This window comes from Equus quagga, chromosome 11 (genome assembly GCF_021613505.1).
Source record: "Equus quagga isolate Etosha38 chromosome 11, UCLA_HA_Equagga_1.0, whole genome shotgun sequence".
In the NCBI taxonomy this organism is placed as follows: domain Eukaryota; kingdom Metazoa; phylum Chordata; class Mammalia; order Perissodactyla; family Equidae; genus Equus; species Equus quagga.
The window spans coordinates 4,066,602-4,132,931 of NC_060277.1; the positions used below are offsets into that span (position 1 = coordinate 4,066,602).

Below are 66,330 nucleotides of genomic sequence, written 5' to 3' on the forward strand. Positions count from 1 at the left end.
CAGAAAAATTAGTCTCTCGGCGAGAAATTCAGGCTGACTGAAGACAGCACCAATTTTCTAATCAGATGGTCCCAGGTTCAGATTTTTAGATCGATCACTTACTGTGTGTCCTTGAGCTTCAGTTTCCTCATTTGTTAAAATGAAAAGAACAGTAGCATGTACTTACATAGTATAGCGCTTGTTTCGTTATCCTGCATCAGGGAGATAAAGTATGCAAGCATCTATTCAAGAGCAAGACTCAATAAATGTTCTTTGTTCCCTTGGGATTCTTAGATGATGATGATGGTGGTATCTAGAGAAACCCTAGGATGGAGGTACCCGGGAAGTTGATTTGTAAACCATTTTGTGTGATGAACTGAAAAATAAAAACACAAGACGAGAGTGGTTTGGGTAGTGCTCCAGTTATCCACGAACTGCCTCTCAGCTCCAAATGCCCGATTCTGGAGCTGGATTTTATAAGCATCTCTTCTTGCAGCGGCACGATGCTAAAATTTGTCAGTAGAGGGCGCTGGAGGGATGCTGCAGGAGGAAGGGGCTTCCCTTTCTGGTTGGCACATTGTCCTCCTTCTAGCAGGCTCCTTGGTGGGGCAGCTTCTGCAGGCCAGGCTCCTGTGGCACGTTTGGCAGCCAACAGCCGCTGGTGGCAAACAGAACACAGCACCTGCGTGTGGGGACCTCCAGCCAGCATCTCCTCCAGTGGCTTTACAATTACTTCCATGGTGTGGCACCTCTTGTGGATGGCTTTTCCTTGCAGAATTCCCAGATGGCAAATTCCCGGTGAGTCCCAGACACCATTCCCAGTTTGCCAGCCTCTGCTTTCCTCCACCCCAGAAAGATATTCCCTGCATACTAGTCTCAGGTGAAATTCCTCGCTTGCCAGCCTCTGCTCCAACCAGCCGTGGACCAGCTCTGGCCCAGAACAGTCCAGGATCTTCATCCAGTGGACTTCTCCAATCAGGAAGGCCTGAATCCTAGCCGTGGAAGGGGGCTGCTCCTCCAAGTTTGTTCCCTCCATGGGTACACCCTCAGCCCTGGTGTTCTCCCTTTCGAGTTAATCCTTTGCTGTAATTAATAACTTTTAAAATTAAACTTTCCTTGTTCAGATTGCTATGTGGTTTCTGCCTTTTGATGGGACTCTGCTATAAAGGTGGATTCTTCATCCAGCTTCTGTGAAAACCCAATGAACTCTATTCTACCATAAAAGTACCATTCTTGTGACAAAGTCTCCCTTCACAAAAATCTTCTTTCCACACTGTCCTGTCCCTTCTAGATTCTTCATTTGGTTGACAGATTCAAGGATCTAAAACCAATTTTTTTGGACCATCTTCTTTCTTTCTTCTTCTTCTTTGTTTTTTGCTTGAGGAAGATTGGCCCTGAGCTAACATCTGTGCCAATCTTCCTCTATTTTTTGTATGTGGCATTCTGCCACAGCACGGCTTAATGATCAGTGCATAGGTCTGCACCTGGGATTCAAACATGTAAACCTTGGGCTGTCGAAGCAGAGCACATGAACTTAACCACTAAGCCACCAGGCTGGCCCTGGACCATTTTCTTTATAAATTCTTCATAAGGGGCTCTGTCGTGAATCTGAACCTCCGTTATATTGTACTGTCTCAGTAAAACCGTCAATTTTAATATTCTCTCATACAATACTGGTCCTGATTATTTTTTTCGGAATTTCTTTTATAAGGAATAAATTGTCAATGCTAGAATTTTTGTATCAAAATTTATATAAATAAATTTATATATATTTTATAAGCTAAATACATGTTTATATATATAAACTATATATATTTATAACCTCAATTATATGTATATTTTTCACTCTCTTATTCTAGGAAAATTTTAAGCCAGCTTTCATAGATTTGGCATATTAGTTTCCAATTGCTGCTGTAACACATTACCACAAATTTAATGGCTGAAGACAACGCAAGTTTATTACCTGAAGTGTGGGAGGCCAGCAGTTTGCAATGGGTTTAACGGGGCCACAAACAAGGTGCCAGCAGGGCTGCATTCCTTCTGGCAGCCCTGGGGAACAATCCATTTCCGTCTTTGCCAGCTTCCGAAGGCTGCCAGCATCTGGGCTTGTGGCCCCTCTCTATCTTCAAAGTCAGCGACGGCAGTTGAGTCTTTCTCATGCTGCCTCACTCTGATACTGACCCTTCCAACTCCCTCTTCCACATTTAACTCCTCTTATAATTGCATTGGGCTCACCCGAATAATCCAGAATAATCCAGAATCCCCCTATTTTAAAGTCAGTTGCAGCTCATTGGCGAGCTTAATTCTATCTGCAGCCTTAATTCTCTTTTGGCGAGTATAGCAATCCAGGCTCAACCAGAGAAGCAGAACCAGTAGGAGATATATATTAAGAGATTTATTGCAAGGAATTGGCTTATGCAATCGTGGCGGCTGGCTAGGCAAGTCTGAAACACATAGGGCAGACCGTCAGGAAGGGCAGCTGGAACCCTGGGCATGGGCTGACATTGCTGTTCCAGGTGTAATTTCTTTTTCTTGAAGGAAGCCTGGGCTCTGCTTTTATGATTGAAGGAAGTTCATTGAAGTGACCCAGGACAATCTCCCTGACTTAAATTCAACGGCCGTTGATTATGGACTTTTGATTTAATAACCAGGGACTATAGTCTAGCCAAGTTGACATGTCTAAAAGGCCATTACAGTCCACCCTTCGTCATCCTGGCACCCATCCACACTTCCATAAACTGCACTTCACCTCCAAACAAAGACAACAACAACAAAATCTTACTTTGCCCTGCCGTCGCACATTCTGCATACAACCAAAACACACTGGCCCTTTCTCCAGGAGAGGATGCAAGGACCCTGGGTGGTGCTCACTCTTCTCCTTGCTATACTGTAACTTAAATAATGTGATACAATGTTAACTGTCCTTAATATGTCATATGTTAGATGACAAGGGGATAAGAGAGGGAACAAAAAAAACATGAGTGCTTAAGATATGTACAAGCATATTTGTGACAAAACAAAGAAGAAATACTCATTACTATTATAGCCTGAATTTCTGCAGCTGGGTACGTGGTCGGAGCTGGTGTTTATAGCCATCTTATTCCACCGTCCATTCCATATCCCCTTTGCCCTCAGGAAGCACCTCAGTTGGTCGTGGTTCTTTACCTGGTGGGGAGACCCAAACCTTCATTCCTGAAGGGTCTGGGCCATTAGGAGTCCTGGCTGAATTGGATTGTTATAGTTTTCCGTCTACTTAATTATAGAGTGTGATGGTTTATTTTATGTGTCACCTTGACTGGGCCACAGGGTGCCCAGATAATTGGTTAAACATCGTTTCCGGATGTGTCTATGGGGTGGTTCCAAACGAGATCATCACCTGAATTGGGAGACTGAGTGAAACAGATGGCTCTCCCCACGGGAGGCAGCACCATCCCATCCACTGAGGGCCTGAATGGAACAAAAAGGCAGAGGACAGGAGAATTCACTCTCTCTGCCTGACTGCATGAGCTGGGACAGCTCTTCTTCTGCCCTTGGTTTGGGATGCACACCATCAGCTCCCCTGATTCTCAGGCCTTTGAATTCAGATTGGAACTACAACTGGCTTTCCTGGGTCTCCGTCTTTCAGATGGCAGACTGAAAATTCTTAGCTTCCTAATTATGTGAGCCAATTCCTTACAATAAATCATATATATGTATATATATATACACACATACATACACACACAGTCAATTGATTGTGTGTATATATATATATATATATATGTACACTCCTATTGGTTCTCTGGAGAACTCTGACTAATACACAGGGCGTGATAGTACCATCAACCCTCATTCTTCAAGGGTTTTCTATTTGCAAATTGCCTATGCTAAAATTTATTTATAATCCCAAAAGCAATGCTCTCAGGCTTTTGTGGTCATTCTCAGACGTGCACAGAGCAGAGAAAAACGTGAATTCTCTCCTGGGCTTGATTCTAGGTGAGGTTACAAACAAGGCGACACTGCCTTCTGCTTCAGCTCTCACAGAGAGGACCAGAAGATGGAGCCAGTAGGGGGCAGTGCAGTGCAGCGCGAGAAGTTCCACCTGGGGGCCAGGGGATACGGTTTGAATCCCAAATCCGGCACCTGCTAGTGGTGGCTCAGGCAAGTCACTCAACACTTCTGAGGATCATTTCAACTTTTTAAAAAAATTAACCTTTTTATTTTGAGATGGTTGTAGCATTTTTACTTCTGTAAAATAAAGAAAGTAGAGTCTACCAGGACGAGTCGTTTAAGAATTTAAGATTGCAATTTATGTGAGAGGTGGACGTGTGTATACATTACACACATTTCCCCTAGGAGCAGTGGTTCAACACGTATTTGCCGACTCAGCGTTTACAGCAGCGTTATAGAACGTAACTACCGCAAATCTGGAGAACTGACTGTACTAACAGATGCCCCAGGGTATCTCCTGCACATTCTTCTTTACTTCCATTGTGGAGTAGCAGCCCAGTTTCCTTGTTAATCAGGACAAGTCACTGCAGCCAATACTGTAACCACTTCTTTGCCTGCTGGTTCAGAGGCATGGGGATCCCAAAGGGGCTGGACGGCTGTCTCAACCTCCAGTTCCGTGGAATCGTTGTGTCTCCTGGTGGAACCCATCTTTCCTTTAGAACTAAGACCCTTAGACAAGCAGAGCGTAAGGTCATGCAAACAGGTGGCAAAAATTTTGCTAGTGAACCACTAGGGGTGATAGTGAATGGAGCCATTCCCAATTCCGCCCTTTGATTCCTGGACCCGCTAATCCTGGCGCCGGGAGGCATGCACGTGTTGGATGCTGATTTAGAGCATATGCAGCGTTTGCAGGATGTTGCCTCAGCTCGAAAGGTGTAGCCACTAAGCTAGTGCTGTCACTTGAGTCTTCAAAAGGCCATTCCACCATTGTACCAAGCTAACTGCTTCAGTGTGGAATGGTAAGACCAGAGATTTCCATGCATACGGGCCCATTGCTGCACCTCGTTTGCTGTGAAGTGAGTTCTTTGATCAAAAGCAATGCTGCATGGAATCCCAACAGTGGATAATGCATCCATTCGCTAAATCTACCCTTGGGCACAGGTTGAGTCTGCTGTCCACAGGTAGAGTTTCTTCTCCATCCAGAGGACCGCAGCTCTGCTTTTAAGGCCTTTCAACCGATTGAATCGGGCCCACCCAGATTATCCAGACAATCTCTCTTACTTAAAGTTAACTGATTGTGGTTTAATTACATCCACAAAATACCTTCCCAGCAACACCTAGATTAGCGACTGATTAAATAACTGGGGACTTCAGGCTACTCAAGCTGACATATCAGGAAGAGCATCACACCATGTAACGTAGTATATTTATGGGTCCCAGAGATTATTAGGTGGCCATCTTTGGGAGGCCATTATTCTGCCTACTACATATGGATAATGCAAGGCAGGATAAAAGCTAAAAATAAGTGAAAGAAGAGAATATGACAAAGGGATGCTGGGAGTGAGAAAACTAAAATGAATCCTGTGGTGGAGTCAGTGCATCAAATTGACTACATGACCCAGAATAGGTGCTGTGATTTTTCTGTCTGTGATTTGACTACGATCTTTCAAGCATCTGTGCAAAGGGAGACACATTACATCATTCGCAATATTAAGAGAAACAAAGCAGTTGGCAGGAGAAGCCCAACCACGCCCGGGATTCTGGATCATTGGTGCAGTCGGTGAGCATACGCTGCGAAGTTCACAACACCACCCTTACAATAAACGCAGGAGCAAACGAAGGAACTCTTGCTTTACATAATATTTTGTGTGTAACCAGCACAGCTGAGTCAACAGAGTCCCACCCACAGAGGATTTGATGTGGTCCGCAGCTAGCTCTCTGCTGCTCCACTGTACAACCAAGGGCAGGTTTTAGAGTATTTGGCCGTGGGACGGATCGTGTATGCTTTTGGCTATTCTCCATACTTGCAGATTATCTCAACTGAAATCTACATAGAAGACACTACTTTGTGTTATTAAGTGAAAAAAATTTGCTTTAACAGTCAGCTGTGCTTGGGCAAAAAGAACACATCGTTATAAATAAGAAGTTGGACATGAATACATTACTAGATAGAAACCACCTCACTTTCTTGCACAAGTAACAGAGCAGACAGCTCAGAAAAAGGTCCAACTGTATGTGGGAAATGTGTATGCAATAAAGTTGACATCTCAAATTAATTGACAAGGAATGAGTTATTTAATAACTTATTTTGAAACAAATCACTATCCACTTGGAAAAAATGTTAAATCTCTTCTTTACATGCAGAAATAAATTGCAAGTGGAAGCAAGATTTTAATATAAAAAGCTATAAAGATAAGAGACCAATTTTAGAAAATAATTTTAATAACAATCTTGGAGAAAGGAAAGTCTTCCCAGCATGTTGCATTTCTTCTATATCCTTACTTATTTTCTGTCTAGTGTTCTATCAAATGTTGAATTCTCCAACTATAATTGTGGATTTTTTTCTTTCTCCTTTCAGTTATATCAATTTTTGCTTCATATATTTTTCAGCTCTGTTGATTTGTTTATACACACATAAGATTGTTGTATTTTCTTGTTGGATTGACCCTTTTATCATTATATTGATGTCCCTCTCTGTCTCTGGTAATTTTCTTTGCTCTAAAGTCTCTTTTTTATATTAATATACTCACTCCTGCTTTTTTTTGGTTGTTTGTATGATGTATCTTTTTCCATCCTTTTACTTTCCACCTATCTGTGTTGTCATATTTGAAGTGAGTTCCATGTAGACAGCATATAGTTGGGCCATGTATTTAAATCCACTCTGGCAACCTCTGTCTTTTAATTTGTATATTTAGATCGTAAATACTAATTTAGCTAATTATTGATATGTTGGGCTTATGTCTGCCATTTTGTTTTTTGTTTATTTCTGTTTCTGCTTTCTTTTTCCTGCCTTCCTATGGATTACTTGAATGTAGTTTGAGAATTCCATTTTGTTACCTATAGAGTTTTTCACTACATCTCTTTATATAGTTTTGTTAATGGTTTCTCCAGTCATCGCCTTATACATACATAACATATCACAGTCTACTGGCGTCATAATTTTGCCAGTTCAAGTGAAGTATAGAAATCTTACCTCTCTTTATGTTCATTTTCCCTTTCCCATTTGTAATAACATTGTCTGTCTTAAATATTTTCCCTACCTACATTTAGAACCACATATGACAGTGTTAGAGTAATTTTTGCTTCAACCATTAAACATAATTTAGAAGACAAGAGGAAAATGAAAGTCTATTATATTTACACATATTTTTCCTTGTCTCATTCTTCCTTCCTCCTTGATATTCCAGGATTCTTTCTTTTATCATTTTCATTCTATTTAGAAACTTCCTTTAGCCATTTCTTAGGGCAGGTCTGCTGATGACAAATTCTCTTAACTGTTCTTCATCTGAGATTGTCTTGATTTTCCCTTCATTCCTGAAAAGAAACCTTTTTCTGGTATAGGATCCTGCCTTGACAATTCTTTCTTTCAGCACCTGAAAAATTTTCTGTCACTTCTTTTTTACCTTTGTTGTTTCTGATGAGAAATTCACTGTCATTCTAATTGCTTCACCCACATAGTTAAGGTATCATTTTTCTCTGGTTGCTTTCAAGATATTTTGTCTTTAGTTTTCAGAATTTTAATTATCTTAGCCTGGATTTCTTTGGGTTTATTCTGTTTGGAGTTCCCTCACCTTGAATCTGTAGGTCGTTGTCTTTTGCCAAATTTGGGGAATCTTCAGTTATTAGATCTTTGAGTACTTTTTCAGTTCTGTTCTCTTTTTCCTTGCCTTGCAGGACTCTCATGATACACGTGCCAGATTTTTGTTCGAATCACACAGGACCCTGAGAACCTAACAATTTTTTTAGTGCGTTTTTGTCCTTTGTTCAGTTGGGTAGTTTCTGTTGTTCTACTTTTTAGCTCACTGATTCTTTCCCCCATGCCCTCCATTCTGCCGTTGTGCTCATCCACTGAGCTGCTTATTTTAGTCATTGTATTTTCGGTTCTAAAGTTTCCATGTGGTTCTTCTCACGTCCTCCTCCTTCCCCTTCTCCCCTCCTCTTCTTGCTGAGATTTTCTAATTCTTCGCTGAGACTTTGTGTTGTGTCATTTGTTTCAAGAATGTTTGTATTTTCTCATTGAAGCTTTTTTCATCATGGCTGATTTAAAATATTTGTGAGATAATGCTAACATCTGTCATCTCAGCTTTGGCATTTGTTGACTTTTTTTTAAAGATTTTATTTTTTAAGAGTAGATTAAGATTCATAGCAAAATTTAGAGGAAGGTGAAGGTACAGAGATTTCCCATTTCCCGCCTTCCTCCACGCATGCACACACGCATAGCCTCTCCCGTGTATCACTCCCACACCAGAGTGATACAGTTGTCACATCTGATGAACCTATGTTGATGCATCATCATCCAAACGCCATAGTTTCAATAGAGTTCACTCTTGGTGTTGTACATTCTGTGGGTTTGGACAAATGTATAATGACATGTATCCACCACTATATCTATACAGAATGTTTTCGCTGCCCTAAAAATCCTCTGTGCTCCACGTATTTGTCCCTCCCCCTCCCCCCAACCCCTGGCAACCGCTGATCATTTTACCGGCTCCATAATTTTGCCTTTTCCACAAAGTCTTGACTCTCCACTGGACCTCCTTCAACACCATGCCAGCAGGGAAGGGGTGGGTCACCCCATACTGCCAGTGGGGGATGGAGGTCCAGTCTCCTCACATGGTCTCCACTGACACTGCTGGGGGGTTGTTCCTTGCTGTTCTTTGGGTGGCAAGGTCTCTAGCTGGTTTCAGGGTCTTACGTTTGCTTTATATAAAATGTCCAGAGTGTCTAGTTGTACTTAGCAGTCAGAATAGAGAAAAGTACACCTGCTTCATCTTCCGGGAAGCAGAAGTCCTCAGCAAAAGTTTTTAAAATTTTATAACACTGACTATTGTCAAATATGTGAGGAAATTGGTACTAGGAGTATGAACTTTTTCAAATTTTAGTGAGAGCAATTTGATAGTAACCATCCAAAAATTTTGACAAAATCAGCAATCCTACTTGTAAGGATCTATTCTACACAAATACTAACATGAGTACATAAGGAATAAAGATGCTTATCTTAGCATTGTTTGTTACAGGAATAATAATTAAAAACAACTTATCAATAAAGGGAGAAATGGTGAAAAATATTAGTATCCATCAGTGAAATTCTACGTAGCCATGACTTTTTAAAAAGTGAGCTGCAAAAGTGAATGTATAGCATGTTCTCATTTTTCATTCAAAAACTGTTGAGTGATCTTTTCATGTTGCTTAAAATTGGCAACTAAGACTAAAAGCTATGGATAAGCGGCGTTAAGTATCCTGTTCTACAGTGACGCCCTCCAAGGAAGCTCAAACATTTAGGGGCCAACATCTCTACTAGGGCTTATGAACAACCGGGCAGACTAGCTCTGCTGCTTCCCATCATTATCCCAGGGCACCCATCCCCCCACCCCCGCATCCTCCATCAATCATCCCCTCAGCGCTCCCTTACAGCCTCTAAACGGAAGACCTGGGGATAGTGGTAGGGTAGGGAAAAGTCTTTGGAGTCGGATGCTGTTGGCTCATGTGGAAGCTCTGACTATTCTCCGTTGGCTTCCCAGGGAAAAAAGAAGGGGAATGCTTATTCAACCTCCACCATCAGAGAAATAAGTTCTTGACTAGAGTAGAGGAAGAGATAAGCCAGACCCCCTTCTCTTCACTCCAACCCAAGTCAGTGACTTGGTAGAAGATCCAAAGAGCAAGCCCATCACGGGTCCTTGGAGCCATGGGCCACAGCTAGTGCGGGAGATGAGATTGACATTAGATATAAGATTCAAGTTTTAAACTGGATAACACTGAATTTGTCTTTTAATAACAATGTTGGAAATGCTGTGGTACCTGCCCAAGATATCGCTAGGGATCTGCTCCGCATTAGGAAAAGGAGATTTGACAAAGCACAGTAGTGGTAGAAAAATGAAAATTGGTCTATGTTTCTATCCCTGTGAAGTTAAAACTGCTAACCAACATATGACATGCATATGTATGTATATATGTATGTCTATGTATATATTTGTTAGTCTATATGTGTATATTTTCTCTAAGCAAAGAAAACTGTTCTGCAGGCTCTGCACTCCATTATTAACAGTGGTCACGCACTGGCATATATAAAGATGAAATTTATAATAACCAATATATTTTTAATTTGAGAAATAAAAATTTTCCTTTATAAACAATGGGTGAACACCCTGTGAGTTCCAGCCAGATGAGAAAATGCCCGTAAGTTTCATAAAGATGAAAAAGATGTCACCACTGGATGAGAATAAATCTTTCATCTTTGTACCTCACACATCCCAGTGCTCTGACCACCACCCCCCATCTTGATTAGCAAGCAGTGCTCTTTTGCCTAACGAATCCCTAGGAGGATGACCATGTGTAGGTCGTTTTCAAAGTCTGAATCTCTGGAGGACGGGTTGTGGGGGCAGGAGCTGGGCTGAAGTGCCAGGGCCATCCTCTCAAGGCCATCAGGGCCACGGTCTCTGGCCCCCCTTGAGCCAGGGTTAGCGTCCCCTCCTTCCTGTTCGGTTGACAGCTGTCGCTCTTGTGCTTGAACCAAGGTCAGCTTCTTTGGAGAGCTGACTCCCTCTTCTCCCATGGGTTGCTGCCGCCTCCCCTGATGACCTTGAGATAGTTTCCTGGTGTTTTTTTCACACTAACTGTAGGACATTTCCTCTTTTTGGTGACTCGCTCTTAAAAAGGGGGCTCTCACAGCGCAGTGATTTGATCTCCTGGGAGACGGTCATTCCAGCCGTCAGAGGCTGGTTCAGAGGATGATGGGGCCCAGTTTCTCATTCTCCCTGGAGCAAATGCTCTTTTCCACAGCCACACCCCGCTGCGCAGTTGGGCCCACTCCACTCCGCTCTTTTCACTCAAGGTGGTGTTTTTCTTTCGGCCTTCACTGTCCTCCCTCCACTGCAGATTAATTTGGGGACCTGCAGGTTACCAGGTCTGTATAGCTCTCAACTCCAATTGTAAACAGAGTTCAAGTTATTGCTCACAGGCCTTCTGAGCTCCATGCAAACCAAGATCATCTGTTCTACCCGTCCCTCGATATTTCATGAGAGTAAAGTTAATTATGAAGCAAACGTGACCAGACCATATGGGGACCTCGAAGGGCTGGTGGTGCCTGACTCCTGCTGACCACAACTCAGTAGTTACACAACCCAAATGCTGCAGAGGGAAATAACTTGTCTTCCAGAGCAATCCTTGAACACTTGCGGGAGCAGAATCTTCTCTCTCTCTCTCTCTAAGCTGTATAAGTAAATTAGTAAAGCTACCAAGACCTGGTTTGAAAGTGACCTGGAAAAATATCAATGAGACATCTTTGACAAAGATTTAGAAAATAATATTCAGTGCTCACAAGGGTTCATTGTAATGTGCTTTCCTATACACTGCTAGTGAGAGTTTGAATGGGCAGACTTTCTGTGAAGCAATTCTGCAATATTTTTAGATTCTTCTAGGAATCTATCCTAAGGAGTAATCTGAGAGGTAATTAAAGATGTATAGATGAATAAGGATGTTCAATGCAGTATTACTTATTACAGGAAAAACTGGTAACAAATGTCCAAAAATAAGTTATGGTTTATGCATTAAATGGAATTTTGCCCAATCTTTAAAAACAGTATATCCCCCCTAACATTGTATACTGTGGCAAAAACTTATTTCATATTATTAAGAGACAAAAAGGATATAAACTGTATCTATGACATTAACATAATTTTGTTATATTTATCAATCTGTCTCTCTGGAAGCAAATCTTTTCTTTTCAAATGCTTTGAAATGGGGGGCCTCCCAGTGGCGGAGTGGTTAAGTTCGTGCACTCTGCTTTAGCAGCCCAGGGTTTCGCCGGTTCGGATCCTGGGCATGGACATGGCACAGCTCATCAGGCCGTGCTGAGGTGGCATCCACACGCCACAACCAGAGGCACTCACAACTAGAGTATACAACTATGTACTGGGGGGGCTTTGGGGAGAAGAAGAAGAAAATAAAAAAGAAGATTGGCAAGAGATGTTAGCTCAGGTGCCAATCTTTACAGAAAACAAAGCAAAACTAATGCTTTGAAATAACCATAGATTATTTTTATTATCAGAAAAAAATAATAGAATCTGTTTTAATTTGGCAGCAATCTGTTTTGGGAGTTCCTGGTTTGGGGGTTAAATCTTTTCCTGAGAGGCATACAGGATGAAATTTTTTTTTAGGGATGGAATGGAAAGGCAAAAATTCAGAAACAAGTTCACTCCCACTGCCAATACCTGCACAATCATGACAGTTTTCATTTTCTCGTATTCTCCCTCAGCCCTTGCCCAGTTGATCCAAAAGGGGTGATGACGTAAGTGAGTGGAGAAGAGAGAAACTCATTCATCTCAACCCCTCATTCTCTTTATAGCTCAGTGGTTAGACTTCCCTATGTGGCCAAGAGAAAAAACAGTTAAATGGAAAATTCAGTCCAAGCAGGAAATTGCTGGTGGGGCGTAAAATGAGAAGCAATTTGGCAATATGTGTGAAGAGCCGAAAATGGGTCATGCTCATTGGCCCAGAATGACCTTCTACTTCTGGAAGATGCAGACAAAAATCCAAGATGGGCGTCATGGCCTGAAGTGAAATAGTACAGAGCTAAAGGCAATCTAAATATCTGCAAATCAGGGGATGGTTACCTAGATGGTGGAGAGAGAAAAAAAATGTGATAAAATATTAAATTTACTGAAGGTGACAGTCTTCCAAGAGTCCCATGCCCTTGGGCCATCATTCTTATCTTTTCAGCCCCATTTTGCTTGTCCACTTGGTGGAGATGAGCCCCAGACCAGGGTCAGAACAGTAACTAAATAGACGTGAACACATCATTTGTTTTTGAATTTTCTCTAACTATTATATAACGTGTGGAAAAAGAAATTGTTCTAATGAGAGAGTCTTAGAAGAAATCTCATGCTTTTCTTAGTTCTGACCATCAGGGCCAGCAGAGGTCCCAAAATTGGTCATGGTACCGACAATGTCTGGGACTTCCTACAACATCCAGCTCAGACTGGTTGGGCATTTATCCTGCCAAACACCAGCAGTTTGGCTCAAAAACCACAGGATGTTTTTCTAGAGTCATGACTTTTTTGTTTAATGCTGAAAAGAACTTTAGAAATCTTCTTGCTGGTGAAGAAATCAAGGCACAGAGAGATTAAATGATTAGCTCGGGGTCAGAGCAACGAAGTGGCAGCGCCCCCAAAGCTCAGGCCTGGCTACGAGCTTCTGAAAATATCACTTTTAAAAATGCTTATTCTAATAAATTAGAGTGTACCTGATATGAAATATTGAGAAAGATAGTATAAATTACATATAATTTGTGAACTGATTTATAAGATTCAAAAGAAAAGAAAAAGCAAAAGACAGGTTCTGGAGACAAAATGCTTTGGCAAGTTTGTAAGTTGCTTGAGGGGAAGGCCCTGAGACGGAGCAGAAGGCTTGGCAGGCGGGGGAGGAATCACAGAGCTCACTCTTACAGGGCACGGCTGACTCGGACGATCCATCAGTCATAGTTTTGGCGTTGATGTCCCAGTAGTGAAGGTAGTTTCTGCTCATGCACCTATCATATCCTGAAATTTGTTTGCTTAGGACCAAGAGTACGTTTGCAAAATGGCGGCCTAGATCAGTGTGGCAGAATGAAGGCCTGCCTTAGAGTGCCCATCTCCAAATGACCTGAGATCCAATTTTAGCCTCAGGAAAATAAAAGCCTCCGGGACCACCCCCTTGGATGTGGAACAGGACTTCTTGAAATCACTTCTCCAGATATTTGCCCATGGCTGGGAGACTGGTTAGTCTGGGGTAGAGGCAGCTGGGGAGTGCTCCATGTTGTGCTATCTGTGAATGACAGGCTGGTCTGTCCATAACCTGGTGGTTAGAAGGTGACTGGGCAGCCAGCATGTCCTGGTAGCCCACTCTTCAGGAAAACGTCACAGCTGGTGCTTTTCAGAACACAGGCTGCCTTGCTCTTCCAGGCTGTTGCAGAGAAGAGACCCTGTAACTACTGGAAAGGAAACCCCAAGCTGGAGGTCAGGAAGGCGTCATCTTATCTATTTCCAGTGTGTAAGACAGGGTCCTGCATACAGTGGACACCCAGCGACGAGGCATGGAATGAGCTACCGCATGTCATCATTCTACATTTTCTCGTATCTAAAATTGTGATGCATCTTAACATTGGTCTCTTTGTTTGAATTATCTATATTGTTGGTATTATCCATGTTGGGTTTAATCGCCATAAAAATCTCTTTAAGCAGATTATACTCTGATTCAACATCAGAAAAATGTTATTTTGTTTTATAAATAATAAATATAAATATTTTGTTATACACAGAAAGGAATGGAAATAGAGAAGCAATGTGTAGGAACAAAAGTATTTATCACTGGAGAAATATCCATAACTCTGTATTTTCTTATAAAGCAACATCCAAGTGCTTTACAGATGTAAGGAAAGAAGTAAACCACAGGTAGACGACCCTGTTTCACGTTGTTACTGAGACACACGCAACAGATGGCCTATCACAGGCGGTATTAGGTTCCTGTATCTGCCATAATAAATGAGCACAAACCTGGGGCCTTAGCATGACAGAAACTTATTCTGTCTTAGCTGGCGGCCAGCAGTTCGACATCAGTTGGACTGGGTGGAAGTCAAGGCGTCAGCATGGCCCACCCTCTCTGGAGGTTCTAGGGCGAAATCCACTCCTTGTCTCTTCCAGCCTCTGGGGGCTGCATCACTCCCATCTCTGCCTCTGTCTTCACCTCACCTTTTCCTCTTCTGTTTTTCAAATCTGCCTCCCCCTTTCTCTTATCAAGACACTCGCAACGGCATTTAGGGCTCACGCACATAATCCAGGAGGCTCTCTCCATCTCAGCACCTTTAACTGAATCACATCCGCAAAGACCCTTTTTCCAAATAAGGTGATGTTTACAGTCTTCAGAGGTTAAGATCTCATATCCTTTGGGCCACCATGCAGCCCACTACACATGCCAAGCAATGCAACCGGAGTCAGAAAAACCTCCAAATTTCTAAGAATAGGTAAAAGAAAGTTTGGTGTGACTAATTTATGTTGGTATTTTCTTTATGCTCCTTCTGACAAAATCAAGAAAGGGTCAGCATTGAAACTTGCAGAACACATATCAGTGGCTTGGAATAAAATCACAGGGACAACAGAGGAGAACTCTTCTGCGGAATGTGCTTAATAACCCTGAGGACCAAATTGGGGGGTTTCACTAGATACTGTATTCTAAGTGGGAAATGATTCAGAAGGGCTAGTCTCTGAATATGAAAAAGTTTTAGGAAGACATAATATAGCAGATTAATTATAAAAGTGGCCCAAATCTCCATCCTTGTCTGCATCCATGCTCTATGCAGCGTGACGTTGCAGCTTCTCCCATCAAAAGGTCGTGCTCTGTGACTGGCATTAGCCCATGGAATACAGTCAAAGTGATGCTATGACAGTTCTCATCCTAGATCCAAGAAGTCTTGTGAGCTTCTGTTGCCTCCCCAGTCGCCCTGGGAACAAGTACAAGCTGGCCTAGTGGATGAAGAGAGACATGCGGCTCATTCACTCTCATTACCCCAGCCAACAGCCAGCCAGCCACCCACCCACATGTGAGTGAGGCTATCATTGACTGGTTAGCCCTCAGACAAATTGCCATCCAACCACATATATATGAGCAAGTCCAGAGAGAACAGCAGAGCTCCGCCCAGATCAGAACCGCACAACTGACTTGTGAGCAATAACAAATGCTTTTTGTTTTAAGCCACCAGGTTCTGAGGTAGTTTATTATGTGACACAAACTAACGGATACATAATAGGCGGAAAATCACCAGATTTTAATGACAGAGTGAATAAATAGTTCTAAATAATTTAGACTCTGAATATGAAACAGTTTTTGGAATATTTAACTAACTTATTTTGCTTATAATATCCTTTTATGTGTCCTTAATGGTGATAAGAGTATAAAAACGTATACTTATAAAGGAGTCTAAAAGAGATGTTTAATAAGTATAGAATAAAAATTCTAACTGTAGGGGCCGGCTCTGTAACAGAGTGGTTAGGCTTGCGTGCTCTGCTTCTGTGGCCTGTGGTTGGCCGGTTCGGATCCTGGGCCCAGACCTATGAACCTCTCAGCAAGCCATGCTGTGGCAGCATCCCACATACAAGAACTAGAATGACTTACAACTAGGATATACAATCAGGTCCTGGGGCTTTGGGGAGGAAAGAAAAGAGGAAGATTGGCAACAGATGTTAGCTCAGGGTCAATCTTCCTCACCAAGAAAAAAAAATTCTAACTGTAAAAATCATTATGACATGTTTTTATTGGAAGTCTTTCTTTCTATTTTAGGGTTATAACTGTCCTTAATTTCTTTTATCTTGAGGACTCTCTTATGTTCAAGGCAGGAGGAACCAATTTCAGTTTCAATGAGATACAATAATTCTGTACTGAGCTTTCTGTCACTTATCCACTATATAATTTTTGGTGATTTACTTCTCTTCTCTGAGTTTCAGTTGCCCTATATGAAAAATGGAGATGATAATACCTCCTGGTCAGGGTTGTTTTGAAGATGAAATATGAGAGTGCATATGAATGTGCTCTGTGTAACGCAAATGGATGAAGAAAATTAAGAAGGCTGAATCTATGCAAGTTAGCATTACTTCTAAATATGCCCAATGATAATATTTTATTGGCTAAAAAGTGGTGGTGATCTTCTCAATGAAATGTTTCTATTCCATGAAGTAGATCATTTTAGGTTATATGAGTACGTTTTCTGGCTGTTATTATCCCTACCCCATACCCACATCATAGACACAACAAGACCTGTGAACATAACCTTTCCCCAAACACATGTTGCTCACCATTGGTGCAGCAGAATAACACTAGGCGGCCCATATGCAGACACCCCAGCCCTGATCACATTAGATGACATCCTTTGCAAACAGATTTAGGATTCTTGTCTCACCCAGAGCCTCCATCTCAAAAAAACTGCCCCCAAGAGCAGCCAACCTGTTCACCCGTCCCCAGCTAACCACAGCTAAGGGGACAAGATGCATGCGACTGACCTGAAGAATTTAATCAGAGCCCCTTAGAACACGTCTATAGTAGTACTGATCTTGAGAATTCAAATTAAGAGATGCTGAGACTGAAATTTGGATAGTGGAGGCTGCAGTTGGTTCTTGTAGAACTGAGGCCATAGTCGCCAACCTAACGAAGCAAGCCCGTAAGAAACAGAAAGTTCAGGAGGAGTGGAAAGTGAGCCAGCACAGAAAATCACATTGCAGAGGAGGAAATGCAAAAGACGGGCAGAGAAAGAAGAGCTATGGGCCCCGAGAGCCCCAGAGAGAGAGAGAGGGAGAGAGAGAGAGAGAGGGAGTTTCATTCCTGACTTTCAGTTTCCCAATACATTTTCCCAGTGTTTATTTTCTGCCTGGAGATGTCAGCCAGATTCCTTGGCCTATCTTTACAATGCCTCATTCCCCTTTTTATTTGAGCCAGTTCGAAGGGATTTTTGTTCCTTGTAACCAAATGACCCCTGCTGGTTTGAAAAATTCCCCTGGGTTTAGAGATGACTTGGATTTTTTTTTTTTAGTCCTTAGTGGGGGGAGAGAAAAAAATGCTTGTTAAGAAAAAAAAAATGGTGGAGGAAGGAGCTATTGAGTGGGTGATGGGTGCCTGAAAGTCAGAGATCCTGGGCAGCAGAAGATGGTGTTATGCATATAAAGTGCAAAGGAAGAAAAAGAATTCTAGATCAGGGGCATTAGTGAACGAGCCCAGGAACCAAACAGAGAAGTTTAGAGATGACTGGTCCCCAGTGACGGTAAGAACGCTCAAGGGAGACGAACATTGTTGTGAAAGACACAGCACTGTATATGGGCCCTTTCTTGGGCTTTAGTGCTAAGGAAAGAATCCATGTGTGGTGAGGACCAATGTTTCAGGTTAATTTCCCTTCAACAGCACTGATGGTGATTTTTTCATTATACATTTATTTTTATTATGGAATAAGCGTCTCTTACCAAATTCTAAAATTAAAATTAGACAATATATTTGAGCAAACCTGTGGTCCTGGCAATGCGACATGAACTTACCTAGAAGACACAGGCATCTCTGAGGAGCTTCTTATGAAGTCTTCAAGGACTTACCATGCTCCTGTCACTGTGCTAGGGGCTGAGGAAACCTAGGTGAAATGGCCAGACACCTGCCCCACCCTGGTGGAGCCAGCGAAGATAGATACAAACTAAGTAAACACACAGAGAAATCATAGAAAATAACACCTGTTATTGATCAGATGATAAGGGCTGAAATACAGAATTAGGAACAGGGTCCACTGCGGACAAAGCCGTGAGGTCTCACTAAAGAAAGAAGAGACCTAATGATAACCGGTTTTAATCATACTCAAGATGACTTGAAGCGATTGCATTATCACAAGAATTTAATAACTGCTTACTATTGGCTAGATAACTATTGAGGGGAAATGCACATCATTCTTTCAGGCACTTTGTGAGATAATGACCAGAAGAAGGGGAGAAGGGGGAAAGACAACCAAAATTAATTAATGCCTATCATGTATCAGACATTCCCACTTACATTAGCTTACCAAAACGGTCATTGCTATACCCGTTTTACAGATGGAAGAAGCAAGGTCCTGAACAGTGGAGTATCTTGTTCAAGGACTCAGTCAAAAGCTCTTTCCACTCTACCATCCACCAGTAGTAGATCTAACCTGCGCCTGCTAAAGGCAACAAATTATCTCCCCACCACCAACTGGATTAATCTTAAAATAAGGTCTTGTGAACATTTTATTCTTATAAAGTGTCTCCAATTATTTCCACTATTCAAAGCACCTTTTAAGTTGATGATTCCTACCTAAGGGCCATATAAATTCAAAACTGATAATGTCTTCTTCTGTTTCATCTGAGCGTCAGGGGTGGCAGGTCAAACATCCCCCCGCCCCCCCCCCGCACCCCGCCCCAGCTGATGCCATCTACTTCTGGCAAGTCAGCTTGCTTTATTCTTTCCTCGAGTATGCGCCTGAACTTCAACGTAGGAGGTTCAGTTTCAACTGAAACTCTGGCAACAGCCCCACTGTCAATTTCTTTGCTCCGACGCCCTCCGTCTTATCCACTTTCTTCCCCGCAGCCGCAGAGGGTTAATGATTCACTCGTGATCCGGCCTTCATGGAGGTGCCAGGCATACTCTGGGTGCAAAGGATGAAGTGACGTGTCTCTCTAGGAGTCTGGTCTCAACCGGGCGACATTCTAAACGGTGCTCCCTCAGCCCTGCCCACCCCTTTCTCCTCCCTCTGCCCTGGGAGGGGATCTTGAAGCCGGGTCCTGGGAGTGGTTAATCCTTCCGTGAGCAGGCCGGAGGGTGGACCGGCGGAGGCGGCCAGATCTAAAGATCAAAGGCGCGTCGAGCCAAGACTCCTGGAGGAAGCCAGAGGGCCCTCCAGGACGCCGCTGGCACCGCGCGTTTCCAGGGGCCGAGCCAGCACTGGGAGAGGAGGATGCAAAGCTAGGAAAGGAAGTTGGGCTCGCCAACCGCGCGGGGCCGGCAACCCCCCTCCCGGGCCGCGCGGGGTCCTAACCCTGGAACCTTCGGCTGGCGGCGCGTCCACGCAGGGCCGGTGGGCAGCGGCCCCCGCTCCCGGCGGTGTCGGAAGTACCAGAGTACTAGGGTCCCCGGGAGGCTGTGTAGACTGGGCTCAGAACTCGGAGCCTCCATCCTCCTCCCCTAAACTCCTCTCGGGGCTGGAAAAGCAGAAAAGCCGCGGAGGGGACGTTCCCACCCGGCCTCTCGGCTCGGGCCTCCCCTCCCGCGGGCCTCACCCGGCGACCACCCCTCGCCGCTGCCCCCCAGCCCCAGGCCGACTGCCTAGGAGGCCGACTGCCTAGGAGCCCGATGCACCGGGCCCCAGACCAGCGCGGAACCTTCGCTGGCCTGGCCTGGACCGGGGGACCCTCTGCGCAACGAGGAGCCGCAGGGGGCGCCAGTCCCGGACGCCCAGATCTTTCTACCACTTAGGGGTCGCAAGAGAGCCAACAGCAGCTGGGCTCTAATCCCCCCAGATCTTTAACTCATTACCTGATGAAGTCTGTCTGAGGGCAGAAGCGTGCGTACACCAGGGTCACCCAAATCTCTTGTTTTCTGAGGACAGTGGTTTGACGTCCAGGACTGGTATTTAAGCATTAAGAATACACTGCATGCCACGTGGAGTGAACAGAAAAGTGGATGAAACTGGAGGCCAGAACATGCAGCCTCTTAAAAAAAAAAAATCAAGTATTTTCTTTCCCTCTGCATTAACTTCTTTTGTTTCTCTAATGAGACATCCCAAAACAGCGATTCTCAAAAGTGTGGTCCCTGGACCACACCAGCCGAGTCAGCATTGCTCGAGAACTTGTTAGAAAGGCAAATTCCGGGTTCCCACTCAAGACCTTTTGAATCTGGAACTCGGGTGGGTGGAGCCCACAAGCCTTCCAGGTGATTCTGATACACACTGATAACCACCAGCTCAAAAGTCCCCTTGGGCAGTGTTTCCTACTTATTGCTGCATATAACCAGCGGCTACCAGACTCGGTTTACCACTGCTCTGTTTAGAAAGTGTCTCAGGTTTGATAGTGGGAAAACCTGCTAGAAACACAATGAATTGCTTGAAAATCATACAAGCAATCAGTGAGAGAGAGAGAGAGAAAGAGAGAGAGAGAGAGAGACGTTCCCAGCTACAGTCCAGTTTCAAGATCCATCTGCTCCTCCTGAGAACTCGCAGACACGCTTATTTGCAACACTTCATTCTCTTTCCAGGTTTCTACGACCTGCTTCCGTTGTTCTCCCGATTCTTCTTTTTTTTCCCCTGGTTCTTTCTGAAACATTTTCTAAGACAGTTTTCATAACCAAGAGGTCACAGACAGGACACTCCCCACCCCTCACCCCTATCTGGCTTGTGGCAAAGGGGGTCCTCCAGTCCTTCTGAGCCACTAGCCTCCTATTCAAATCGAGACACACCAAGGACCTGGCAAGCTGGTGGTGGCGCCCTGCTGGGGCAGACCGGGGGAGAGCAGCAGTCACAGGGCAGTGGACCTGGCGGGCACGGGGTCCTGATCTGGAGTAGGAGAAGGGCCCAGGGGGAAGGCGAGATGTTTAGACTGTGGATGTGCGTGTGGAGGAGTGGGGGCAGTCATGCTGTCACTTTCCTGGGGCTGGAGGTAGCCACAACCCAGTTATTCAGTGCTGTCTGTGAACAACCTTGGGGTGCAGCGTGTGGAGGCCCCAGGCTGAGGCCCCGGTGGGCGGGGCTTCCAGACACCCTGATACCAGCATAGCCCTTCACGGTGCTGGTCCCAGGCCCTGTCTTTGCTCTCTGAATGTTTCTGGATTCTAGATTTCCAGAAAATAGGCATGTTGGCAGAAAGCTCTGGACGAATTTGGAGAACATTGGGGAGGTGTAAAGGTGAGAAAAAGAGAGAGAGAAATTGTAATGTTCAACATTGCGTTATGGAAGAGAGGTGTTTTGCTTCGTGCAATGAAAAGGCCATCACCTGTACCTTACAAATATATACCCTTTTGAGCTTCCTGCATAGACTCTTCCCGTTTGGGTCTAGGCGGCTCACCAGCTGCCACTTAGTAAAAGTAACCGATCTTTGCACGGATCTTTTCCTTTACAAAGTGCACAAATACCATCTCAGTTGAGCCCCACTAAAGCTTTGAGAGGCGAAAGAGGAAAAGCACGAGTTATGAGTATTATATTATCATTATCACATTTATCCCCATTTTCGAAGATGAGAAAACTGAGGATCCAGGCCCTTTCAGGAAAAAGCTAGGCGTGGAACTAGGGCTTAAAGCCACACGAACCGTATTCATAGCCTCATGCTTAATTTAAGCAAAGGCTTCAAATTTTAAGTAGGAGGTGTGAGGACTTTTAAAAAATCCTTTTGCAGTTTAGGGTCATCAGAATGAGCAAGCAGAAGTTTTTTTCTCTACGGGGCCTCCTGCGTCGAGTGCTCAGAATTCTGAGCATTTGGTCTGTAAAAACTTGAGTGGGAGCTCGAAAACTTGCTTAGCTTGAAATGCAGACGACTGAGTGGCGCTGGGATTCATCCCCGGCTTGAACTCAGCATGGGGGAGGCGAGGGCCCCGTTTCTCCAGTAGACTGAACGAACACGCGAATTTGGGGAAAGTGGAGGTGGCCAGAGCTTGAAATGCGCTCTTGAAGGTCAAATGTGGGGTGGGGGGTGGGGGTGTAGACTAATACCTTAAGAAGTTCCACGACTCAAGTGCGAATGAGGAGCACGTGGATGAGGAGTCACCGACGTTCCCAGCCCTTGGAGAGTGGAGAATCGCGCTTAGTACCCTGGTGACTATCACTGGCAGAGAACATCCCCGGGGCCACAGTGGTTCCCTCCTCGGGGCTAGCACCGCCGGCTCCTTCCCTGACAGCCAGGCGGAGGGCTCCACCCGCTAAGCCGCGTTCTGGTCGGAGGTAAGCGCGGGAGGGGGAGCGGGGAAGCTCTTACTCCAGGTACCAAACTGAGCCGAGAAAAAGAAAAAAAAAAGTCGAAAGCAAGAGCAAAAGAAGCGGAAGTTTCAAGGCCCTCTGCGAGGAATAACAGTATAAATAACCGAAGACGTCTTGTAAACACTGCGGTCATAACCCCGAACATTAAACAGCCGCGGTGGCATCTGGCGCATCGGCCGCCGCGGGCTGCGCTGGGGCAGCGAGGGAACCCGGTCCCAGGCTCCTCGGCCTCGTCTCTCTGTTTATCTCAACTTAATCTTCCCCAACGAGTTGTTCCGTAGCCTGGAAGATGTTTAAATTAAAACCCAGTCCGCCGGAAGTCGTGGCGGGGAGCTGGGCTCACTGGCTGACGGTCGCTGAAAAGCAGGCGTGCGCGGTGTTAGAAGTAATTCATTAATTACTGATAAGAAATGTGTGATGCATGTCGCAGCACTTGGAAAATGGTAAAACGCATCCTAAAGGTTATGGAATTTACATTTTTACAGCTCCCAGCATTTCTTCACTGATTTGCAATTTTACGTTGTTTGGGTTCAGGTCCGCGCCTGGAAAATTCTAAAACATGGAGTTGACCTTCCTGCTCGTGTCAGCAATTATACTGTGCAATACATGAAAATCGGATTTTTCGTTTCTGGTGTGTTTTTCCCTTGAACTGTGTAACTGTTGATAACTTTGATCCTGCCCTTTCTTTGTTCACAGTCACCTTATTTCTGTCTTAAAAGTGACCTGTGAATCTGAGAGACTAGAGTTTCTTTTGGAGGTTTCAGCCCAAAATATGATCTGCACCCTCACATGAAAATCGCACTGAATCCTTTTCTATCTCTAGAAGTTTAGATTGGGGTTCAGAAGAACCACTTTTATTATCAAACTTCCCCATAGTTCCCCACTTTTCTATTCCAAATAAATTTTTTAAAAATCACACCAATGTCGGGGCTTTTAGTAATATAAAGAAAGATTTATTTTCGAAAGTAGCAAAACTTGTTTGAAAAAAATATATCTTTAAGTGAATTACTTTATAAATGTGACTGTCAAAGTCAGCTATTCTATGACCTACATTTTACAACATATTGTACAAAAGATACACATTGATAGGCTCTTATTATCTATTTATATATTTATAATTACATATTGCACTTGGACCAGCAAGGCTCGCAGAGTCATTCACGGTAGAAGTTAATAAAGTTAAATAGGTGGGAATCTGTAAGGACAGTTGATCTCCTCTGGTTTGGAAACGAATCTCCTCGTCGCAGTAAAGTGTTCTCGCGGGGTGGGACAGGGAGAGGAGCGTTGCGAGGGAGAAGCAGAGACAGAGAGCAAGGAGGGCAGCGCTCGCCCTCCCGAGGCCCGCTCCCCCCGGGAGCGCGCCTTTCCCAGACTCGCACCTCCAAGGTCAGGACGCCGTGGTTCCGCATAAGCGGCTCGCGGTCACCACTTCTTTCAGGTCGTTCTCGGGTTTCCCGGCCACCATAAAGGGCCACGTCTGCAGGAGAGAAGAGGGTGGAGGAGGTAAGCGGCCGCGGAGGAGGGGTGGGATGGGCTGGGAGCCTGAGACGGAAGGAGAGGGCGCAGTGGGGGCAGGCAGTGAGGCGCAGAGACCCGTTATCTCTGCAATTTCCTCGGCGTGCTGGCGCGCCCCGTGGCTGGATAAAGCAAACAGCAGCGTTGGCGCCAAATCACAGCTCCTTGGGGTGGTACAGCAAAGAGGGGGGCTCATACTGGGTTCGAAGTGAAACGCAAGAGAGGAGGCCTTTGGGAAGCCCAAAGTGGCTCGTGCTGTGGCACAGCCGGGAGGCAGATGTCACTGTGAGCAGGACCAGGGAAGCCCAGATGGACCTCGCGCCTGCTGGGCACCAGGTTCGAGGCGAAGCGTCCCCCTGGCCCCTATTCCGAGGCCGTGCTCAGGTTTCCCGGCCCTCTGGCTTTCATCCTCATCGATTTCCCTACCGCCAACTTTCATTTCCTCCATCACAAACACGAGCCTGGACCACATTTTCTAAATTAACGACTGGCTCTTAAGAAAACAAAAATACTGCTAATAAAAGAATATACAGGCACATTTTATTTAGGAGCATCTTCCTACTGGACTGAGCAACCACAGATTTCTCTTCCCATCTCTGTGAGCTCACTTAAGTTTCTTACTCAAAGATGAAGGCAGCAGCAATTGTAAATGAAGGCACTATTTTCATTTTAGTTCCAGATTTTAAAACGCTATTTACTTATCTCATTCGAAAAATAAACTTTTAATTGGAGGGAGAAATATTTTTTCAGGGCAAAATGTGGTTTTGCATTCTCTCTCCCCAGTTCCTGAAACTAACTCAGTGAGAAGACAGTTCAGATCTTCAGACCTCTCACTAGTGTTGGGCGATAAGACGACTTTTAAGAGGAAAACCTCTCCTTCTTATCATACATAAACAGAGGTGCTAGTAAGTTGTCCTTGTTGTTTTTCTTTGGAGTCTGGAAGTTTTAAAATGTATTAAATGAAATTAATCAAATAAAAAGGAATTAGAATATATTCCTTAAACAGTACAGCGCATTTGAGAAAATATAGACTCAGTGAGCATTACTTCTTAAGACAAAAAGTAACATGTTAAATCTTGGATGAGAGTGATCTATTTTAATATAATTTATTACACTAATACTAGTGAGAATTTACTGAGTATGCTGACATTTGCTGGAACTTCTGGGGTTTAAAAATATTGATCCACCTATAGGAGAAGAGCAGTAGTTGGAGACATACATGACTGTTATGAGGAGCATGAATGTGTCCATATCCAATGGTCCTAAATACACTTTGGGAAGAAACAGAGTTGGGTGTTCTTATTCGTAAGATTTAGAAGGGAAATTTATTTTCTACTCTTCACCTAAGAGAGGAATAAAGGGATTAATAAAATGCCTTCTGGGCGCGCAGCATCTTGTCAGTGCTCCCTGTCAGCACCAGCCCCTCCACGCCGGCCCTGATGGCGCGGTGCGCGGACCCTCCTCTTGGCCCGCTCGATGCACTTGGAAACTCCTAATTGGGCTGCCACGTCAAACACTCGAATAAATCACCCTGCTCTGGGCCTGCAGGGCCGAGAGTGGGGGCCGTGTGGGGATCTCCTGCGAAGGTCCCCGGAGGTGCTGGCTGGCGGTGGCCGAGACGCGTGGGTCCCGGGGCCGGCGCGCACACTGGCACCGGGCGGGCGGGACCCGGGGCGCGGGGTGGGCGGGGGCCGCGCGGGGGAGCTTACCAGGTTGACCGGGTGAATGTACCCGTTCTCATACTTGTCGTTAGCCAGGATCTGCCTCAAGTGGGCGATGTAGCTAGACGCCAGCCTGAGCGTGTCCAGCTTGGAGAGCTTGGTGTCCGGGGGCACCCAGGGCAGGGTGGTCTTGAGCCTGGAGAAAGCCTTGCTCAGCACCCGCATCCGCGCCCGCTCGCGCGCGTTGGCCGCGTTGCGCTGGACCTGCTTGCCCTCCTGGCTGACCCCGCTCAAGGGGCTCTTCTTGGTGGGCGCCTTCCTCCTCTTGCCCAGGCCGCCGCGGCCCTTCTGCGGAGACCCGGTCTCGCAGTTGGAGCTCTCCTCGGTGCTCTCGTTGGAGGTCACAAACTCCTTGTTCGAGTCCATTTTCAGCCCGTCGCAGTCCAGCATCTCCACCTCTTGAAGGTCCTCCACGTCGCTGAGGGAGCCGGTGGACATTTTGGGGGAGAGGATGAGAGAGAGAGGAAAGGGGGGGAGGAGAAAGAGAAGAGAGAGAGAGACCCCAACGCCAATGGGCCCCCAAGTGTGGAGTGTGGAGCAGCCACCTCGCGTTGGGAGCTGAAGCCGGGGGTCTGGTTGGGTCGCACACCCCTTCGCCTTCGCAGCGTTGTGAGAAGGAACCGCGAGGGCGTCTGCGGGAGGGAAGGAACCCGGCGCTCTGTTTCCCCACCCCCGGAGTCGTGGCCGTAGAGGAGTGTGAGAGAGCGCTGAGGAATTCGGTGGACACTAGGAATTTATCTGGGGAATAGAGAGGCGGATCCTTGCAGCCCAGGGGAGGGGCCTGCCGGGCCCCAGCAGCACTCTTAGACCCCTTTCACAGCGGAGGGAAACTCACGCACAGACCCTGATTTCCAACTTATAATGTAAATCAACTCATCGGCAACATGTGGAGACCCGTCACCTTCTTCTGCTTGGGCAAGGCCCCAGCCCCTCTGCCGGCCCATCTTCTACAGCCTACTTTCCCTCTTAAGAGATCATAGCTGGGCGTTGCTGAGAACTTTAGGAAAACGACCGGATTCTTTGCTCTTTCTGGGCCTTCCACCCACAAATCTCACAAGCCTCTCCCTGGCTCCCCACCCTCCCCAGAAAACACCAATTAAAGTCCAGGCAGGGATCTACTGTGCCTGCCAGCACCGTGAAAGACTCTATGGCTTTACCAAGACATCCTCACGCCTTAACTGGGGTCAGTTAAGAAAACTAGTGCTTATGCATCTTTAGGCTGATGGCAGAGAAAGTACCAAAACACCCGTCTGCATCTGGTCACTTTAAAGATATCAAGGAACAGCCTGCATGTACACAGACATGCTTGACCATTGCACACCACACGCACCCACACAGTTTAGTGCGAGTGGGGGGAATGAGAGAGTCACAGGTGTGTGTGGAAAGTATTTCCTTAGTTGATAATCTTTTCTTAATGAATTTAAAACTTTCTCCTAACTTTCTTTCTAGAAATGCACCTATTATTATCTTAAGAACCTGAGTTGCTCTCAGACTTCACCTTGCCTGGGGCTTCCTTGGCCTTCTACTTACATCCCCTGTGCTACAAGGGTTCCACAGGCCAAGCTGACATTACAGAGCACTGATCAGGATTATCCCTTTGGGGAACGTTCCTTTGCATCCCTAAGCCCAGCCTGGACCATGTTTCCTGGAGAATATGAAAATCTGGGGAGTGAGTGGAAGAGCAAAGAGAACCAGAGACCCAGGGGTTGACGGAATTGATGCCATGAAATTGGAGAGATTGAGTGCATGAATCTTTCTTACTCTTTCTTCTCCAGGTTGTTTTTCCTTGCAGTTAGGCAGTGAACACGAGGGGCTGAAGCAAAGTGTAAGAGCGGCTTCTCAGCTTCTGGCTCGGTGTCTGCACCCCTCTCCTACATTAAGATATCATATCTCTAATCCTGGCTCAGCTGGGAATTCGCTAACCTCCAACGTTTTGTTTTGTTAGCAGGGTCCTGTTTGCTTTCTCCTATGCTGTAAACTAAACAGATTGTCAGCAAATCAGTCTTTATTAATGAATTAGTGAGACGCCCCCCACCATAATATCTTTGCCCAGGATCCAAAATTTGTTACTCACCAGTGCAGAGATTTATGAGCTCCTTCATTTCTGTTGTTTGCGCAGGTGGAGGTTTAAATGACCATATCCACCACCAAGATTTATTGCGAGAGTGATTGATGTTATAAACCAGGAAAAGGACTCTTCCCACAGCAGGGATGACAGAAATATCAAGTTGAAGTTGCCTTTGTCCTTGTGCACAAATGACCCAGTACTACAACACAGAAAGTATAATAATTTAATCTGAGATCTAAGACAGCGTTAAGAGAACACCCAGCAGGCCTGTTAAACGTTTCCCCAGTGATTCCCAAACTGGATTTCTGTGATTTGCCCTCCCTTTTCTCAGTCTTGGTAAGACATGAAAGTTAAAGTTATTTTTAGACTAAAAGAGCTATGTGAAAATGGCATTGGCCAATACTTTGTGAAACATGTGTGTGTATGTGTGTGTGTGTGTGTGTCTACTGAGATATCTGCCAGATAACTACAAATAACTTATTTATTTGGGCTCTGCAATGAGATAATAATTAAGAATCAGAGCTATGGCCTTACCACATACCAGGCCATTAAGTTGTAAAGATTTTGCTTCTTGGAGCCACCCTTTTTGAGGGGAGGTTGGGTCTGGCTCTCTGCTACACCTTAGTTGGTGGGCTGCTCAGGCTGTTTGGGGACAGTAACAATCATAGTAATATGTACCACTGAATAGATTTCTGCCATCTGTCTACTTTTTCAAGGTCTGAAAACTTAAAAATAGCAATTTCTGGAAGGGAGCAAAACTAGTTTTTGTGCCTACAAATTACTTTATTTCAGATAAGCCAGAATTCAGTCCACTTATCCTGCAGTGATACATTTAGGCTGGGAAGGGCTGGTAGGTTAATAACGAACTTTGGGGTCTTCATAAAAACTCTACAAGGTGAGAGAAGCTACCTGTTTGGGAGCAAGATATGAAGAAGGCTGTTATTCAGGTATCTGGATGTGAAGTCTTGAAGAAAGTAGATTAGTATAATCATACTGTTTTTCTCTTGACCTTTTGTGTCTCTCCCTGCTCATAAATGCTAGGTACACATGGGTGGGGAAGTGACTTACTGTCGGATTCCACCGAAAAATCAGTGAAGCTGTAACTTAGACTGTGCCAAATTCTCCCAAAATATAAACTGTATTCTCTGAGAAAAGAAGCATTTTTGAGAAGCTGTGTTAACTCTTTCGATAACAAGAGAAGTAGTTTAAACATTACTGTTTTGAAGAACTAAATGAAAACTGGTGGTTTGAAAGCATGACTTAGTTACTAAAAGTTCTTACCTTACTTTTAAGAGAGAGTTTGTGCCCCAGAGACATCTGGTCAATTTGCCGCACACTTCTAACAATTTGTTTTGCAAGAAAGGCTATCTTTGAAAGATTTCAGTGCTAAGGAAAATTTATCTCCAAAAGTTGTAAAATGAAGATTAGGCGTGGAATGTGTCCTTGAACTTAAATCCTGGTTTATCAACTGATAAATTTTCAGGAAGTTCAAATTTGATTCAACTGCACTTGGATGGAATAATTTGCTTCCTTTTTTATGAGAAGGAAAACATCACAGGCTTCTTTTGAACTGACTTCATATGCCATCACATTCTCTTTCCCATAAACATAAAAATACGCCTTTCAATCCAAGTTTTAATCCTTGTCTGTACCCCCCACTATTTGGCAGAAGGCACACAGGCTGGCAACTTGGTGAAACAGCCAATTCTCTCTTTTTTCCTTCGCTCCTAATTAGCCCCTGCAGGTGTGTTATTGTCTTTGTTTGATGGCAGCTACCACCTCTTCAACAATGTGACCTTCTATGCAAATCGGTGCCTCTTTCTCCATTCGACATTGTCACTGTACCATTTGTTGGTGGTTGATTGCTTTCCATCTTCTGCTCATAAGCCCATTGAAACCTGACTCTATTTTACTACATTTTAACTTATTTTGTAAAGCAAGCATCGTCTCCCCTTTCTTGTTCCAAACTGTAATGGCGCTGGCCTGTTGCGTTTTGGCAGCCGCAGTGACGATAGCACCAGTCAGTGAGACTGGCGATGTGGGTGTTGCTGGTCTCTGTACCTGTGTCATTTATGACCAGTAATCAGACAGCCCCTTGATGTTCACCTAACCCCCAACTTCTCACATTTAATTCAATGAATTGTAGATCAGATGCCAGAACTCTAAGATGTAAAGCTGGCAAATAACAACAATTAAGTCCAAAGAAAGACTCATCATGGTTCTTTCGAGCCAAGAGGCAATCTCCCACCCCACGTGCTTGTGATGTAACTTTGAAGGCAGCCAAGGCTGTGCACACGAAGGACAGCTTTTACCTCACGGACCAGAGGGCTGAAGGAAACTCAGGCAGATGGTGAGCGGCAAAAGCGTTGCAAACCCAGTTTAATGTCCTCTTAAGTCTTCAATATGAGAATAATGTTATTAGACCTGCTCAATATTAGGAAAGAAGTGGCGGAAAACTGAGCAACTCTCCAGTCAGGCACCAGGTCAGAGTCTTTGCCTCCATCCTCCCATTTTATACAGAGTCTCTCCTTTCTGTTGTCACTACTGAAGGAAGAGCTGCTGTATGAAATGAAAATCTTATCAGAAATGTGTGCCAGAGACTTTCTGCCCATAACGATGAAGTTTTAGAGAAACTTGCTTGAGTGAAGACTTTTCTGTATCTTAATGTAAAGACTGAGAGCAAAGCCCCCCAAATTTTCCTAAAAAGAATAAATCTTGTGGATTCTATGAAAGATACTTGTAAAGCACTTATATGTTAAATATGGTTTACTGATGGCTATAAAACAGATGCGGGCCATCCTGCTGTCAGCCTCCTTGCTGTCAGGCTGGGAGAAGATGGCACCAGAATCCTTCTGGTGATCATCTCCTTGGGATATGTCCTCATGGCAGGTGCTCTCAGCCTTGAGGAGCCAAGAGTCGTGGAGTTTAGATCCTGGGACCAGCAGGAAAGTACTGAGAGTGTGAATCCTGACCTCGGGAACATGAAATATTTCCCGGTGATGTAGTATTTTGAATAGAGCCCCAAAGTCACACACTGTCAGAATTGGAAGGGGCTGAGAACCGAGGAGTCTCTAAATGGTCAAGAATTCTGTACAGGTCCACGCTGGTTGTCAGTGACAGTATTCCCACTTGAACCTGTGTCCTGATTTGCCGTGTAAAACTCCTTCCACTAAGCCAGATTGCTTGGAGTTGTTTTTCCTATGTGAATAGTAGGGAATGTGTGAGAAAATTTATACTCTGTTATCCCCTATTTAGTAAAAAGAATTTGTAACAATTGAACCTCGAATTATATAAAATGACACATTTGAGCCATCCTGGGGGATAGCGGCTGGAACCTGTCCAAGGGTGTTTAAGTAAGATAAGTTCCAGAGTGACTTTGTTAAACTGAGATCTAATCTCCACCGTGGGGGCTTGATGGGCAGCCCAAGGGCCACTCATTTGATGAAGCCCTTCTTTCCATCTCCTCTGCTAAACTCTGGTTCAAGTCATCAAAATCTTTTACTCAGATGACTACAGAAGTCTCCTGCAGGATCTTTTTGTTTACATTCTTGCCCTTCTAAAATCCATTTCCAACAGAGTGGTCTTAGTCGTTCCTCTGCTTAAAATCCCTCAAGCTTCCCGCTGTGTTTAATATAAAATCTGAATTCCTTATCCTGGCTTGTATGCCTCTTTACTCTGCTTACCACCCTCCAACCACTCTGGCCATGCTGTGTCTCTCAAAGACACTGTATCATTGCTGACCCCAGGACCCTTGTCCTTGCTCTTCTCCCTGTTTGGATGGCCTTCTCTGGCTCTCTCTCTGTATGGGTGGTTCTTTATTTTTCAGGTCTAAGCTCAAGTGTTACCTTCCACATAAGAACTTCCTTGAGCATCCACTTAAAGATACCTCTGTCCCATAATCCTATTTTATTTGTTAATAATAAATACTAGTAGCTAACGTATAGTAAGTGTTTACCACAAACCAGGCACTTTGGGGACTAAGTCCTTTAGTTCTTCTAACAATCTAATGAGGTAGGAACCTTACGGATGAGATAACTGAGACACAGAGAGATTAAAAGCCTTGTTTAATTCACAAAGTTTGTATCCGGTTGTCTACTGCTGTGGAATAGCCTACATTAGTGACATTATTTTTTCTCTTGGTTCTGTGGGTGGACTGCCCTCAGCCGGGTGGTTCTCACTCGGGTCTCTCATCTTGTTGCACCCAGAAGGCATCTGGAGCCGAAGTCACCTGAAGACTTGGTTAGGCTGTCTTCATTCACACACCCAGGGGCTCAGCTGGGATAGCTGGAACAGCTCGGGTCTGGTGGGGCATCTTTCTTCACATGGCCTCTCCAGGCGGCTTCCTCTGCCTGGCAGTCTCAGGTGGTTGGGCCTCTTCCGTGGGAGCTGGCCTCCTGCTGAGCGACCATTCTAGGAGACCCAGGTGGAGCTGAAGGTCTTCTTGGGACTTAGCCTTGGGAGTCACGCAACATCACTGATCGAAAGTCAGTCATGGGGCCCGCCCCAATTCAAGGGGAGGGACCTAGACAAGCGCGTGAATACCAGGAAGTATGGTTCAGAGTGGGAGCGCCATGCTTGGGGACAGGTTACTACAGTGGATAAATGGCAGGGTCAAGATTTGAATGCAGACAATCTGACTCTAGAGCCCTCACTTGAAACTACCAATATGTTCTGAAAGTATTTTGTTTAATTGTGTTTACTTTGTTATCGTCCCTTGGCTCGCCCTCCTCCACCCTCACTGTAACGAGAGCTTCCAGGGCGCAGGCTCTTCGAGTGCTTTGCTCACTGTGCGCTCAGAGCCTAGAGCAGGGCTGACGTACACTACGCACTTAATAGACAGTTGGCGAAGAATGAATGGATGTTCTGGACCACAGCCTGTGGAAGGTGCGCTGTGAACTGCAAGAGGTGCACATTGTTTAGAGTACTACCACAACACCGCACTAACACAACTAACGAACACAACTCCAAAATACAGTGGCTCAGACAAGCCCCAAGCCTGCTTCTCCCTCTTAGTTCTCTGCAGACCTGGGCAGGTGGTCCAGCTGATGGGTGTCTGCTGCACAAACACTTGCAGAAACCTGGGTTCCTTCTGTCTTGTTGCTCTGCCATCCTCGGGGTAGGGGTGCCTTCACATGCAGAAGTGCAGTCCGCCTGCCCTCACCAGCTTTTAGGAACGGGAGAAGAGGGTTGAGGGCAAGCAGATTCCTTAAAATAACGGGACCTGAAAAGTTATACATATCACTTCCACTCCCGTGCTATTGGCCTCTTTATCTGCCAGGAAAGTTTGGAAATGTTGTCTCTAAATATGCTGTGCCGAAACTTAGAGTTGAGGAATCCCTTAGTAAAAAGAAGGATAGCCAATTCCGTTTCTGCCAGTGTATTTGCAGCATAAAGGATAAAATTAGCCATGTACGGAGTAGAATATTTTGTTTGGTAGAAAGTTCAGGGGCTGGCTCCGTGGCCTAGTGGTTAAGTTCATGCGCTCTGCGGCGGCGGCCCAGGGTTCGGATCCTGGGCGCGGACGTGGCACCGCTCGTCAGGCCACGTTGAGGCAGGGTCCCACATCCCACAACTAGAAGGATGTGCAACCAAGATATACAGCTGTGTACGGGGGGATTTGGGGAGATAAAGCAGAAAAAAAAATTAGCAACAGTTGTTAGCCCAGGTGACAATCTTTAAAAAAAAAAAAAACTTGAAAGTATGGATTTAGCATTAAAAAAAAAAAGAAAATTCACTTTGTGTATAAACTAGCTTCATCACTTATATGCAGATCACAAGTTTGCTATGAAGTTTATACTTAGTTCAAATCAAATACCAGTGGGCTTCATTTCTTTTTTTTGGTGAGGAAGATTGACCCTAAGCTAACATCAGTTGCCAATCCTCCTCTTTTTCTTGAGGAAGATTGTCACTGAGCTAATATCTTTGCCAATCTTCCTCTATTTTGTATGTGAGATGCTGCCACAGCATGGCTTGAGTGATATGTAGGTCTACCCCTGGGGATCCAAAACCTCAAACCCTAGGCTGCCAAAGCTGAGTCCGTCAGCTTAACCACTATGCCACTGGGCCAGCCAGGCTTCAGTTCTCATTTGGAGCTCAGAATTAGTTGAAACATATTTAACAACCTACCTCTGACTACATGTCTGAGAACATGCACCTGTGTGAGCCATTCCAACTAAGGTTGTCACTAACTTAACACTCAGTAAAGTGGCTTTATGAAGTTACCGTTTTTGAGGATGGACCAGTAAAAATGTGCAGGTTGTTAAAGCTATTTATATTAGCAACTATTGGCCCTCCCTAAAGCCCTCCAGGTTGCTTGTTTAATTTCTATTGCTCTGATCATGCAACAGGTGTAAAGGGTTGGGAGTGAGTGGCAAGCTTCTTCCCCCCCACCCCCCATTTTTTATTTTTTTGACTTATTTTCAAGATTTGATAGTAGTTTACTGTCTGGGTCAGCTTGTGCTGCCACAGCAAAATATCATAGGCTGGGTAGCTTGAACAACAGACATTTATTTTCTTACAGTCTTGGAGGCTGGAAATCAAGATCAGGGTACCAGCACAGTTGCTTTCTGTGAGGACTCTCTTCCTGGCTTACAGATGGCCACCTTCTCACCGTGTCCTCACATGGCCTTCCCTCTGAGTATGTGGGGGTGGGGGGAGATCTCTTTTTCTCCTAAGTCCACCAATCCCATTGAACCCCACTCTTGTGACCTCATTTAACCTTAGTTACCTCCTAAAAGTTTTATCTGCAAATGGAGTCCCATTGGGGATTAGGGCTTCAGCATATGAATTTGGGGGAAGACAAAATCAGTCCATAGCATTTATCTTCAGAAATTATAACTGGAGAATGGTTTTTCTTATTTATTATTATTTCTAACTTTCCATGTACTCAGGATTAAGAGGAGATATGCCTAGGACTCTTCTGTCATTGGAGAGTGTACTGTATACCAATGTCATTATACCAATAACAATGACAACAACAAGTAGAACAAATCTTGGGCTCTGTTTGTCTTGGTTTCTTTTTTGAGGAATCATTAGGGTGAAGAGCTTTAAATCCAGATTCATGGTCTATGACGAGGAGGGTCATCTGATACTCATTCCTAAAATTCACAGAGGGCAATCCTCCCAAAGAGAGGAAGACCATTCTTTAGTTAGAAACTCTAAATCAACTCTAAGGAACCCATTAGTAGAAGAATTTAGGAATTCTTCGTCCAGTGCATTGGAGTATTTCACTCAGCTCCCACACAGAAATAGACATGGGTTAGACCAATTCAGCAATAAAATTTGCCAAACATTTCTTGGGGGGTTACTCTATAGACAAAACAAACATTGATTGACTGCACTGGGGTCTTTCTAACTGGTCACTCTGACATATTTTAGATAAAGCCAGTATTATTTTCAGCGAGAATGTTCGGCAGATATTAAACTTCCTCTCACATGGATAAGTAAGCTCTTTTTTCTTTTAACCCAACTGCAAAACTGACCACAATGAGATAATCTTCCCAGGAAGGGTAGAGTATAACATTTCTCAAATGAATTTGGGCAGAAGGGTGAACTAAATATTGGATGAAAAATGTGATACTCATAGCCGATTAAATGATAAAACATGAATGTTCTTCATAGAATTATGGTTTTTGTTCTTAAGCTTTTCTCTGAAGTTATGGTGACATAGTAGAACACTCTTGGACTGTGAACCAAGGGACTGGGTCTAACTTTGGCTTATATAGCTGATTAGTTGTGTGGACTTGGACTAGTCCATTAACTTCGCTGGGTCTCGGTGTCCTGCTTAACACGGTGACAGCAGGGATGGGTTCCTTAGTGTTTGGGGTGCATTAACTGAGATGATATTTGTGGAGTGATCTAGTTTAGTGCTTAACCTGGAGTAAACACTTATAAATATCGGTTGTTGTGATGGTGGTTGTTGCTATGATTACTATCTCTAGGGCGCTTTTTGACAGTAGCCTTCTATTTTTTTTTCCGTTTTCACTTTGGGCTAGGAGTGTGATTATGAAGACTATAAGACTTTCAACAACATCAAAGAAACACCTTCTCTAAAAACTAAGCCTTAAAAATGTGTGTGTGTGGGAGAGAGAGGAACAATTTCAATAAAATCTAGAATTCTATTATTTTGGATGAAAAGCAGCTCATGGTCTCAGTCACAAAATTAAAAATCTGTTCAGCTTTAAGCTATAACTACTTTAGTCTTTCCCTTCACTGTCTGGTGATTTAACTGTTTGTTTCATTAGCAATCATTCTTTTTTTCCCCCAAATTAAATTTATGAAGTTCAGGTCATAGTGGAATAAAGATATCGCATGTTCTGCAAGAGCCTCCCAGTAGATCACTGATATCACCAAGCTTATTTGACCGTGGGGTAAAAATCACAACTTTCTTTACTGTGCAAGTAACCACACTTTTTAAAAGAGCTATCAACAAAGATTAAAATGCAGATACAACTGTTTTTTTTTTTTTTTGAGTTGCTTATTTTAAAATTGGTGCTAGGTTAACATCTCTTTTGAATTTTTTGTGATTTTAAAAAGTGATGGAACTCTATTAGTACATGATTTTTGCTTTTGCCTACGTGAGCCCATTCTGTTTGGCTCTATTCTATTCTGTTCTATTTGCCTGCGAGCCTATTCTAGATAATTGCTTGAGTTTCTTAGGAAGGAAAATTAACTGTTGAAATGAAGGTGACCTGTAGCCCGTTCTCCGGTTTTGCATTACCAACTTTTAAAATTAGATCTCAGTAAAAAGCTTGTTCTAGCCAAGAGCCAAAATGGTCACATCCTAGAATTCTGGCCTCTGATTTCATTCTTATAAAAAAGAAAGGCCAATACCTTGAACAACACTTGTCTTTCGTATCTGTGACTGACGAATGAATGTAAAGGTCTGAAGGCACAAGATTGCATTAGTTTCCCAGGGCTGCTGCAACAAACGACCATAACTAGGGGTCTTAAAACTACAGAAATTTATTCTCTCACAGTTTTGGAAGCCAGATGTTCAAAACCAAGGTGTTCACAGCCCCTCTGAAGGCTCTAGGGAAGTCTCCTTCCTGCCCCTTCCAGCTTCGGGTGGCCCAGGTGTCCCTTGGCTTGTGGCTGCATCACTTCGATCTCCATCTTCATCTTCACAGGCCCTTCTCTCTGTGTCTCTCTCTGTGCCCTTTCCTGTCGTTTATAAGCACACACTCATTAGATTTAGGGCACACTCTAATCCAGTATGATCTCATCTTGATCCTTGCCTTAATTACATCGGCAAAGATCCCATATCCAGACAAGGTCACATTCTGAGGCTCTGGGTGGACATGAATTTGGAAGGGACACTATTCAACCCCCATAGGTCTCCATTTTGCTTTGTAATTTACACCACAGATGACCATGAGCACGGGTCTCAAGTTGGGTCTCCATGGAGTGAGAGAATCCAAGTAGGTGAAGAAATATATTTAGTCATTGGTTTTCATCATGAAGAAATTTAGACTTACATTGGATATTTATACACGTGGAAAATGGGGCCAACCTTTACTTCTGGTGATAGGGGGAAAACCACCAATTAACAAACCAACCAAACACACAGGAATGCTTTTTAAAATGACCCTGTTAAATAAAAGATTTTAAACTTTTTGAACAGAAGGAAAAATAATCATGCCTCTCTAATAATATATTTACATATGATTTCCCATTAAATGGACACAAGTTATAGAATCTTGGAGCCTCTATTTCAGTGTTACTCAAATACATAATTTTTTATTTTAATTTTCATACATATATTCGTATTCATATACATTTCATGTCTTACAAAAGATCAAGTCTTAACAAATCATCTAAAAACTGAACCAATTATTGTATGTATTGTTCATCATTTTGCCTTTAAGGAGAAATTTAAAAATTATAGTGTCTTGTTACATCACGAAAAGTATGAAAGGCTTAAGGATTTTACCTTCAAGTTTTTCAAGTAACTCCACTTGATTCCAATCATTTCGCATTCTTAGCTCCCCCGTTAATTGCCTTTCTTTGAAAAGTGTCCGAAGTCAACATCTTATACAGGATAATCTAAGAATGAATGTGGTGCCCTGCCCCATCCCTTGTGGATTTTTATCCAAGGGCTCAGGAGCCTTGTAGGCTTCCTAAACAATAAATAGATAGCCTTAGAAACATTACATCAATTATGCAAATTAGGTGGTATTTCTTTTCTTGTAAATTTATGATAATTTTTCTCATTGCGGAAGAAAGAGATTCCTGGTTAAACAGATGTGTTTTTATTTCTCTGGGCTCTTTCAATTTGTGTTATTACTTCTACACATACTCTCCTTTTTAGATTAAAAAAATTCTTTAATTTAAAGGATGACATGAATATGATACAACCAATGAAAATTTACTCTGGGCAAGGATCCATATGATTTGATCGTTTGGTGGCAGCTGGAGCGGCTGAAGACCTGGTTGCCCTCCAGGCGGCTGCTCTGCGTGCTGCAGCGCTGGTTTGTTCTCACCTCTGCTCGCACAACCAGGTCATCACCCAGCCAGCGGGGGACCGCTCACTCTTCTTTGTCTTGATGTAGCAAACCTTTGGAGTACTCAACATTTTCTTTTTAACTCTGACAAATACAAATTCAGAAGAGAATGAATATCTGTTCTTTATAAACAGCCACTAATTGTAAAATTGTAAATAAGCAAATCAAATAGTTACACTGTAACAAATGAAAGAAAGGTGCATTTGAATCAAGGATTCCACTGTTACAATAAAAGTTTGCCAAACATTAATTTAAAGGTCTTCTGAAAGTAAGAGACCCCTATGTATTCTGGCATTTACCTTTAATTATGACGCTTATGATAATCTGTTAAAATTATTATTTAGTGCAATGATTTGGTCACATTCTAGTCTCCGTGAACTTTGGGACTGATTCTAAAGCTTTAATTTGGAACCAAAAGCGTATTTCTGTTCTTCCCTTGCAGAGGTATTGTCAGGACAAGGGTCTGTGTGTGTATCACAGGTTCACAAGAATTACAGAATGCCTTCAGAGGTCTACAGAAAGCATCAGGCCGTCACACAGTGAGCTGTCTGGCCTCTTTGGATTTATATTTTAATGCTTTGCACTCTTCTAGAAAATATAATTTCAGCACATGGCCTTGGTGGGTTGAAGATAGAGAAGGATGGCAAGCACACCCTCTTCTTGCTCAGTTCTCTTTTTATTACAGGGTGTTCGGTGAGATGTGAAAACTGACTTCGATCTTCAACAGCAACTTATACCAGCAGAGAAATCCACTGAGTCTATGGGAGAAATGCTAAAAAGTGACCTTCCTGAGAAATTCTGTAGCGCGCTATCATCACTAGTGGTGCTTGGTTCAGATGTGCTCTTTTTTAAAAATAAAACACTGCCATAAAAATGACTTGCATTGCATTAGATTTCCATCTTTAATGCTAGAAGTCTCATTGACACATACCATGTGAAACCAGTTATGTTAACTAGTTATGTTAGATTAATATTATCTTAAAGTCTCTGTAGATATGTTTTTATTCTTCACCTATGAAAGATGGCATGTAGGAATGAAACACTCTTTCTCACATCCTAGGATTCTGATGAATTTTTAAATCATGTGACTGATGTCTACTTTTTTTTAGTAATCAGAGTGCCATAGAAAAACCAAATATCTGGAACAAGATTCTTTTCTTCGTAACATAAAAGAAAAATGCAGTGCAGACTAGGCTGGTGGCTGTTTGTAAGATGGCAGGCTCTGTCATCTTACAATTTTCTCTATAGGGAAAGCGTTGAGAGCGATAATGACTTTTTTTGACTGCTTGTTTCTGGAACGTTAAACTCCATACAACCACACTTCACTTACATTTTTACTATATATGCAAAACCATTAGAGGAATTTTCACCATTAGGATAATCCATGCCAATTTTCTTCTCCTAAAATATAAAGATAACTGACAAAAGTGGTATTTGGAGAAAGAGCTTAAATTATCTAAACAATTGCCTTCCTTCTCTGCTCCACAAACATAATTATAAATTTAAAAAATATGGGCCGGCCTGGTGGCACAGCGGTTAAGTGCGCACGTTCGCTTCGGTGGCCCAGGGTTCGCTGGGTCGGATCCCGGGTGTGGACATGGCACCGCTTGCCAAAAGCCATGCTGTGTTAGGCGTCCCACATATAAAGTAGAGGAAGATGGGCACAGATGTTAGCTCAGGGCCAGTCTTCCTCAGCAAAAAGAGGAGGATTGGCAGCAGTTAGCTCAGGGCTAATCTTCCTCAAAAAAAAACTTTTTTAAAAATATTTTTTAATATTTTACCTTTCTTTTCCATATTTTAGCTTTAGGTCTGGTCCATATTGAGGTAAAAATGCTGTTTCATTTAGAATTGTATCCAAAAGAGTGGGATTGACTTGGCCGAACCATCCTTTTATTCCTGGCTTTTTATAGTTGGTTTCCTTTGAAGGCCTGTTTGGTGTTCCACTTCAATTAACAGCTACCAGCTCACAAGCCAAACTCAACAGAGAGTTGCAAACTTGTGGAAATAAAAATCTTAAATGCCTCTGACAAAAGGGAAGAGGGCTTTACAAAGAGCAGGCGAGGCATAAGTTACGGTGAGGCCTGTGGGTAACTCTATAGTGTGAGTAGCTGCTGACCTGCCCGCTGAGTCACTGAAGCCTCTCCCGGAGCTCCAGGAAGGAAAATAAAGTGTTAGTGGCAGTTTCCTGTAATCCTTTCTCTTCGTGACACAGGATCCCTTGGGTAATCTGCTGCTGTTTTAGGATTTTGCTACTTCTCTGTGGAGCGGTGGTAATCTTTCCACGTCGTATTGGCAGCCCCTCCTTGCTCAGCAGCGTCTTCTCAAGCTGCCCTACGGCTCCCATTCTAGTTTTACTTTAAAATGGGCACATTAAGCAAACCACGTAAACGTTAAAATTTAGCAGACTGAAGCTGCTTCTTCAAAAGCCCGAGCAACTTCTAGATTGCAATAATTAAGCGAAACTATCAAAAAAGTATCAGATTTAGTATTTTAGAGACATTATGACAGCACTTCAATTTTTAGCAGCTTTATTGAAGTATAATTTACACCCCACAAAATTCACCCTTACAAACTCCATGATTTTAGTTAGAGTTGTGCGTCCATCACTACAATCCAACTTTAGACCATTTCCATCCCTCCCAAAATTTCCCTCTTGTTCATCGGCAGTTAGTTCTCACTCCTGCCCCAGCCCCAGACAATCATTTTACTGCTTTCGGTGTCTATAAATGTCCCTTTGCTAGACGTATTATATAAATTATAAATTACATAAATCATAGAATATTTGGTCTTTTGCATTTTCTTTCTTTCACTTAGCATAATGTTTGTGAAGTTCATCTATATTATAGCACAACTTACTATTTTGTGCCTTTTAATTGGTGAACGATATCCTTGCATTTTAATTTTTGACGAGGTATTTGTCATAGTGTGGAAACACAGCCCAATGAAAGGACAGAACTTCTTAATATTAACAACTGCATGCTAAGTGTTTTCAAGAGGAACAAAAAGACAAGTACTTTCTTTTCACTTCTGAAAACCATAATGGAGTGTGAAGATTAGAACAGTTAGAGACATTTTCCTTACAGTTTTGGGGGAATTTTCCCCATGGTCCCTCATAGTTTCTACTTAGGTTTTTTATGAAGACAACACTGCAATTTGTTCTGGGAAGGCTGTAATAGATGAGTTAGCAAGTTTTTCTTTAAGTCAATAACTCCTGAAAGAGAAACTGTCTTCCTACTGTGATCTTTCTATACAGACACTGACTGGGATGGATTGTTTCTACCCCTAGGCCCCCAGGTTACATTAGGTATGAAGAAAGAGGAAGAAAATGAATAACCATACAAGATGGCAACCAAAGGCTTAATGTTATACAGCAGGGAAAATTACATGAACTAGAGCTGTACTCAACATTATGCATGAGTCATGGAAACATAACATTGAATGAAAAATCAAGCCATAGAAGACTATCTATAGTGTGATTGTTTAGGGATACATATATAGGGGATGAAACAACACAGAAGCATAAGGAACGCTGAACACAAAATCCAGAGTGGCGATTTTATCCAGGGGCAGTAGGGGACGTGACTTGGGGAGCACACAAAATAGCGTCACTGGTGTTGGCAATGTTCCACTTTTTATATTGAATGGTGGTTCTAGGTGTTGGTCTTAGTCCATTGGGGCTGTTGTAACAGAATATTGTAGACTTGAGTGGCTTATAAATAACAGACATTCATTTCTCACAGTCTAGGGGCTAGGAAGTCCAAGATCAAGGCACTGGCAGATTCCATGTCTGGTGAGGGCCTCTTCCTCATTCCTAGATGGTGGTCTTCTCACTGTGTCCTCACACGGCAGAAGAGGTGAGAGGGCTCTCTGTGGTCTCTTTTATAAGGGCATTAATCCCAATCATGAGGGCTCTGCCCTCAGGACGTAATCACCTCCCAAAGGCCCTACCTCCTAATACCATCCCACTGAGGATTAGCTTTTAACACATGAATTTGGGCCGGGTGCATTCAGTCTATCGCAGTGTTTTTTATTACTATGTTTCATAATATACATATGTGTTGCATAATTTCTTTTGTGTGGATCAAATATTATATAATTGTACTTTCTGATATCAAACCACGAAACAAGCCTGAAACGACCTCCTAGGTTTTAAGAAGTCATTCACTTATGATTTCCTCTCAAATACTGTGGAAACAGATTTATATTTCTAATAAGCCCATTCCTCAATAGTACTGAATATTTCAAATGTTAACATTCAAAAAAAAAATCTCCTATCCACCCTTTAGCAGCATGTCAGGAAGAGCTGCCTGTTGAAAATGAACACTTCAGTGAGGCCAAACAAGGGTTTACTGACTTGACTAAATAGCTTTGGGGTTCACTGCTTTAGCCTTTGGGGTTGATTATCCAGTTGTCTTCTCGTTCACCTTTTGGCACTTTTCACTACTCATTAAGCACCTCCATTAGAGAGGAGGGAAAGGAAAGGAGAGGCGGTGAAATTCAAAACGCCCAATGTTATTTCTGTGTTGGTTAGCAAGCTGTGCTGGTTGAGAACGATGGGACAGACACTGAAATTAATGGCCATACTAAATTTTTTGGCTGTCTGTGAAATTCACTTTAGGATGTTCTTTCTTGTGTTATTTAGGTAGAGTCCCAAATAAAAATAGGCCTTTTGGGTGGGTTCTGCAACAAGTGACAGAAAACCCAGCATGATTTAACCAAAGAAGGGGAATTTATTGGCTCTTACAGGTGAAAAGTCCAAGGATATAGTTGGTTCAGCACATTGAGGTTTAGCCCTGAAATTCATCACTAGAACTCAACTCATGTTCCTCCTCTGCCGTCTGCTGGGTTGGCGTCTGTAGCGGGCTCCAGGTGGAACAGAATCACTGCCTGAAGGTCCAGCCATCCCCTCCTCCCATACAGAAGAGGGAGTATTCTCCCACAGCTCCAGCCAAAGGCCTCATGGCAACTCAGTGGCTCTGACAGGCTCACCGGATACTCCACAGACTTAACCCTGAAAAAGTCGCCTGTGGCTACCTGTTCTCTATAGTCTTTCCCAAAGGCATAGATAAGGATCTTGAGTCAGACATACCTGTGACTGCCACTTTCGCTTATTCTCACCCTTGTAATCAGGACTCATTCCTTACCAGTGTCCTGAACTTGCTCTTTTAAGGCCTCCATCCAATTTCTAGTGATAAAAACAGTGGCCTTCCGCTTGGTTTTCATCCCCTTTGGTTTCTTCCTACAGCATTGGTTGCTGGCTTATTATTGGTTTATTATAAAAAATTATACATAGTTTATTACCATTGTATCCAAGTACTGTATAAGCATAGTTTTATTGTAAGGCCTCAAACAAAGCAAAAGTACCTTAATCAAAATACACAAGTCCTACGTCACACTTTCCCCAAGCCCTCTTCTCCAGAGTGGTGGTCAACCTGAAAGTCCACCAAATACTCTATTCTATCTATATTTCTCTATCGATTGCTTGATCAATTGATGGATCTAGATATACAGAAATGTGCCTGAATATATATCTTACATATGTATTATACAACGCTTTTTATTTTCCTTTTGCATATTTGGAATTACTCTCTCTCTCTCTCTATATATATATATCTGTGATTTACTTGGAAATTTAACAATATGACTTGGAAATCTTTCCATGGTAGCAAGCATAGGTCTACCTTACTCCAATGGTTGTGTAACAGTCTATGGTATTACAGAATCGTAATCTAATCACTTGATGATTGATGGGCATTTAGGTTATTAACATTTTGTTCTTGTTATTATACACAATGATATCACTTTCCTCTGTATATATTTTTTAAAATTTTGTCTTTGCTTGGATTCTGTGACATACGTACCTTATGTTGTCTTCACATTATCTTTGATCATTTGTTTTGTTTTCACTGTCTTCTTACACAAATCACCTCAATATGGGCATTTCTCAAGGTTCTGTTGCTAGTTTTCTCATTTCTTCCTTTTACATCTAATGATCCCAATCAGTTGCAAGTCTTCACTGGCATTTCTATACGCCTGGTTCTCCAGTTATGTCTTTACTCCGGATTCAATTCCTGAAAGCTTGGGATGAATTTTCATATGATTCCTGGTCATTTCCATATGAATGTGTCTCACAGGCAGCATGTACAAGACTAAGTTCTTTCCTTTCTCCTGCAAACTAACTTCTCCGTGTCAACACTGATTGTTGATGAGAAGGAAGAATTGGGATTACAGAGAACCAGACTTTTCAGAGGCTTCCAGCTTGATCAAACCAGTCCAGGCCCAAGTTATGCAAGAGGATGAAAATAAGGTTTTATAATGATAATAAAGCAAAACCTTAAAAAAAAAAACTTAAAAAGCAAGCAACAAATAGAGAAAATAACTAAGCTTGTAAGATAGCGAAAATTATCTGTCAGTGGGGCTGGCCTGGTGGCAGAGCGGTTAAGTTTGCACATTCTGCTTTGGTAGTCCGGGATTCACCGGTTTGGATCCCGGATGAGGACCTATGCACCACTTGTCCAGCCATGCTGTGGTAGGTGTCCCACATATAAAGTAGAGGAAGATGGGCACAGATGTTAGCTCAGGGCCAATCTTCTTCAGCAAAAAGAGGAGGATTGGCTGCTAATCTTCCTCAAAACCCCAAAATTACCTATCAGAGCCCCATATTCTTTGCAAGTTTATGGTAGCCAAAATCCAACCATCAAAAGGGGCCAATCAGATAACCTTTGGTTAGGGTTCAAGTCGTCTTGGATGGTGTGAATACACACTGTCTCTGTACAGTTGGTCACTTGGCTAATAACCCAGGTTAACCTTGGCTGGTCTGAAAAAATAGCCTTTCTTCTCTGAGTGTTGTAGCCTTATCATAAGAAAGGCTGGTACTCAGCTGGTAAGTACAGCGATGGCTATACCAGTGGTTAACATTGAAATACTTCCCTTCAGGTCAGTAAATACCCCAACCTCCTCCATCCTCCCTTGCACTTCCACAGATCTCCCCTGATTTAGCTCCTAAGAGGTTATGCCTGGGATGACTGACTGACGGGGCAGGAGGTGGGGAGCTCAGGAGCGTCAGTACCACAGGCGTGCAGGTCTGCTTCGTCAGCAGTGCTGGTTGTTAAATAGTTTCACTACTGTCTGCCCAGAGCCTGGAAAATAATTTTAAAACTGAGAATAAGTATAGGGATGATGAAGGAGCAAATTTAAATTCAAGGTATTAATACATTTTAATCCGTTTCAGTATAGGAAGAAGTTTTATAATTATTGTGTAAGCTGTTTGAGGTGTTTAAATATACCTACTGTGTTAGATTTGTGATTTCAATTAAATGTGAGAATTTTGATTAAGTAAATTTGAAATCATTGCTGAAATGGTTGAAGACTTTTTTCTTAAATTGTAGGTTTTGATTTCTTAGTCACGTAATAGTGTTTTCTTTTAATAAAACTGTAAAAACAATAAACTGATCAATGTATAGAGTACAAACAACGGGGATTATTCCTGTCCAAGCAGGCCACTCCCGAAATGTATAAAATGACGCCATCAACACTTGTAACAACCCGCGCCTCGTCAGTCCTTCAGGATCCTTTTTTCATTCAGCAAACGTTTGTTAGAGCCTTCTGTGAGTCGAGTAACATACAAGGCCCTGTGCACTTTATCACTCACCTGACTCTCGCTCATCTTCATCTCCACCTTATTCGTCAGGTTGGAATGCAAGGTGCTTAGCTGGCCACAGCACGCTGTTTAGGGCTGTGGGCTGTGCTTGCAAAGCGCCAATCAGCAGATGCAATGTAGGATGGGCTTTTTTTTTTTCTCCTTTCATTTCACACATGTTTTGAACTCAGGCGTATCTCTGAGTGAATCTATTTAAAAGATTTAAATTTGTGCTCCAGATAAAAGAATTGAGTTTGTTTGACTGCAAGATAGACAGCTCTGAAGCAGTCCTTAGTTTATTGCGACTCTTGTCTTCTTTCAGTGAACTGGCTGCTGCGGAGAGATGGGGACCTATGAGAGGTGGAAGAACGCCATTAGGTTTGGAGCCAGGGGAAGGGTCATCGCGGTTCTTTTTCTCTCTGGCTGTGTAAGTTTGAACACTATTAACCTCTTTAAGCTTCATAGGATTGTTGTGAGGATGAAGTGAGATCTCACACGCACACACGCACATACACACACACAAACTAGCACATCCTAAGTGCTCGATAAGTATTAATTCTTACTGTTACACACTCTATCTTGTGTTTCTAGTAAGCTCTGGATTATGGTTCTTTTTCTTCTCTTTTCTCTAAGTAAAATATATTATTTCTCTGATCGTTTAGATTATATCTGAACCTAAAGTTTCTAGAGAAATTAATCATTATAGTCTGTGCAACATGACCTTTTAGGGAATTGTAGGCTATCAGTCCAATGCTATGAGTTTGAGCAAACCCACTTACCGTGAAAGTCTCAATATAATGAAATGACTACAAAGCCATGGCATTAATTTATGGATTTTAATAGACAATAATGAAAACATCAATTTCAAGGTAACTAAAATATTTGAGCAGTTCTTAAGATTATTATAACAGAATTAGACATGTATTGTTATAATTTTTATGGACCTGCTAAGCTCTGTTATGCAACTCTAAGAATGCCTTTCTACCATATGATATTTAAAGAAATTCAAAGCAAAGGAATATATTAGAAAAATACCTGTGTCCTATGCCTTTTAAAAGACCACATTTCTCTGTGACCAAATCACACTTTATGTTTCTTCAATGCACTTGGTAATTTTATAGAAATACAGGTTTGTATACTCCTTTGTAGTAATTCTTTCTGCATTAGATATTAAGAATTTATAAGATTACAAACTCATTTCATCAATATTAGCCTCCAAGAGTGTTATTTTTTTTAAAAGGCAGTAAGTAATTTGCACCAAGGTGTGAAGGACTGGCTGACTTACTCTCAGGAGTTACTTGTTTATTAAAAGCAAATGTGGTCATTTGAAAAACTTCTGATTTGAAGGGAAAGAACTACTGTGTACCAGGTGGATTGACTGCTTGACATGTGTCGTCACGCTTAATCCTCACAATAATGTTTATAGGTAGATGTTATTGTCTTCCTTTACAGACATAAAACTAATACTTGGCAAGATTATCTGCCCAAGTTCACTCATTCAGAAGCAGGGAGAAGTTGCTGGAATCCAGGTTTTTCTGATTGATATTTCTCCATTGTCTCCCACTGCTTCCTAATTACCCTCTTCTGGTAGAAATATTTCTTAGGGGAGAAATTCTGAATGCCTTTCTTTATCAGATGAAATGGTGTTCTCTCAGAGATGGATTCTTGGGGAATCCATCTTTTTATAATTACTCAAATTATTTCAGGGACATGGTTTGGTATCATTGTAATGTATATATACTTATAATAATTATAGCAATATGTATATTAACTTATTAATTATGTTCCTATTTTCATGAGTCTCAAAGTTGAGGTAATCCTGTTCCCAAGGGTATCTTTGATCCCAGGCCATGGACACAGAGCAAGCCAGCCTCATCCTCTGCAGCGGCAGCAGCTGCAGAAGCCAGAAACAGAGGACTGATTCTTGACACTTCTTTCTCTCTCACCTTCCATATAGGATAATCCATCACCAAATTCAGTTGATTCCACCTCTTCAAAAGCCGTGAAATCATCCACCTCTTCCACCTTCCCAGCCAACATTAGTGTCAAGCTACCCCTTCCCTCACCTTGATAACTTCAACTGGATTTGTTCAAGCGGTCTCCCCACATCCCTTCTTGCTCACCTCTAACCATTCTTCATGACGCTGCCGGAGTGATCTTTGGAAACACGAATCTAATCAATTCACTTCTCTGCTTAAAACCCTTTGATTTTATTGCTTTTAAGAGTAAAGACCAATACTAGTTTTTGGTGGGAGATAGTTGAGCATGGCACATATGCTGATGTGGTATTTCAAATATTTACAAAGGAGTAGTGTCTTCCATGCCTTTTCTCATGGCCTGATATTATGAAAACTTACTGTGATCTGCTATGGAGACAAGAATTGTTTCTCTAGAGAATTTTCTAAACCACATGCTAGCGCTTGTGTATTTTGAGCTCACTTGTATGGCTAACATGGTAGATAGAACGGTGTACACTATAAGGGTTAACAGTAGATAGGTTTTGGAGTCAGACTATCAATGTTTGAAATCTGCTACTCCCTTTTGGAAAACTTACTTGACCCCTCTGGGCTTCCATTTCTCCACCTGGAAAGCAGAGGGTACCAACAGTTCCTATTGTGAAGATGAAAAGGGACCGTTCGTGTCAAATCTGCTTTGAAGAGCTTGGCTCATACAAAGCATTGAGTAACCCATAGCTGATTTCACGAGGTTATTGAGCAGCTAAACAAGAAGATATCAAGGAGACTGTGTAAAGCATTTTGCTAAACTGCCATTTGATTAATAAATGAGAGCTGAGCAATGTAAGTGTGAATATTGTTCTTACATGTTAAACAAGTTTTAAATTAGAAACGAGAATGGGAAAGTGACCATAGATAACCACAGAATCCAAATGATCTGAAGAGATTACTTTGCTCAACTCTATGAAAACATTGATGATTTTGTAGAAAAATATGATGTAGTAAAACTCAAACCAGAGAATCTATTAGTCCTTAAAAGAAATTGAAAAGTTGTCAAGACTTTCCACCAAAAAGCAACAGGCCTAGATAATTTTATCATGGAATTCTATAGTCTCTAAGGAACGGATAGCTCCATTATTACTCAAACAGTTTCAGAGGATAGAAAGAAAGAGCTTTAAAATTATTTTCATGCAAGGAGTATAATATTCATACCAAAAAAAATGCTAGTGTACTTGAACTCATAACAGCCATTCACCGTACCCAAGAACTCTAGTTTATTTTCATGTAAACCTTTGCAAAAATCCTAACCAAAATATAAATAAGTAGAATTAAGTAGTATATGGACAGACTAATAGGATACACAGAAATGTACTCACGCTTTTATATGTACAAATACAGTGTATAATATTAGGAATTCTACTAATATTAATATTATTACTACTAATTCTACTAATTCTACTAATATATTCATTATGTTAATAAGTCACATTAAAAAACCACAGACATGTCTATATGAGCTAAAGTCATTTGACAAAATTGAACATCCACTCATTTAAAAAATCTTATTATGATATAGTTAAACAAAATTCTGTAATGTGATAAAATACATGATGAAGCACTGGACACATTCTTACTGAAGTCAAGGGCAAAAATTTTGTGTTATCTCTACTATTATTCATTCTGGTTCTAGAAGTCTTAGCCAAGGCAATTAAACAAGAGGAAGAACAGTAAAACTGCATAGGAGAAGGACAATTTATAGTTGTTTTCAGATGATAAAATGACATACCTGGGTGATTGAAGAGAACCAAGCGAAAAGCTATAGAAAGAATAAGAGACCTAATGAATGCAATTTGTAAATTGACATGCAAAATTAACAATTTTCTTAATAGGACTAACAACCTGCTAGAAAATTAAAAAAGAAGAAAAGATTCCATTTACAGTAACAACTGCAAAAGATTAAATACTTAGGAAAAACTTGAAAAAGCTACGTACAACATCTAGTAATAGGAAATACTTATTGAGTGCTTGCTACTGCCAGAGGCTGTTTTAAGTTCTTTGAATGAAGCTACTCATTCGATTCTTATTACAACTCTCTGAGGCAGGTGCAATTATTGTTTCTGTTTTACACGCAGGAAAATGGAGATACAAAGTGTTTATGTAACTTGCTTAAGGTCTGATAAGCTTGAGAGCCTATACTCTTAGCCAGTAGAATATAATTCCTCCTGAGCACTATATAACTTTCTGAGGAATATTTAAAGAAATTAGAAATAAAAATCCCCCATAAAAACATATGTTGTTCTTGATCTGAAGACTCAATATTTTGAAGACATCATTTCTCCCTATTTAATTAATAAATTTTATGCCATATCAATAAAAATATACAGAAAGTACAGGAGCTTATAGTGTTGGGAACATTCCAAAAAAAGAATAAGGAATAAAGTTATAAGGGAGGAGTAGTAGCCTATATTAAAATATATTATAAATTTATATTAATTTAAATAACTGTGTGTTGACACCTGAGTACACAGACACACTACTGGAATAATATAAAGAGTCCAGAAATCCAAGTGTAAATGAAAATTTAATTTCTGAAAAAGGTGATATTTTAGATCAAGGAAAAAATATATTCCTTAAAAAATTGTGTTAGGACAAAGAGGCTGTATCTCTACTTCTTTAACTCAAATAAATTCTAAATGGACTAGAGACAGTTCAAAATGAAAACTATAAAACTACTAGAAGAAAAGTGAGAAGCTTTTAAAAAATGTAGTGTGTGTGTGCGTGTAGGTGAGGGGGCGCCCCAAACAAATATAGACCCTGAGAGCAGTGAAAGATGGATCAATGTGCTTCCACACGTGCTTTAAACATAGACAAAATCGAACGACAGATTTCAAATAGGGAAAATATTTGGAAATATGTGACAGAAAGAGGACTCATTTCCTTAATCTATTAAGAATTATACAAACCAGTATGAAAGAAGACAACAACTCAAATAGCAACATGGATAAGAGAAATGAAAGGGAAGACTTACTTTTCATTGCACAATGTTTTTTTATTTTAAAATTATATATATGTAAATATATATAATATAAAGCTTTTGAACAAAACAGTAGAATACCACACCCCTATGATAAACCACCTTCATATATATCTTCCCAAATCTTTTCTATGAATAAATTTTTTTCACAAAGAATTGAATTATATTTTATAGTAGTCCAGTTTCTCTTACATGCTGTAAATATCTCTGTATGTCATTAAATGTTCTCCTATGACATAACTGAATGGCAAAATCATTTTTCATGTATATATCTGTTTCCAGCTTTTTGTTATTACGAATATCCCTTAAGTAAAATCTTTGTGCATCTTAATTCAAATCTTAATTCTTTCCATAGCACACATTCCTGAAATAGAATTACTAGATTAAAGGGTATATATATTTCAAAGTCGCTTAAAGAACACTTTTGGACATTTTTAGGTTGTTCTAATTTATACATTCTCAAGCAGTTTTTGTGGGAGTAGCTGTTCCATTGGACTCTTGTCGAAATTGGCTATTACCATTTTAAGAAATCCTGACTAATTAGACCATTAGAAAAGGTATCCTATTATTGTCCTAATATTATATAAATGATTACAATTGAGATTGAATTTTATTATATGTGCATACTGACTTTTTTTCTGTTGTGATTTTAGAGATGTATTTAGAGGAAATAAATGCTGCGTCTATTTGGCTAAAATAGCTGTCTGGACTGGACACAGACGATGCAATCATTTTAATTCCCATAATCACAAGAGTAGGTATTCCTGCAATCAGTTTAGGAATAAGCTCCCCTTGGTCAGGGTTACCTATGCAGATTCTCCAAGCAGTCAGACAAGAAGGAAAACCTTATGAGTCATCACAGAATTTGCATGCCTCTCCACTGCTCTTGCTGAGGGTAGAGTTTTTATAACCACTTCCTATACTTTTTCCTTATGATTTCTTTACAGAATAAACCCGGTAATTTAGAACTCTGCCTTCACCGGGGTTGGTTTCATTTCCAACAGTCAAGGGAAGACACAAACAGCTCGGTGTTACATTGTCAATTAAACCAAGGTGGAAGAGGGGGAGGGCGGCTCCAGTGATAAATGAGCAGTCATTTCAATGTTTTCTTTCCAGCAGAAATCAGAGCCAGATTACACTTTATCTCGCCCTGACTTTTAGCAAGATAGATAGCCACGCAAAATTTTCAGGTTCAAATAGTCTCCATCAAAAGGGCTAAAACCCTCATCTTCTGGCCACACTCAACTTTCATCTTTTTAACTGGTGGGATCCGATTTCGATTTCTTTTACTGAATAAGAAAGAATTTATTCAAATTACTCTCTCAGTCTTAGGTTTTTAACCAAAATAAAGGCGAACAATGAAAGAAATTAACATCACTGCTTGATGCAGAGTTTTTTCGAGATTGTCCAAAAAGTGCTATTTCCGATCCTGAAAGCAAAGTGATTGTTTACTTGTTATCAATAGTCTGAGTTCCTGTTCAGAATTCCGTATTTAGGGATCTAGCCTTACATATTCGGGCTACAAGATAACGCAGCCTTGGCAAAACTGAATTACATTAAAAGCAATGTGCTGTTGGAAAAATAGTTCCTCCTGATTGCATTTCAAGTTAGAAATTCACCTATTTATCTTTGTTGGTCGATATTTAGTACAAATGTCTTTGTTTCTAAAGGACTTTAATACGCAAAGCACTTTACATATTAACGACAGAAATACATTCTAAGAAATACACTAAGTTCTGGAATATAGAAAGAGTGAATTTGGCAGTGGTTTGCTCTTTTCTTGTCGTCAGGCTATGCACTGCAAAGGCAAGAGTCGTCGGCTTTTGATCAGATCTTCTGGAGAATCAGTGACACCAGGCGCTGAGTTATCTTCAGTTAAGAACCAGTAAGCACATTATGAGTGCATTTCATATTACGTGGAATTAAATTTCAGGCTCAAATCATTTGTCAGTTCTCTCAAAAAACTCGAAAAGACTTTTAAACGACCTCTCTGATATATGACCCGGATGCTGCCAGACTAAATGATTTTTACCAAGGTGGATCCTCCAGTGTGAACTCAGGACTGGGTCACCTCCAGGGCAACCCGGCCAGGTCGCAGATTTGGTGACCTTCCGGGAACCTGGGGAGAAGGTGCCGCCGGAGAGGGGGCCGGCCCTTCCGCGGAAGGGCCGGCGTCTAAGCCGAGCCCCTCCAGCCAGGAGAGGGCCCCTGGCCGCAGGTGGAGACGCGCCTGTCGCCGCGATGCGCCCGGGGGGTCGGGAGCAGGTGGGAGGGCCCTGCCTTCCGCCCCAGCGCGGCCCCGGGTCAGAGGGACTGTCCTCTCTCGCACTGTCCAGTCCATTTGTCAAGGTCCCGCATCGGATAAATAGCTGTCTCCCCAGCCCTTTGGAGTGACTAGTGCAAATAAATCCAGCCCCTTTTCCCCAGTGCCCCGCGGGCCGTGGTCGTTCCCGGCGCGGCCTAGCAGACCCCAGGGGGCGACAGCCCGAGCCTCGGTCTCCCCTGCCGCCACGCGGGGCCCCTGGCAGCGGGGGCCGCCCAGCCCAGAGAGCTGGCACGAGCTGCGGCCGGGCTAAAAAGCCAGGAGAGAGCTTCTCCTCTTCCTTGCGGGTTTGTCTGGAATTTTACCTCCTTGGCCTGGGGAAGGTCTCTCTTCCCTGGGATCCTGTTCACTCCCTGCCTCTCCTCCCCCGCCCCTGCCTCTCTAAGCCTCAGAAATTCCAAATATCTTCCGTAGCCCACTTGCAGCCTTTGAGCCAATCAATCCGGATCTCACCGATTTCCTCCGAGATCGTGAAAGCTTTGATGCCCACACTTAGAGCTGCCTCTCCCTCACTCCCATCCTTCCCCTCGGGGATCCCTCTGGAGGCCTGCTCAAAATACCTGCTGGCGCCAGAGGAAATTCACTTGTAACAGATACCCAGCGGGTGTAAAACCAACACTCTGCTTCCAGGGTCATTTTCCTCCCCACCTTCTTCTGCCCCGTCAACTTGTCGCTCGCTGAGCGAGCGCTAACACCGGGAATTACGGTGAATCCTGAGTGCTGGGCGGGACGATGTGGAACCACTTTATAGACCCGATGATTGCTATCTCTTGCATGTTGCTTCCCCGCCTCTGCTCCGCGCAGCCCTGACTCCCAAAGTCTGCGGAATTAGTGTGAGGCCCAGGACTGGTCCACAGGCAGCTTTTGTACAGGGGTCCAGCAGGTCTTCAAGCAAACTTCAGAGGATCTAAAGTAAAACAGAATTATTCCGTTTCCTTCTCAAACCGTTATTGAAGCAAAAAACAAAACAAAACCAAATCTGAAGAAAGCAGGAAATCTCACTCATTTTATTTTGATGATAATCAAATAAACTACTAGAAAGATTCCAGGTAACATAATTTTGCAATGGACTTATTTCCAGATATCATTTACATTTCATGAGTAAAGTAAGTCGTTCAAGAAGATGACCCCGTTATATGCGTGTAGACGGCAGGGATGCTGAGAGAAATGATAAATATAAGGGGAGATGGACTTTCTTTTCCTAAACATTTGCAAGAGTGTCAGGTGGGTTTTATTTGAACAAATAAAAACAATATTATGACATTTCTCTTCACAAAAGCAAAACCTAATAGTTTAATAATAACATATTTTTAGCTGTTATTGGATTTTCTTGTTCAATTTTCTTACCTAAGATTCTTTTCAAATTTTACTCTTTGCAAATCATTTGGCCTGCATATGATTATTATGCAAAACTCTTTATAAAACGCTGAAAATGAAGAATATGCTGGGCTTATATTTCTAAACATTTAAGTTCGTTGGAAAGATAGTGGATACTTTTAGGTGATTATGTTTGAAAATGGCTGTCTTTTGAAGGGGAAGATAAGGCTCGCGGGGGCAGGGGGGAGTGCTCTCCTCGGCCCTGCCTTTGTGCCCCTGAGCAGAGCTCCAGGTTCTCATAACTGCTCCTGGCACTCGTTTGGGTTGATAGCTCCAGAGGGGAGTCGGCGGAGGCCTCGCTCCAGCTCCAGCGTCCCTGTCACCTGGACAGCGTGAGGTTGGCTCAGCCGGCCTGGGGCGCAATCTTCAATCAAGACCCGTGATGCTTCACGTCTTCCTTCCTACTGCGGCTTCACTCTCACGGATGAACTTCTGGAACTCTGTTGAGCATAGAGTTTCCCTGTTTTATGAATCAGTTTTGGAGAACTCGCCTGATTTGTTAGTCAGAGATGGAGTTTAAACCGTGGATACAGAGACGGTACAGACATACGCCGGGAGTTATTAAGACCTTCCTGTGGGAAAAGATCTGCCACATTTCAGAGATTTGGAGCTCTCTGTGGAGCCAATGGCGACATACAATTTTTGTTACTTGAGGTAGTTCCTGTTTATGTTTCCCAGTTTGTGTCTCTGCCAAAAAGACATGGCAGAAAATACAGGCATAGGAAAATTGCAGCTTAAAGACAGCATCTTCAAGCTTCAAAAGCTAGGATGATTTTAAGGAGAAGACCAAGGAGCACATATGGGTCTTCTGCAAGTTAGAGCCAGCTGTCGATGCTGTGATTGCTGTTTCCTGAACCTTTTAGAAGGTGCGGGGGAGGGACCAGGAGCCGGTGGGAGTTTCTTGGGATTACGGAGTTACAGTTCCGAGTTGTCCATTATGGAATTCATTTGACAGTGACATTGTGCAAGGACAGTCGACCAACTGAGTGTTCTTTTTTACTCCAGAGTATTTTGGTGGGTGACAGAGCATAACAGTTTTGTTTTAGATTTTATTAACTTATCCTGAAAAGAAATCATTTTTGGACAACCCCCAAGGTAAATGATTAGCTTCAGGGTAATGCTGACGAGCATGAAAGCAAACTTCCTTTTGGAACGGTTGAGGCCACTTATTACAGCACTGGAACAGAACAAGAGCAACAGCGAGGGAATGGGGAAGAAAACATTAAGATAATTTCATGCCAATTGTGATGATGGTATCACTTTTGGTTATCCTACTTTGACATAATTTATTTAAAATGTCTGTCACATTTTGTAACTTTTTCAGATTTTTTTCAAAGGGAGATTTAAAAAAGTTTAAAAATAGTTTTGAAATACAGGAATCACGTTATCAAAAAAAAGAGCTGAAGGTAATTTTCTAGCGAATTTGATTTGTGTAGAAAAGTAATTAAATAATTGTGCTTTCAAATAACAGATCTAAGCCCAGATAATTCTTCAAACCTTCCTTCTGCTTCTTGAAAAACAACTTTATTGAGATATAATTCACATACCACACATTTCACTCATTTAGAGTATACAATTCAAGGTCTTTTGGTATATGCATGGGGTTGTGCAAATATCACTACAATCTAGTTTAAAATATTTTCATCCTCCCTCCACTGCAGAGAAACCCTCTGCCCATTAACAGTCACTCCTTCCCATCCCAGCTCTAGGCAACCACTAAAGGACTTCATCTTTATAGATTTGCCTATTCTGGACATTTCATATAAATGGAATCACATAACATTTACTCTTTTGTGACTAGCCTCTTTGACTTAGCATAATGTCTTTGAAGTTCCTCCAGGTTGTAGCTTGCATCAGTCCTTCATGCCTTTTTATGGTTGAATACTCTGCCACTGTATGGATAGACCATGTTTTATTTATCTGTTCATCAGTTGATGGGCATTGAGTTAGTTCCATTTTTGGACTACTAGGAATAATGCTGTGAACAAGTGTACAAACGGTTGTGTTCCACTTTGCTCATGTAGGTAGTGACAAGCACAGCTTCACCTGTGTGTCCACGTGACACTATGAAAATTTGCTCTCCACCCTGAAAAAAACAAAATTCTAACCCTGTTTTTCTGCCTGTTTCCCAGGCTGTGAATTGTTAGGAAGCACCGTAGGAGTTAAAGTTATTTGTCTATTTATTTGAACCAGTTAGAAGAAAGAGACCTGGAAAACAGAAAAAGTTATTTTTGTTTGCAGATAGGCAAATTAATAAAGTTAACCAAATTAAGCTATATTCAAGTATTAGAAACTAGCTCTATTTGCTTATGGGCTTTCCATCTAGTGCATTGGATGATGTTTTTTCTTTTGTTGAAGGCTAACCCTAAATTCTTGAATGCTTGCTTGCTGTTGTAATTCCTATATTCCTATGGAATATCCACTTTACGCTTTAGACAGTATTCTCCTCCATTTGGTAGGCAGAGCTGCTTCAGCCTATTTTGATTTGGTGCTACCAGTGCATTTGATTTCTATGACTGCAGGCTTATTTGCATTCTTAAGCACGTAGGTAGAATGCTTCTGGTGTTCTGCCTTGCAAGTGTGATGCATCTGGCTCCAACATGCATTTTAAAACATTTATTGTTTCCAAAGTTGAACTCCAAGGAGAGCAGATGGTACGATACTAGACAGAATGACAGCTGTTAGCACTTGTACATGTTCTCTGTAAAAAAGGGTCAGACATTCATTCATGCAGCAGATATTTATTGATTGCCTGTCAACACAGTGCTGATCTTGTTGACGTTGATGAGCTTCTTCTACTTGTTTTTTATTTAACTAAGGATTTATATTCTCCTCATTAAAATAGATAAAATACTGCTCAAGCCTGAGCCACTCTTGAATCGTGGCATCATTTGAGAGAGGTTAAGCGTGTATAATATATTTAAATATAGCTTCCAAACATAAGTATTAAAATCTTTTTGCTTTAGGATATTATTTGTTACAGGGATTTATTACATAGATTCACCTAGCACCTCTTAGAATACCTGAGACCTTTTGGGAACTCAAAAATTACATGGAGCATAATCTGTAGCTCACAACAGTTTCCTGTCATTGAAATGCAGTTGGTTCTGTTGAGAAACTATAGAACTGACTCAATTCCAACCTAATTAAAGTTTTCATTGTGCAAAGTGAGTTATCGTGCTGGTGGTGGTTATTATATAGTTAATGATTGTAGATAATTCGGACAGAGAAAATCCACTTTGGTAGTATCAGCAACACTTTTGTAAAAATCTCAATGTATATGATGTTTCAGAGGAAATAAAGCAGGTCTCATTCCACTTGCAAGAGGGAATTTTAAAGAGAGAGATTCTAGATATTCAGGCTCAGCTATGGAAGTAGGGTTAAAATCATAATCCTGGAAAAAATGCCATTGACTCTCTCTAACTTCAGCAGTCCAGATCCGGGATTACGTTTCATTCGAAAGAAAACACGGGCTATCCTGAGCTACGTGAGGTTCAGAGTCAATGCAATGAAATCCAACAGATCTTCAGGGCTTTCCAGTTCCCCTTCTCTCCTGTGTCATTTTGACTAAATGCATCTATGCTTTAGACATTCCACTCAGTCAACCTTTAATTGGCCAAGGCTTGTGACCCTCTTTTCCTGTCTAGCACTTCAAAAGGGACCCTGCACAGCAAGGATTGGGCTTTGGAGAGCTTGGTTCCAAGTGTGCTCTTGCACAGGACAAAACATCGTGGGGTGCTAAATACCAGAGGAAGGTGTCTCGGTGCAATGAAGAGCGTTAAAACTATTTGATGTGCTTGGGTTTCCTAGGCATAGGACTCTTCAAGGCAGAATGGTTCTCTGGTAATTTCCTTTGCAAGAAAAGAAATGAGACCTGACTTCCTTACATGGATATGCATAAACTTAGTCCTTCTTGTAGCTGTAGGTGCTTATCGTCTTAGTTATACAGAGATTTATAACTCCATGTTATTTACATATCGAAGGACACTTGCCACCTGACAAGCTCTCCTCAGAATAGGATACAGTAATTAATCTCATTATAGTTATATTGACATTAGTAGCACACGCATCACTCTCTAAAACCATTATATGGAGGTCTACTGGTTTTCAATTAAAAAACACAAGCATAAGTGAATAAACGAAAGAATGAATGATGCAATGGATACACCATAAAATCTAGAACATCTGTTGTCTATATAAGAAGGCAGGAGAAATTTAGCATAGTCTTTGGCGACCTAGTTATATAATTTGCATTTTATTCTAATGATACTTATCATCCTTTCTCTTGTCTCCTTGCATTATAAGAATATTAGTTACTATTATTATCTGGACAGTTAAACAGCTTGGGCTACTTTACTACACAGGTCGTCAAGGCTCATGCTCTGGGGAATAGGGAATGAGTAACAGGAAAATAAGCATGTATCTCATAGGGAACTTAAAAATGTTTATATAAGTCTTTTGGAGCTTCTCTATTGATGGATGGGGGCTGGATCTTGAAGAAAATACAGAGAACGACAAAGCCACTGGGGTCAACACTGATCTTCCCCCCGTAGGAACCTGGGGTCTGAGTGTATGAACTAGAAAAAGTATTCTTTTTGTAACCTTATGAGTTGAAGAATTACAGATAGAGAGTCATTGCCTAACTAACGCCATGACTGTCCAGGAAGTGTCAACGACGGCTTGATTGAAAATTACCATGTGCCCTGATACACAACTCTGTGCTGGGAGTCTGTGTGTGTGTGTTTGTGTGTGTGTGTGGTGTGTGTGAGAGAGAGTCAAATAGGAGCTAAAAAAGAATTGCAACTTACTGCTCTCTGGTAACTAACAAAAGTAGGCACACAAGTGCTCAAAAGAAAGATTCTTATTTAGGATTATTAGTATGAAATAAAAAAGAAAATTAAAGTGTTAATTTTGTAATAGGAGACAGACTAAGTTTTCACTATCAGTTTCAATACCAGTTTTCACTATAAGTACAGTATTATGTTAGCAGCAATCATTACAAAACATCTTGTGAAGGGAGGACAAAATTTTGGTTTTTATTGCTATTGATGTCTCTGTATGTTTTGAGAGCTGGACTAGGAAATTCGTGGTGTTTAATCTGCCAGAACTCCTTGGGACTTTAGAAACCATGATTCGAATTTTCTTCTTTCTTCTAGGTGCATTTCATCCATTTTGAAAAAATTTGAAAATGCAGAAAGAACAAGGCAAAGAATAATTACAGCCATGATTTAATTCTGAATAAATCTCGCAATAAGATTATGTTTTTATTGATGCCCCTTCAGCGTCCTGCTAAGCGTTTACCACTTTCTGTAAATTGTATGGGAAGATGGGAAGATTACAGATCTCATTGGGCAAAATAGGTATGTAAATGAATGCCTCTGAAAGCTTCTGCAATTCTGCATGGATAAATAGAGTGGGCATTAGAATAAAAACAAACATTTGCTTCTTTCGTCTCCAATTTCAAAACTGAGGGGACTACATTCAGTCAGTGATGAGAGCTATGCGTTGTTTTATTTTAGAAGAAACGAATCTTTAAAGAACAATCTGTGTTCCTCTTGGTTATAAAAACTTCAAAATATGTACTAAAACAAGAAAAAATAAATCACTGTTCCTTATAGTTCTTTCTTACTAGTGGAAAGAAGAGCGGAAAGCTGACGAATTATTTATTTGATCCAACTGAAGCTTTCTTGTGAAATAAAAAATAGTGTCCTCAAAAATTGTGGTTTCAAATAACCCAAACTTTCCACGGTAAACCCCATTTACATTATCACCTAAAGCTTAGGGGAGAAAACATACACTATGACTTTTAGTTTAAAATAAAGACTCACCATTGTGCATGCTTTTATAAATTATTCAAATCAGAATTTAAAAAACATCACCATGAATATTAACTGAGCAGTTCAGATTAGCATGGTTCTTACAGTTAATATTTGCACAAACTTCTAATAATTATCAAGACGGCCTTTATTTGTTTTTTCTTGCCACTGACCCATAGGATATACTAAAAGAAAACAGATTAACCTCTTTCCTGATAAGAAGAGAAACCGAGAGGACCATCTGTGAGACCCAGGTTGTGAGGAATTTCTTTTTTTAACATGCATCAAAATATATTAATATACATTGTCTTGGGCAGATGAAATGTGTTATTTCTTTAAACAAGTTCAAAGATGTTTATGTAAAAACAGTGAACATAGGCACTAGTTTCTTTATCTTTTGAAAAGAAAAGAACTAATAAAAATGGAAATTCCACAAATGTCTGTATCTTAGAAGGAGATCAGTCAAAATTTTTCCAGTGCCTAAGAAAACACTTTAAAAAATTTTTAAGCATTAAACTTAACATGCCGTGTCTTAGAAGATACATGTCAGCAACCTGGATTTAGGGGTTTAGATGAAGTCTTTGAAGTGTCTTAAATCTCCTTGAGACCTAAAAGACTGTTTATAACCAACAGTTGCTTTGTAAAAACAATGCTGACGAAATGTTTTAAAATTTTCTTGTTAAATTTTTATAAGAATATGTGGGTTGGGAAAAGGAAGCATCTGTATTGCAAGATGGTTTCATAAAGTTGATTTATTTAATCTCAGAAATGGGGGACAGGATGCTTAGCGGGGACGAGAAGAATCAGTGGTTTGCATACCTGAAGCAAATGAAAACATGGAAAGCTCTATCAACTTCAGATGGGCCGAATAATGTCTGAATATTAGTATGAGACTAGTGACACGGCATCTTTAATAGATTTTTTTGTGGGTCTTTTTTGTTAGACTGATGGGACCCAATATTGATGCACACAACTTTGAGGGGAAACCATGAAATTCTATTGAACAGATCAAATCCAGTAATACATGTTTTTCTGCAAAACAGAAAAACTTTTAAAGCAATCAGATTTTATTTAAAACAGATCTAAGAAGGAAACGTGTTTGCAAATAAAGTCTATAATTGTACTGGAGCTGCTGAAAGGGAGAGAATTTTTTTCTAAGAAAAACATTTCACTGTCTTGCTGCATCGTCTAAGAGTTTTTTCACGGTAGCTTTGTGACTCGTCTGCTCTTGGCTTTGTGTTTTCGTAACACAGTCAGTTTTTGTCAAGAGAAGGCCAAAGAATGGAGATATAGTAAAGATAACCTTCCAAAGTGTTGCTTTCTTATTTCTCAGCTATGAATTAGTCTATTGGTCATTTATTTCACTAATTAGCACCTTCTAGGAAAATGTGAACAGAAATTTGTACCACTGCTGAATCCCAAATTAATAAGAAAATGTTGTTAGTTTCAATCAGTAAGAGATTTAGTAAAGAAGAGAGTTCAAAATACTTGGCATTTTGCTTATATTATTAACATATGCTTTATTATATTAATATATAATACATAAATATATTTATTACATATTACTATATATGATTTATATTTATTTTTTCTTGTTCCAGTCACATATGCACTAAAGAATTTTCAAAGTTGGTGGCAATGACTTTCCTGTCTCTCCGTCCTCCCCCTGCCCCTGCCTCGGTTCATTATTCAGACTCACAACTTACATTCTCCAGTATTTTGTTTTTACATCTAAATCATGTCCCTCATGTTATGATGAACATATTTTGATCTATTTTTGCTTTAGATATCTAAGGCTTTATTAGTATAGGGTAATAATCCTAGATTTCTCAACATTTTGAAAATTCTATCATTAAATTAGTGGATGATTGGAGGGAAGCTGTTTTTTGGGGGCAAAGGTTCCTTTGTATCTTGTTTTGTTTTGTTTTTTTGATCCTCTCGACAAATTGGACATATTCGTGCTTACGTTGAACATAGTAAATTGAAATTAATCTTATCATAAGAATTGCATTTATATTCCTTTAAAAAAGTCAGTATTTCTTGAATAATATATTAAGTAAAAAAGTCAGGCCACTGGGGCCGGCCCCGTGACTGAGTGGTTACAGTTCCACGTGCTCCGCTTCCGCAGCCTGAGTTTGTGGGTTCAGATCCTAGGCATGGACCTACACTACGTGTCAAGCCATGCTGTGGCAGCGACCTACATACAAAATAGAGGAAGACTGGCACAGATGTTAGCTCAGGGACAATCTTCCTCAAGTAAAAGAAGAGGAAGATTGGCAAGAGATGTTAGTTCAGGATTAACCTTCCTCAAAAAAAAAAAAAATACATGTAGAAAGAGACTTAAAAGGATCTATATCAAGGTACTTGGTGGGAATATAAATGTTTTAAAGAGATTTCCTATTGTTTCTCTGTATTTACTAATATTTCTACAGTGAATCTTAATTGATTTTCTAATGAGAAGTGCCAAGTTTTTTTACATTAAATTAATAAAAGTCAGTGCTGTGGAATTAATACAGAAAGCTCGTCACACTGGGTCTTGACAGAGTGATGTACACATGATCCTTTGTTCAGTGGTGAGGGCAGAAGCCATGTCCTTGTCCGAGAGCTGGTACTGATCTGATGTGGGGAGGATGATTATACCTCAGATGTGATGAATGCCCACCTTACAAAGGACCCCAGAGGCTGCTGCTAGGGCGACGTTCTCACCCATCCTACAGATGATGTCACTCGTCCAGGTACGTGGCCGCATGGCCAAAGCCAGTTTCAAGAGATCTTTTTCCAGAGGTTACAGACTCGTGAAATATTAGGCCTACACAATAGTTAAGAAATTTGGAATTAGTATCTGTATTTAGCAATCAGGACTATTAATACAAAAATTCAGATCTCTAGTTTGTCTTGAAAATAACCTTGAAAAGCTACACTTAGTGTTCTTTTCATAAGGTGACAGGTGAATACGGATAGTGGTTGTTCGTCTACCAAGGGCCCCACACCTCTGCTCTCTGTTGACCTCACGTGACCCACTTGGCCCTGAAGGCCTTTGGGTTTGCAGGTTCTGTGCACTGGTCCAAGACAGCGGAAGGCTGAGGAAGTCACTCCCCACTGACAACAATTAGGACTGCCGAACACCATCTCTCAGAATGCCTCGAGCTCCTCCTCGCACTTCTGTGTCATTTGGGAATCTCCACTGGGGAATGAAAAAAAGCAAATGGACCTAAACCACAGCTCAAAGTACTTAGAGTCAGATGAAGTTACGAAACACGGCTTAAGAATGTGGCAATTCTATGACAGATGGACAGTCAGGGAAGAGAAGTCCTCCGAGGTGATGACACTGTCTGTTGGACTTTCCTGAGACCAATTTTAGACAGCAGGCAAGGTGACACTGCCTTCTCAGTGTCTCTTTCCCTGGACTCATAAATCTTCCACTTATATTCATTTATATAGTTATTAATAAATTGATTATGCCTCTGATGGAACCCTGAAGCAAAGCACATAATGTGAAAAATGCATTGCTAATCTCGACTTTCGGGTTCAAAGAGGATGTTTTAGTTGTGATGTCATTTCCAGACTTTCCCCTTCTGAAAGCAAATTATCAAGACTTGTTATCGGTACCTACCCATGTTCGTCTTACTAAATCTTTCTAAGATGGAAGTGGATTCCAAGATAGATGTTAGCATCATGATTAAGGGTGAGTGGCATGTCAACACTTTACTCAGAGATAGTGGAGAGCTATATATATTTAAATGGTGTGTCAAATAAGATACGTATTATTTCCATGATCTATAATGCTGACACATATACGTTGAAGACACTGAAATTTGGATTTGTTTTGGGGTTTCATTATCCACTGTCATACAGGTTAAAACTTTTATATGTGCTGTAGTTAGAGATTCCAAAGTGTTTCTGCTCATTTACCATTTTTCTAGAATAACTCTCATCTCTTGGCTCTGAATGACTAAATACCTTGCTTACTGTAGCTTCATCTTTATAGCTGCATTATTTGACCTGAACTAGATGATAACCAGTTTTATTTGCAGGAAAACATTAATCTAAGCAGAAGCATTCAGCCATGTGTGTAGAATCATTTCTCCTACTACACAGCTATTTCATTAATTTTATTTCTCAATGTGTCACCAAGCTGCCTCTAGCACCATTTTGTTGTTAATCTAAATGGAAGCATCTTCTCAGTCTTGCATGGCTGTTTACATAGGCCGTGGATGAATTTTGTTTGGATTTTTAAAAGTTGTCATGAATATTACACTGAAAGGCAATACTTAAAGCATATCCCTTTTGACATATTTTTTTTCCTGGTTTTATTCCTAATTTAATAATTAGGAAACAAATAACTGATTCCTAAATAGTTTTTGGCTTAAAAACATACAGTGTTTTTTAACACAATGCTTAGCTGTGGCTTTGGGCCAACGTTTATGGATTGCATGTCATTTGTGAATGCTTTCAAATAAAAAATGTGCAGAGTTGCATTTATTTTTTGGCCTCCTAGACAGCATAAAAGCTGTTTCCATGCTTATTCTAAGCCAGTTCTGTAAAGAGATGTAATGCTACTTAAATTTTAAACAAGTCAAGAGTCTCAAACAGGGCTGTGTTATGTTATCACATCTGGTCATTCGTTGCATTAAAAGGATTATTCTCAGCGTTTTGCAATGTTCACTACTTGGATATCCAAAACGCCAATAACAGACCAAGACTCTAACAGGTCACTGGAGGGGAGAGAATAGTGGAGAGTAAAGAATAGCACTGAAATATACTGTAATCTCTAAAATTGATTTGTAATGTTTTGAATGAATTAAAGTTTTGAATAAAGTCATGAATTCCTCTAAGAATTTAATGAACACTACATACCCCTCTCCAGAGAAATGCACATACACTTGCAAAATTTGAATATTCAGTGAGGCTCATCATACCTCTAGGATCATAGATCACAGGCTGGAAAAACCTGTGACAAATTGATATATTTTATATATGATATAGAATAGGTATGCATTCACATATATGCTATAGGATATACATATATTTAGTTTAAAAAAATAACTTCCCTTAAAATCTCCCTGAGTAGTTAAAAGCATGGAAATCTTGGTTGTTTCCATCTAAGGGGACGTTTAGTCCCATGGATGAAGGCAGATGTGCTGGCTTTTAGAAATCAATATTTTAATGACATAAAAGCATGTGCTAAAAACACGCAATGGACATAAGGGCAGTTTGTCTCACTGCAGCTGGTGAGACCATCTTACCCTCATCTCTTAACATCCCTCGTCCCTAGTATTTGATTTCAAATGTTCACGAGATGCCAGTTTTCTAGGTAAGTGTGTAAAAAAATGGATGTTAGATCCCTCATATCTTCAGTAACATTCAGTTCAGAACGTTTCTAATTTTTCTTATAATTACTTCTTCGGACACCAAAGAAATTTAGAAGCCTGCTGTATGATTCCAAAATTACTTGGAAACATGTTATTGAGAGTACATTCATAATTTCCAGGTATTTGGGTTTATATATATCTTTCGTTATTGATTTCTATTTTAATTCCATCTTCATCAAAAAACATACCATGTATGATTTCAGTCCCATGGAATTGATTATAACTTGGTTTTTAGAGGCCCATTTTTGGAAACATTTTAGGTGCACTTGAAAAGACTATGGATCCTGCCATTGTTAGTGTTCTGTGTCAACTAGGTCAAGTTAGTTGATATATCCTTACTCATTTTTCGTAAAGATTGGCACCTGGGCTAACAACTGTTGCCAATCTTTTTTTTTTTTTCTGCTTTAT

The 66,330-nt window shown here is 41.6% G+C and overlaps 1 protein-coding gene and 1 long non-coding RNA gene across 2 annotated transcripts; one reads left to right on the forward strand and one right to left on the reverse strand.

The window, feature by feature from the left end:
- Positions 1-23,537: 23,537 nt before the first annotated feature.
- Positions 23,538-26,564, reverse strand: TCF21 (transcription factor 21). Its single transcript, XM_046676624.1, has 2 exons — positions 25,825-26,564; positions 23,538-24,077 (listed from the first exon to the last, which is right to left on the reverse strand). Exons 1-2 carry the CDS (start codon positions 26,272-26,274, stop codon positions 23,988-23,990), a joined length of 540 nt encoding a protein of 179 aa, XP_046532580.1. The 5' UTR covers positions 26,275-26,564; the 3' UTR covers positions 23,538-23,987.
- LOC124247403 (uncharacterized) lies at positions 24,026-60,069 on the forward strand. The gene is made up of 3 exons (XR_006890716.1): positions 24,026-24,103; positions 46,368-46,472; positions 59,891-60,069. It is a non-coding gene; the product is annotated as an uncharacterized LOC124247403 (long non-coding RNA).
- The last annotated feature ends 6,261 nt before the right edge of the window (positions 60,070-66,330 follow it).

Coding starts and splice junctions, on each gene's coding strand:
- TCF21 (XM_046676624.1), bottom strand. CDS start 26,274: ATGTCCACCGGCTCCCTCAGCGACGTGGAGGACCTTCAAGAGGTGGAG. Junction 24,078..25,824: donor ACATTCACCCGGTCAACCTG/GTAAGCTCCCCC, acceptor TCTCTCCTGCAG/ACGTGGCCCTTTATGGTGGC.